This window comes from Notamacropus eugenii, chromosome 3 (assembly GCF_028372415.1).
Source record: "Notamacropus eugenii isolate mMacEug1 chromosome 3, mMacEug1.pri_v2, whole genome shotgun sequence".
NCBI lineage: Eukaryota > Metazoa > Chordata > Mammalia > Diprotodontia > Macropodidae > Notamacropus > Notamacropus eugenii.
The window spans coordinates 355,794,191-355,866,279 of record NC_092874.1 but is presented as its reverse complement, the minus strand read 5'-3'; positions in this window follow the sequence as shown (position 1 = coordinate 355,866,279).

The following is a 72,089-nucleotide window of genomic DNA, read 5'->3' as shown; positions in this document are numbered from 1 at the left end:
TCTTTTATTATTTTTGCTTCGTCTAATCATGAACACTTAATATTTCTCCAGTTGTTTAGATCTGTAGTTATTTGTGTGAAGCATGTTTTGTAGTGATGTTCATATAGTCCCTGGGTTTGTCATGGAAGGTTAGACTTCCAAATATTTTATATTGTCTGCAGCTATTTTAAATGGAATTTCTCTTTCTATCTCTTCGTGCTGAACTTTCTTGGTAATATACAGAAAGATTTATTTGTGTTTATTTTTAATTTTGCAGATTGCTATAGTTTTCATATTTTCAACTAGCTTTTTAGTTAATTCTCTAGCGTTCACTGAGTATACCATTATATTATCTGTGAAGAGTGAAAGATGTTTTTTCTCCATTGCTTATTTTTATTCCTCTATTTCATTATTCCTTTTCTTATTGCTGTAGCTAAAATTTTAATACAATATTGAATGATACTGTTGATGTCTGCATACATTTTCAGACTCTTCCAATGAATTGATTTGCTTTTATGATTTTCCCCTCTTTTGTTCATTTAATTTCCCCCCTTATATGGCAGCATTATTTGGAAGAATGAAAGGGAGGAATATTGTGGGAAATTCTGGTAATGTAAAATCAAAAGTTATTAATAAAAAATAGTAAAACATGGTTAATATCAGATGGTCTGGAATATTTAGAACTTTACCAACAAACTACTCCTTTTTATAACAAGTAAATAAAAAGCCTTACTTTACATTGTACACTATGTTTGTCCCTCTCTTTTCTTATGTCCCTCTCTTCTTTTCCCTTCCTTTCTATTCCTTCATCTTTCTTTATGTCTTTTTCATTTTCTTCATTCCTCCTCCTTTTCCCAGTTTTACTGGAATTTGGCAGAAATATATTAAGGAAGTCTATAGACTAACTTAACAGCTACAATGCATTCCAATCTTCATCTTCACATTTCTCTCAATCCTAATATTAAGTATTTTAAATTGAGTCCAAATGTAATTCCCCATATTTTATTTTTTTTAACAAACGTTAGAACAGTAACGTTTGTTAAAAAAGAATCCAGATGAATCTAAAAACGCTCTCCTCTCATTTTTGCTTTGCCCTGTTCTTCATGTTTGTGGGTTATGGAGCTCCATCACTGAGGAGACAGTCTCATATCAATGGACTTTGGGGTCCCCTCTTACATATGCTGGACCTTGGAAATGTAGAATCAAAAATAAAATAGTGAGTACCTTCAAGGAATGTGCATTCATTGACAGCAGACAATAAGTATATTATGCATAATATATGTGTGTATCACCAGCTAGGTGGTGCAAAGGATAGAGCACCAGTGCAGGAGTCAGGAGGACCTGAGTTCAAATCTCACCTCAGATACTTGACACTCACTAGCTGTGTGACCTTGGCCAAGTCACTTAACCCCAGTTGCCTCATCCTAGGTCATCTCCAGTCATCCTGATGAATATCTGGTCACTGGATTCAGATGGGTCTGGAGGAGAAGTGAGGCTGGTGACCTGCACAGCCCTCCCTCACTCAAAACAAAGTCAAGTGCAAGTCATGTCATTATTTCTCTGATGACATGTTCTTCTTCGGCAACGAAGGACGAATGTATGTATGTATGCGTGTATGTGTATGCATACACATATACACACAGAAAATAAAGATAAAATAATTTTAGGGAGAACTATTATCAACTATAGGTATAAGAAAAGCTCTCAAATATGATGGTACTAGAGCTGAAATTTGATGGAAGCTAAGGATTTTAAGAGGGACAATAATTTATTCAATTAAAATTTATTAAGTGACTACCATGTGCCAATCACTATTCTAAACATAAGACGCAGAAAGAGTATATTCTAGGCCTGGAGAGAGAGCTTGTGCAAAAGCATAGAAATGACTGCTTTCTCTTTCTGATTTCAAATCTATGATTATCTCCCCTCCCAACTTGTGTTTCGTTTTGTTTTGTTTTGTTTTTACAGATTGGGGACATTTAGAAATGTTAAGTGATTATCCACAATCCCTAAACTAAACATTATTGGATCCACAATATGAAATTAGTTCTTTAGCCTCTGGGTCCAAAGAGCTACCCTTTCTGAACTACACTGGCTCTGTTTCAGTCATAGATCTAATCTTTCACCCTTTTCCATTGTACTGCATGTTCCCCAACGAACAGGGGCCAATTCATATGCCTTGTTTTTAGTTCTATCATCAAATATGGTCAATACAAATGATACCAGAATTGTTAAATATAATATATGGAGTTTGAAATTTATAAAATGTTTGATTGTCTCATTTGAATGTAATAAATTTGGTAAAGAATACATGTGTTTTACTAGGGAAGAAACAGAGGTAAAGAAGACTTATATGCAAGACTCTCATGGATGTGATGAGAGCTGGGATACCAAGGATCTGGGCATTCTAACTCTTAGACTTGTGTTTTCTACTTTGCACCATACTTCTGACTCCTTAGAATTTTCAAATAAACGAGGACTGAGAAAACAAAATAGAAAGACTAAGTGTAATATAGATGTAGAGAGTTATCAAGAGGATAATATGTCAGACAAAGTCATAAGCTGTAATACCAAATAGAAATTCCGGAAGAGATTAATCCTCTTTCTAAATTTTACATGAAATAAATTCTGAAAATGCTGTTTTTCATGCTAGCCTCAGGCAGAACCTTCTGTTTTGTTTTCTTAGGTGATATGGTATCAAGATACATAAGTTTGCCACTCTCTGAATTACACTTGAGTCATTTTCAGGCATGATAATGACTGCCTCCAGGATGAGGAGAACAAGAAAAATGAGGACTGCCCTTCTCCCGTTACTTTTACTTAGGATTTGCCGCAAGCTCAGAGACAGTTATTGCAAAAGCATTATGCAGAGATAGAGAAGGGGAGAGCTGTATCTAGATCAAGAACCCATTACTGTTTTACTTTTTCTGGCACTAAAGAGGGTAACATCTTCAAGGGGAATAGAGCAACATTCAAGTCAGTACTAACTTATAGTGAAAATATTAGTATTATGAATGTTTCTCTTATTAATATTGCCATTAGGATACTCCCTCTATCGATAACAAGTACAAGCCTTTTATAACTAAGTATATGACTTTTGAAAGTATTTGTGGTCAAATATTTTGCTAACATGCAACTTACCAACCCTCTCCCAATATAACTAGGGTTGGCCTTGGGAAAACCAACACACATTTCAATACTAGGACTGCACTAGATTTCAGTTTTCTAGAAATTATTAGTACTTGTGCTATTTGGGTGCAATCTTTGATGATCCACATAAATGTATAGCCATATAACCACATTCATTCTATAATGAGTCATCATAGTTAGAATTTCATCATAGATTGTGGATTAAACAAGGCAAAAAAAAAAAAGGAATTGAATAGGCAATGAAGAAACAAACTAACACTCATTGCAGGTGATATAATGCTATACTTAGAAAATCCTAGAGAATCAGCTAAAACTATTTGAAATAATTAACAGTTTAAGTAAAATGGTAGGATATATAAAAAAGAAACACAAATCATCAACATTTCTGAATATTGCCAACAAAACCCAGCAACAAGAGATAGAGAGATTCTATTTAAAATAACTGTAGACAAAATAAAATATTTTGGAGTCTACATGCCAAGACAAACCCAGGAGCTATAAGAACACAATTACAAAACACTTTTAAAACAAATAAAGTTGTATCTAAACAACTGAAAAAATAAATTGTTCCTGGGTAGGATGAGCTAATATAATAACAATGGTAATTTTAACTAAATTGTTTTATTTATTCAGTGCCATACCAATCAAACTCCCAAAATTGCTTTTTATACCAAAAAAAAAGCCAAATTTATCCCGAAGACCAAATGGTCAAGAACACAAAGGATGGTGACCTGTCTATATCAGATTTAAAATTTGATTATAGAGCTGCAATCATCAACTGTTTGGCACTAGATAAAAGTAGAGTGATGATTCAGTGGAATAGATTAGGTACACAAGACACTGGCAAATGAGTATAGTAATATAATGTCTAAGTAACCCAGAGACTTCTGCCTCTATGATTAAAAACTCACTATTTGGGGAAAAATTGTTAGGAATACTAGAAACACTGTGACAGAAACTAGTTATATTTTCTTAAATTGTTTACCAAGATAAGGTCAAATGGGTACATAGACAAAAAGGATGACACCACAAGCAAATTAGGAGAGCAAGAAATAATTTATCTGTCATATCTATGAGGAACTGAATAATTTTTGTCAAAAAAAGATTTAGAAAACACTGTGAAATGAAAAATGGATAATTTTGATCGCATTAAATTTAAAAGCTTTTGCATAAACAATTATAATTCAACCAAGATTACAAGGAACTCAAAGCTAAGGAACACTTTTTATAACCAGTGTCTCTGATAAAGGCCTCATTTCTAAAAAAAAAAAAAATGTATAGAACTGAGTCAAACCTATAAGAGTAGAATTCATTCTCCATTTGATAAATAGTCAAAGGATATAAATAGACAGTTTTCAGATGAAGAAAGTAAAGTTTTATCCAGTCATATAAAAAAAGTTCTTAAAAAAAGTATTGATTAGAGAAATGCAAATTAAAAGAACTCTGAGATGCCACTTTACATCTGTCAGATTAGGTAACACGACCTTAAAGGATTATGATAAATGTTGGAGAAGAGGTACAAGAATTGGGGCGCTAGTGCATCATTGTTGGAGTTTTGAACTGATCCATCCATTCTGGAGATAAATTTGAAATTGTGCCCAAGGGGCAATCAAACTGTGCATACCTTTTGATCCAGCAATATCACAACTAGTTTTATATCTCAAAGAGATCATAAAAAAAGAGGAAAATATCCAGATTGGAGAAATATTTACAGCAGTATTGCTTGTGGTGGCAAAGATATATAAGTTAAGGGAATGCTCATCAGTTGGGAAGTGGTTGAACAAGCTTGGAATATGAACATAATGGAAGACTATTGTGCTATAAGAAATGATGAGAAAGCAGATTTCAGAAAAAAAAAATATCTCGAAAGACTTTTATGAACTGAGCTTAAGTGAAGTAAATAGAACCAGGACAATATTGTACGTAATATAAGCAGCACTGGGAGGGACAGCTATGAAAGACTGAGCTCTTCTGAGTAATATAATGACTCAAGACAATTCCAAAAGACTCATGATGGAAAATGCTCTCTACGTTCAGAGAAAGAACTAAGAGTCTGAAAGCAGATTAAAGCATTTAATTTTCATTTGGTTTTGTTTCTTTTTGTTTGCTTGTTTGTTTTATCTCTTTTGTCCTATTTCTTCTTTTACAGCATGACTAATGTGAACTGTATTTAACATCATTGCACATATATAATTTATATCAGATTGTTGTCTTGGAAAAGGAAGAGGGCATAGAAGGAGGGAGAAAATTTTGGAACTCAAAATCTTACATGTAATTGGAAAAAATAAGATAAATTACTATTTTAAAAAAGAAAAGGGTAAGAAAATATTTACATAAGCTCTGAAGTTAATGAGTAAAGGGTCACATTAACAGATATTTACAGAGACAAGCTCCCCAAGTTTCCCAGGGTTTTGATTCTAGAAAAAGCATGATGAAAGTAATTTGTGCAATGAGATTTTATTGGTAAGTCCTTCCACGGCACTAAGATTCCATGCTTCTTTCTATGTGGCAATAATTCAAGAACGACAATTCCTTCCAATTATTAAAACAAATTAAAAAGACAATGAAGAGGAAGATGTAAACAAATAGTAATATATGAAAAATGAAAGGTATCAACAGAAACCATAAAATAATTCCGTAATGGGAAGAAAAGCCAGGTTAGCAAATTAATAAGATACTGTCATTGAAAATATTTTTATTTATATTTTGTTATAATGCTTTCAAAACTATATATATATGTGTGTGTGTGAAATCGATATTATCCTCATTTTTGTCAGATGTGGAAATTAATGCTAAAATAGGTTAAGTGATTTTCTCAGGTTCACAGAGCCAGTAAACATTTAAGACAGGATTTAAATTTAGGTTGGCTTGATTCCAACTCCATATAAATATAAAATATAAAAAAAAAGTTAAGTGAAAGTATAGAATTTTAGAAAAGGTAAATATATAGATATCTGAAGAAAAATGAATGGAAATAGGAAGGAATACATACACACATATATGTGCATACATACATATATACATATTTTTTTCACAGCTATAATTGATACATTCACAAACCTGAGTCTGTACTGGGGCATAAAATTTAAAAAACAAATGGAGAAAATACAAATATTGAAGACAGAGGGAAATAGGATGGAGGGAAAGACATAGATAGTAACTGTAATTGTGAATGGGATGAACACTCGCGTAAAACAGAGGTAGATAGTAGAATGAATTTAAAAAGAAAATCAAGCAGTATGTTGTTTGCAAGAGACACATTTGAAACAGAGGGATACACACAGGGTATAGGTAAATTGTTGGAGCAGAGTACATTATACTTCAACTGATATGAAGAACGGCATAGGTATCCTAATCTCAAACAAACAAAAGCAGAAATAAATCTAATAAAAAGAGATAGAGAAGAAAATTATATCCGGCTAAAAGGCACCATAGAAAACAAAACAATATCATTACTAAACATATATGAACTAAGTGGCATAGCATCCACATTCTTAGAGGAGAAGTTAAGGGAGTTAAAGAAAAAAATGGACTGCAAAACTCTACTAGTGGGAGATCTCAACCTCCCCCTTTCTGAACTTGATAAATCTAACCTTAAAATAAACAAGAAAGTAGTTAATGAGGTGAATAAAACTCTGTATAAGGTAGATAATGTAGACCTCTGGGAGAAAATTGAATGGGGATAGAAAGAAATATATCTTTTTCTTGGTTGTACATGGCATGTATTCAAAAATTGACCATGTATTACTACAGAAAAACCTCACAATCCAGCGTAGAAAGGAAGAGATAGACAATGCATCCTTCTCAGATTACAATGCAATAAAAATTTTATGAAATAAAAGCTCATGGAGAGATAGACCTAAAATTAGTTGGAAACCAAATAATCTAATCCGAAAGAATGATTGGGTTGAACAACAAATCATTGAAACAATCAACAACTTCATTCAAGAGAATGACACTAATGAGACAACCTACGAAAACTTATGGGATACTGCAAAAGGAGTTCTTAGGGGAAATTTTAGATCATTGAAAGTCTACATAAGTAAAATACAGAAGAGATCAATGAATTAGGTATGCAGCTGAAAAAGCTAGAGAAAGAACAAATTGAAAACCCCCACATAAATATCAAATTAATAATACTGAAAACCAAAAGAGAGATTAATAAAACTGAAAGTAGGAAAATTATTGAATTAATAAATAAAACTAAGAGTTAGTTTTATGAAAAAAAATTGATCAACCTTTGGCCAATTTTATTACAGAAAGGAAAAACCTAATTACCAATATTAAAAATCAAAGGATGAACTCACAATCAATGAACAGAAATTAAAACAATACTTCGAAATTACTTTTTCCAAGTATATGTTCATAAATTTGACAATCTAAGTGAGATGGAGGAATATTTTAAAAATATGTAAATCGCCCAGATTAACAGAAGAGGAAGTTGAATATTTAAATGACTCCATCTCAGAAAAAAAAAAATTGAACAAGCCATCAAGGAACTACCTAGGAAAAAAATCTCCAGGGCCAGACTGATTTACAAGTGAATTCTATTTAACATTTAAAAAACTGTTAATTCCAATACTACATAGAATATTTGGGAAAATTGGTGAAAGAGTCCTACCAATTTTCTTTTGTGATATGTTTCTCATATCTAAACCAGGAAGATCCAAAACAAAGAAAAGAAATTATAGACCAATTTCTCTAATGAATATAGTTGCTAAAATTGTAAATAAGATATTAGCGAAAATAATACAGCAACTTATCAAGAGGATAATATATTATGATGAGGAAGCTGTTATAGGAGGAATGCAGGGATGGTTCAGTATTAGGAAAATTATCAGCATTATTGATCATAACAAAAAAACTAACAGAAAACATATTATTATATCAATAGACACAGAAAAATCTTTTGACAAAACACAAAACTCATTCCTATTGAAAACACTGGCCAGCATAGGAATAAGTAGAGACTTCCATTAAAAAAGAAGCAATGTCTATCTAAAACCATAAGCAAGCATTATATGTAATTGGGATAAGCTGGATTCATTTCCAATAAGATCAGGGATAAAAAAAGGATGTCCATTATCACCACTGTTATTCAATATAATACTGGAAATGTACTTTTGAAATAAGACAAGAACAAGAAATTGAAGAAATTGGAATAGGAAAAGAAGAAACTAAGTTATCACTTTTTGCAGATTGACATGATGATATACTTGGAGAGTGTGAGAAAATCAAATAAAACACTGCTTGAAATAATAAAAAAAAAGTTTGGCAAATTTGCAGGTTACAAAATAAAACCACATAAATCATTCCCATTATATATATATATATATATATATATATATATATATATATATATATATATATATATATATATATATATATAACATTTATTTATATATATATATGTATGTGTGTGTGTATATATATATATATATATATATATATATATACACACATATATATTAACAAAGTCCAACAGCAAGATATAGAAAGAGAAATCTCATTTAAATGTACAGTAGAAACAATAAAATATCTGGGAGTCTACCTGCCAAAACAAACCCATGGACTACATGAATACAATTACAAAATACTTTAGCCAAGAATAAATTCTGATCTAAGTAACTGGAAATACATCAGTTGTTCATGGGTAAGCAAAGCCAATACAACAAAAAGGCAAATTCTACCTAAATTAATTTTCTTACTCAGTGCCATATCAATCAAACTACCATATAATTATTTTCTAGAGCTAGAGAAAATAATGTCAAAAATTAATCTGGAACAGCAGAAAAGGTCCAGAATATCATGGCAACTAATGAAAAGAAATGCTAGGGAAGCTGATCTAGCCCTAACACATCTCTAATTGTATTATAAAGCAGTGATCATCAAAACCCCTTGGTACTGGCTAAGAAATAGAGGGGTAGACCAGTGAAATAGGTTAAGTACTCAAGACACAGTAGTCAAGAAATATACCAATCTACTGTTTGATAAACCTAAGGATCCCAGCTTCCGGTATTAGAACTCACTGTTTGAAAAAGTCTGCTGGGAAAACTGGATAAAAATGTGACAGAAACTGGGCATGGACCAATTCCTGGGACTGTACACAAGAATGAAGTCCAAATGGACACATGACCTACGTATAAAGATTGATAGTTTAAAAAAAATTAGGGTAGCAAGGGATAGTGTATTTGTCAGATCTATGGAGAATGGAGAAATTTTTGATGAAACAAGAGATAGGGAATAATAGAAACACAAAATGGATATTTTGGAACACATTACATTGAAAAGTTTTGCAAAAAGGAGTTCAATGCAACCAAGATTAGGAGGGAAGCCAAAGAAATGGCAAAGAATTTCTGTAACTATTGTCTGTGATAAAGAACTCATTTCTAAAATACAGAGAGAACTGAGTCAAATGAACAAGAATACAAGTCATTCCCCAAGTGATAAATTGTCAGAGGATATAAACAGGCAGCTTTCAAAGGAAGAAATTAAAACTATCTACAGTCATATGAAAAAAATGCTCTAAATCATGATTGATTAGAGAGATGCAAATCAAAACAACACTGAGTTACCACACCACACCTGTCAGATTGCCTAGCATGACAAAACAGGAAAATGATAGATGTTTAGAGAAGGTGCAGGAGAGTTGGAACACTAATTGGTGTTCCAACCAATGGTGGTTGGATGGTGGAGCTGTGAGCTGATGCAACCATTCTGGCGAGCAGTTTGGAACCATGCCCAAAGGGCTACAAAAATGTACATACCTTTTGACCCAAAAATATCACTTCTAGGACTGTATGCCAAAGAGATCATAAATATGGGAAAAGGTCCTGCATGTACAAAAAATATTTATAGCACCTCTATTTATGGTCGCCAAAAATTGGAGATCAAGGGGATGCCCATCAATTGGGGAATGGCTGAAAAAGTTGTGATATATGAATCCAATGTGTTACTGTTGTGCTACAAGAAATGATGAATAGGAAGACTTGAGAAAGGCCTGTAAGGATTTACATGAACTGATGCTGAGTGAAAGGTGCAGGACTAAGAGAACTTTGTACACAGCAATTACGGTGTGCAAGGAATTTTTCTAGTAGACTTGACCCTTCATAGCAATACAAGGAACAAAAAAATTCCCAATAAACTCTCGAGGGAAAATGCCATCACATCCAGAGGAAGAACTACGTAATTGCATCGGAGAATGTAGCATACTATTTTCTCTTTTGTTTTGTTGTAGTTTTCTCAAGGTTTCTCCCATTCATTTTAATTCTTATACACAACATGACTAGGGTGAAAATGTATTTAGTAAGAATGTATGTGAAGAATCCACATAAAATTGCATGCTGTTTCAGGGAGGGAGGGTGAGGGAGGGGGAAGGGAGAGGGTTGGAGGTGGAGAAAATTCTACATTTATGGACATGATTGTAGAAAACTCAAGAAATAAATTAATAAAATATGTTTAAAACACTAAAAAATAAGAAAAACATATCTGTATGGGCCATTAATGAGTTCTCTAAGGGAAAAAAGAATCCCCAGTGCAATGTGCATTTACATGCTATTACCTAGATACTTAACTTCTTTTGTTCTGTTCTGGAATGAACCAAAACACATATTATATCCAAAAAGAAGGTGATCAGCTCCACTACTCTTCAGAAATGAAAAATTCTTAAACAAAGAAATTTATATTACTTTAAACCTATGTTAGCAAAGGGAATTTGAACCCAGTAGAAAAGCAGGTAGACAGATATCATTAATGTGAATAAGTCCATAAGTGTTATCACTAAGCATCTATATTTAGACATTATGGAATCAGTGTGTGGAAAAGTGCATTGTTAGTCCTGGCATTGGTAAAATCTGAATTAACATCCCATCTCAGAAATCCAGTGACCATGACCAAAGTACTTCTTTTCCTTTTTCCCTAATCATCTTAGAAAATCAACCTAACAGTGGTATTGCTGGGTCAAAGGGTACAAGCAGTTTAGCAAATCTTGGGGAATAAATTTCTGTCCAAAACGGTTGGATCAGTTCACAGGTCCAACCAGAATGAAGTAAGGCACCCTATTTTCTTCATTCCCTCCAGTATTTATTACTTTCCCTTTCTATCATTTTAGCCAATCTGGTAGGTGTAAATTATCGCAATGCTGTTTTAATTTGCATTTCTCTAATCAATAATGATTTAGCATATTTTATATGACTATAAAATGTTTTAATTTCATCAGAAAACTGCATGTTCATATATTTAGACCATTTATCAATTGGATAATGATTATCAGTTTTCTTATAGATTTGACAAAGCTCTTTATATATTTGAGATATGAGACTTTTATTTGACAAACTGTTACAATTTCCCCAGTTTTATGTTTCCCTTCTGATCTTGGATACATTTGTTTTATTTGTACAAAAACATTTTTTTTAATTTAATGTTATCAAAATTATCTATTTTACATGTCACAAAATTCTCAATCTCTTGATTGTTCATAAATCGCTCATTGTCGTGGCAATTAGATGTTCACAGCACCTATAGTGGCCATGAACATCCCGGCACAATTCTGAATCATAAAATATGAGAGACTTTCCATATGGAAGGCAGATCCAAAACACGTATTCAGACTCAAATCCATCACAGCAACAAAAATCTATGCGCAATAGTAATGCAGAGGACAACACCATCTCCAAGTCATGCCCCTGCTAAGCTTCCCACAAACCATTTACATTAAATAAATCATGAGCAGGCCACTTTAAACAAAATCACAATCACAAAGTTACTCACACTAGCCAGATGCCTGTTTCCTTTCATCCTTCCCAGCTCTGACTGCTTTGAAGACTAACTTCCTCTCAGTTCTGCTCTAGCTCTGCCTGTTCCTGTTCCATCTATCCAGCAAATTCTTCCCACCACAGGTTTCATGTGATTCAGACTCATGCAACTCTGTCTCCATGAGACCCAGGCAGGTTACATGAGTCTATTAATGAAAATGAAAGATTTTCCATTTAAATAACCATTACATTCACCTATCCATAAGTCTCAAGGATAATACAATCCATGTTCTACAAATTTTCTTCAAATATCTCCCTCCATATTCAGGTCATGTATCAATATTAACCTTGTTTTTGGTAAATGATATAAGTTATTAGGGCCAAATTTCTTCCAGACTGTTGTCTAGCTTTCCCAGCATTTTTTTGAGCAAATAATGAATACTTATCCCCCAAATATAAATAGTTACACTTGTCAAGCCCTGGCTAACTATATTTGCTGCTATAGAATGTATGTTTATTCTGTCCCACTGAAATACCATTCTGTTTCTTAGCCACTAGTAATTTTGATAATTACTGCCATAATATAATTTAAGATCTAGTACCTCCAAGCACCCTTCCCTTATAATTTTCTGCATTAGTTCCTTTTATATTTTTGACTTTTTGCTCTCCAAATGAATTTTGTTATTTTTTCTACATTCATAAATTTTTGGCGGGTAAATTAATTGGGTTGGCATTGGATGTATTGATGAATTTTGGTAAAATTGTCATTTTTATTGCATAGGTCCTGCCTGCCTATTTTTTATCTGATTTTATTTTATTAATTGTTTTTATGAATTTATTCATATAGATCCTGTGGATATTTGGTAAGTGCATTTTTCATTCCCTGTAATTTTATACGGTCTGCAGTTATTTAAAAGGGGATATCTTTAGCTATCTCTTGCTGCAGAATCCTGCTGGTATTACATAAGAATGCTGATGATTTATATGGGTTTACTATACATCCTGCTCCTTTGTTGAAATTATTATTTCAATTAGTTGAGTCTTTAAGACATTTCAAGTATGTCATCACATCATCTGTAAAATGATTCCCATTCAATCCCTATTCTGATTCCTTCTATTTCTTTTTATTCTCTTATTGCTAATGCTAGGATTTCCAATGAAATATTGAATAACATTGGTGACACTACACATCTTTGTTTCACACCTGATCTTACTGGGAAGGCTTCTAGCTTACCTCCATTAGAAATAATGCTTGCTAATGATTTTAGGTACATGCTTCTTAACAATTTAAGGAAAAATCGATTTATGCCTATATTTTCAAATGTTTTAAGAGTAATGAGTGCTGGTCTCTAATTTTGCTTCTCTATTTTTACTTTTACTAGTTTAAACATCAATATCATATTTGTTTCATAAAAGGATTTTCATAAGGTTTACTATTCTAAAAATTAAATGTTAGATTATTTAGATTAATTTGAAGACTGATTCAGAACATGTCCAGTAAGGGATTTATTAATTGAAAATGTAAGTTGCTTAAGACTAGGAATTATTTCCTTTTAGTATCTGCCAGAGACAAAAGAAATGTGTGCTGATAGTTTAATTTGAAGCCCAAAATCCAAGCTTTACTTTTATTTGAAATTTTATGAGCCATATAGGGGGCCATGGACCGGGATTGATAGTCACAGACAAGGACTTGGACAGAGTTTGAGTCATGTCCCCAAACTTGCACAGGATGAAGATTTTCATCCGCTTCACTTCTCCTACATGGTCCTACTTTAAACCCATCCATTTTGAGTCTCTTAATTGGCTAAGCAATAGAATGATACAACCCACGCTGGCATTGTCAAAGCAATGCAAAATATTCATTCATCACTATTAAAATTTTGTTCTGATCTTTTTGGTAAGAAGTAAAAAGGCTTACATCAGATATGAAAGTGAAAAAAACTTTTTTTCTTTTTTTTAACAACAAATAAAGATCATCTCTTTGGAATAATGACCAAAAGAGACTGAAAAATGTAATACAGTACCCAGTTTCTATGTTAAATTTTTTATAACTTTAATTTATTATGTTTTAGTTTTCAACATTGACTTCCACAAGATCTATTCCCAATTTTCTACTCGCTCCTCCCATCCCCCACGCCAAAGACACCATGCACTCTGATTAGCCCTTCCCCAAATCTGCCCTTCCTTCTACCCCTCCCTTCTCTTTTTCCCATCTTCTCTCTTTTCTTTTAGGGCAAGATAAATTACTATACCCCATTATCTGTATTTCTAATTTCCCAGTTGCATGCAAAAACAGTTCTCAACATGTGTTCCCAAAATTTTGAGTTCTAACTTCACTCCCTTCCTCCCTCCCATTCCCACTTAGAAGGCAAGCAATTCAATATATGCCATACATATGCAGTCATGCAAAAACTTCCATAATAGTCATGTTGTGAAAGACTGATTATGTTTCCCTCCATCCTGTCCTGCCCACCATTTATTCTATTCTCTCTTTTGACTTTGCACCTCCCCAAAAATGTTTACTTCTTATTACTCTCTCTTCCCATTTGAACACGCTTCTATCAATCCCCCTACACTTCACTCATCCCTCTGTCCTCTAATTTCCTCTAGTGTAAGACAGATTTTCATATCAAATTCAGTGTGCATGTTATTCCCTCCTTCACCCAAATGTGATGAGAATAAGTTTCACTCTTGCCCTCTCACATATCCTCTTTCCTGCTCCACTGAAAAAGCTTTTTGGGGGGGCAGAGCCCAGATGGCAGAGTAGAAAGAAGCACATACGCTACCTCTGAACCCACTGCCCATAAAATATCTGTAAAAAAAGAACCACTGGAGAATTCTGGATGAGCAGAAGCCACAGAACAACGGAGCAGACGAGATTTCTGTTACAGAGAGCCCTGAAAACAGACACCAAAGGCCTATCGCGCTGCGGGCCCGGAGCCGAGACCAGCCCTGCTCTGGCCACCTGGCGCCTAGAGGACCAGACCCAAGCAGGTTTCAGGGACGGAATCTCCAGCAGTTGCGCAGGTCCCTCCACCCACAGGTCCCAAAGGTTTCTGAGAGGGTCTTCTTGCCTTGCCGAGAGGGCAGTGGGGTGCCCCCATAACTCAGGCACCCTCGGGAGGCAGCAGCGGAGGGGGCAGCAGACCTGGGCTTCCAAAGCAGGCAGGAGCCCTGATCCATTGTTGAAAGTCTTCTCATAAACCCCCTGAGGGAACTGAGCCCGTGTGGCGGCCCTGCCCCAACCTGAGCACCTGAACTTAATCTCACACTAAATAACAGCCCTGCCCCCTCTGAAAGTCCTGAGGCTGGGAAGCAGCATTTGAATCTCAGACCTCAAGCACTGGCTGCGTGGATCTGGAGGCAAAGTGGGTGAGAAGAGAATATTCAAAAGTCAAGTCACTGCTTGGGAAAATGCCCAGAAAAGGGAAAAAAATAAGACTATAGAAGGTTACATTCTTGGGGAACAAGTATTTCCTCCCTCCCTTTCTGATGAGGAAGAACAATGCTTATCATCAGGGAAAGACACAGAAATCAAGGCTTCTGCATCCCAGCCCACCCAATGGGCTCAGGCCATGGAAGAGCTCAAAAAGGATTTTGAAAATCAAGTAAGAGGCGGAGGAAAAACTGGGAAGAGAAATGAGAGACATACAAGTAAAGCATGAAATGCAGGTAAACACCCTGCTAAAGATGACCCCAAAAAATTCTGAAGAAAATAACACCTTGAAAAATAGGCTAATTCAATTGGCAAAAGAGGTTCAAAAAACCAAAGAGGAGAAGAATGCTTTCAAAAACAGAATTAGCCAAATGGAAAAGGAGGTTCAAAAGTTCACTGAAGTAACTAGTTCTTTCAAAATTAGAATGGAACAGATGGAGGCCTATGACTTTATGAGAAACCAAGAAATCACAAAGCAAAATCAAAAGAATGAATAAATGGAAGATAATGTGAAATATCTCATTGGAAAAACAACTGACCTGGAAAATAGATCCAGGAGAGACAATTTAAAAATTATGGGACTACCTGAAAGCCATGATAAAAAAAAGAGCCTGGACATCATCTTTCATGAAATTATCAAGGAAAACTGCCCTGAGATTCTAGAACCAGAGGGCAAAATAAGTATTCAAGAAATCCACAGATCACCTCCTGAAAGACATCCAAAAAGAGAAACTCCTAGGAACATTGTGGCCAAATTCCAGAGTTCCCTGGTCAAGGAGAAAATATTGCAAGCAGCTAGAAAGAAACAATTCAAGTATTGTGGAAATACAATCAGGATAACACAAGATCTAGCAGCTTCTACATTAAGGGATCGAAGGGCATGGAATAGAATATTCCAGAAGTCAAAGGAACTAGGACTAAAACCAAGAATCACCTACCCAGCAAAACTGAGTCTAATACTTCAGGGGAAAAATTGGTCTTTCAATGAAATAAAGTACTTTCAAGCATTCTTGATGAGAAGACCAGAGCTGAAAAGAAAATTTGACTTTCAAACACAAGAAAGAAGAGAAGCATGGAAAAGTAAATAGCAAAGAGAAGTCATAAGGGACTTTACTAAAGTTGAAATGTTTACATTCCTACATGGAAAGACAATATTTGTTACTCTTGAAGCTATTCAGTAGCTGGGTACCGGGTGGGATTACACACACACACATGCATACGCACACGCACACACACATAGAGACAGAGTGCACAGAGTGAATTGAAGAGGATGGGATCATATACTAAAAAAAAAAAAAATGAAATCAAGCAGTGAGAGAGAAATATTGGGAGGAGAAATTGAGAAGTTATATGGGGCAAATTATCTCTCATAAAAGAGGCAAGCAAAAGACTTATTAGTGGAGGGATAAAGAGGGGAGGCAAGAGAAAAATATGAGGTCTACTCTCATCACATTCCACTAAAGGAAAGAATATAATGCACACTCATTTTGATAGGAAAACCTATCTCATAATACAGGAGAGTGGGGGACAGGGGCACAAGCAAGGTGGGGGGGGGCGGATGGAGGGGAGGGCATGGGGAGGAGAATACAATCCGAGGTCGACACTAATGGGGAGGGAAAGAACCATAAGAAAATAGAAGTATTGGGGGACAGGATAGGATGGAGGGAAATATAGTTAGTCCTATACAACACAACTAGTATGGAAATCATTTGCAAAACTAAACAGATTTGGCCTATATTGAATTGCTTGTCTTCCAAGGGGAAGGGTTGGGGAGGGAGGGAGCTAAAGAAGATGGAACTCAAAGTGTTAGGACCAAATGTAATGTTCTTACCACTGGGTAACAAGACATACAGGTTAAGGGGTCAAGAAAGCTATCTGGCCCTACAGGACAAAAGAGAAGACGGAGACATGGACAGGGAGAGAGGATAGAGGAGAGAGCAGATTGGTCACAGGGGAAATTAGAATGTTTGGGTTTGGGGGGGAGGGGATAAAAGGGGAGAAAATTTGTAACCCAAAATTGTGTGAAAATAAATGTTAAAAGTTAAATAAAAAAAAAAGAAGACAAGCAATTTCCTATAGATTATACATGCAAATAAATATGTATTGCCAATTGTCAAAAAAAAAAAAAGAAATCAAGTCTTTCAGGTAGTCCTATAGTTTTTAAATTCAGTCTCCTGGATGTATTGTCCAGGTCAGTTGTTTTTCCAGTGAGATATTTCACATTATCTTCTATTTTTACATTCTTTTGGTTTGTTTTGTAACTTGTTAGTTTTTCATAAAGTCATTAGATTTTATCTGCTCCATTCTGATTTTTAAATAACTATTTTTTTCAATGAGCTGTTGAATCTCCTTTTTCATTCGGCTAATTCTGCTTTTTAAAGCATTCTTCTCCTCATTGACTTTGTGGACATCTTTTGCCAATTGACTTATACTATTTTTAAGGGTATTTTCTTCAGCATGTTTTTGGTGCTCCGTTGACAGGCTGATGACTCACTTTTCATGATTTTCTTGCCTCGTTCTCATTTTCCTTCCCATTTTTTCCTCCACCTCTCTCGTTGAAGTTTCAAAATCCTTTTTGAGCTCTTCCATGGCCTGAAACGATTGCATAATCATTTTGGAGGCCTCTGTTGGTAAGCATTGTTCTTCCTCATCTGAAAAGATGGAAGAAAATACCTGTTCACCAAGAAAGTAATCTTCTATAATCTTGTTTTTCCCCCTTTCTCAGGCATTTTCCAAGCCAGTTACTTGACTTCTGAGTCCTTTGTCAAGAAGAGGGTATACTCTGGGGACCTGTAAGTTCTTAGTTCCTCCAAGGTGACACAAGCAAGGGAGAGAAGCTTCCTCCTTCTTGGCCTGTGCACTGGCCTGGGACCAACTAAAAACTTTTCTGCCCACGATCTGAAAGTAGAATTCCTTCTCCACTAGTACCTGCACCTACACCACATCAGTGCTCCTGCTCACTGCAGGTCCTGGCTCAGGGTTGGGATTCAGATCAGTGACTCAGTTCCCCCATGGGCTTTAGGAGGAGGGTAGGGCTGCCACTCAGGACTCAGATTCTGAACCTCTGCTCAACGCCCCCAGAGGTTTTAGGTGGAGGTTTCCCAGGGCTGCCAATCAGGGCTGAGATTCAGATCACTTGCTCAATTCTCCCAGGGGCTCCAGGCAGAGGGCTCCAAAAATGGATGCTGCAGTAGCAGTGGTCACTGTTGGTGATTCAGACCCTTCTCCTGGGTGAAGGAGCTCTCCCAATGACCTCCAAAGCTCTGTGGCATTTTGGTGTTGAGCCACCTGGGAACTGCTGCTGTCAGTGGTGCCCTGACGTCTGTTCTGGGTCCTGTCTCTGCTGTGTTGCACGACCACTGGTTGGGCCTGGATCTAGGGCAGAACCCTGCTCCCTTCTTACCCAGAGGAAAGAGCTTTCTCATTGACATTTTAAGCTGCCTTTGGTGTTTGTGGGTTCAGAAAGCTGGAAACTAGAGCTACTGCTCATGATTACATGCCCTGGAGCCTGCTCCAGTCTTTTCTGAGGAGTGCCACCAGACCAAGACTGGGTTGTGCTCCATGGAGTGAACTCCACCCTGAGACCTGTGTGATAGACATTTTTTGGCAGCCTTCCAGACTGGTTTGGGCGTAAATCTCTTTCACTTTGCCGTTTTGCGACTAATGCTGCTCTAGAATTTGTTTGGAGTCATTTTTTACTGGTATTTTATGGGCTATGGAAGGAGAGTTACAACAGGTCTGTCTTTCTACTCAGCCATCTTTCCCATATTAATTTCAAGAATTATTATTATTTTTTATGAAGGAATAAAGTATCCCTGATAATACAAGTTATTCTTTCAGGAAGTGTGTGTGTGTGTGTGTGTGTGTGTGTGTGTGATTGTTACCTAACTCCTGTCTCTTGGTTGGTCTGAGAGTGAACACATTTCTTTTTCAGTCTTTACCACCAAGGAGCTGGGATATTAAAAAAGAAGTTCAACACACTTGAAAATATGCATTCTCTGCACTGTATATTAGTTTGGTCATTTCTCAGATAAGATACTGAAATGAAGATAATGCTAAGTTGTCTCATTGAGTACTGGAAAAGTGTTAGAGCAAGGAAAATTCTTGTCATTCTTTACTGGGTGGTATTGAATATAAGCAATTTTAAACTTACAATAAATAATTTATATTATATGTGTATATATAAATGTATATATATATATGGGTTATTTTAAATTATATAATTTTATTTTATATTAACGAATATAAAAGAGAGCTATCAAGGTAGAGTGGCAACTAAAATGACCATTACTAAGTCAGAAGGCATAGATTAAAGTTTTCATTATTGCATTTGCTACCTAGTTGAACTTCAATTTTTGAAATACTTCTGCTGTCACTTAATTCCAGTAGAAACTGGTAGTGCTTTGCTTATTAGAAATATTCTTTTTCCTTAATAAAGTATTTCAATAACATATATGCTTTTCTTCTCTTAATAGTTATCACAATCATATCTGAAATTTTTACTCATTAAAATTCACATTTCACATGCATACATGGAATTCCTTTTAACAATCATGAGATTTGCCCACATATAACGTGAAGAAGAAATCTAATTCAATTCTATGTATTTTAAAGGAAGTTTCAACAGAATAGAAAGTATTTTGCCCACTGAGAATGGTCAAATAAATAATATATTATGTGGTGAAAACCCTACTTTATGCCATTAAAATTTTGGAAAATTTTAAGGTAAGTATTCCATTTTTAACCAATTATATTGTACCTTACGTTTTTCTATAGTAAAATAACATTAACATCTAAAAAGCTTAACAAGGAGGAACGTTGTAATTTCTGATGGTAAAGTATTTGTTCATAGTGTAACAATCAACACAGTATTTTCTATGAAAAAAGTCAAAATGGGTTTCTGTCCTCACAACATCTTAGGAGAGTTTTTACAAATTTAAATATCAGAAATTAATGTTTATTTTTATTTGTAATTGGTATTTTTTTACACATAAACACAATTTTAGCATTTTCTCCAAAATTTGAATTCCAAATTCTCTCGAGTCCCCATTTCATTGAAAAGGTAAGAAATTTCACATGTTGTACATGTGTAGTCATACAACACATATTTTCATGGAAGTTATGCTGTGAAAGAAAATACAGGCCAACAAAAATTTAAAAAAAAATAAATATCGGTGAAAAAAATATCTTCACTCTGCATTCAGACTATACCAGTGCTTTCTCTGGAGATGGACAGCACCTTTTTTCATAAGTCATTCAGAAGTGTCTTGGATCATTGTAATTCTGAGAATAGCTGCTATTCGCAATAGATCCTCATGCAACATTCCTGTTACTGTACACAATTTTCTCTTGGCTCTGTTCATTTCATTTTGCATCAGTTCATGTAAGTTTTTTCAGGTTTGTCTGACAGCATTCTGCTCATCATTTCTTAAAGCACAATATAGTATGCCATCACAATCATCTTCAAAAATATATTCAGCCCTTCCCCAATTGATGAATATGTCCTCAATTTCTATAATATTCCTTGGAGTTTCCATTTTGGGATCTCCTTCAAGAGGTGATAGGTGATTGCCTGCAATTTCTATTTTGCTCTTTGGTTCTAGAATATCAGGACAATTTTCCTTGATAATTTCTTGAAGGATGAAGTCTAAGTAACTTTTTTATCATGCTTTTGAGATAATACAATAATTTTTAAATTTTTTCCCCTGGATCTATTTTCCAAATCAGTTTTTTTTTCCAACAATGTATTTCAGGGTTTTTTTTTTCCAATTTTTCATTCTTTTGAATTTGTTTGATTGTTTCTTGATGCCTCATAAAGTCATTAGCTTCAAATTTTCCACTTCTATTTTTTTAAGGAATTATTTTCTTCAGTAAGGTTTTGAATACACTTTTTCATTTGACCAGTTCTGCTTTTAAGATATTCTTCTCTTCATCAGATTTTTCTGTTCTGTATATATGTGTGTGAGTGTGAGTGTGTTTGTATGTCCATATATATGTATATGTGTGTGTATGTATTTGTGAGTGTAAATGTGTGTATATATGTATATATGTGTAGATATGTGCATGTATATATGTATGTATAGGTATACATGCATGTGTTTATATGTATATGCATATATACATGTATGTGTATTTATATATGCATGTAAATATGTATGTGTGTACATATATATGTTTATATGTATATATGTATGTATATATGTTTTTTAAAGATTTAAATTTAATTATTTTTAGTTTTCAACATTAATTTCCACAAGAATTGAACTCCAAATTTTCTCCCCACCTTTCCCCTCCACCCACGGGGAGATGGTATACATTGTGATTGCCCCTTCTCCAATTCTGCCTTCCTTTTTATCATACCCCCACTTATTGCCTTCCCCTTTACTTTCTTGGAGCACAAGATAGATTTCTATACTCCATTGCCTGTATATCTTACTTCCTAGTTGCATGTAAAAACCATGTTTTTAACATTTGTTTTTAAAACTTTGAGTTCTAAATTTTCTCCCTTCTTCCCTACCCACCCACTCACACTGAGAAGGCAAGGAATTCAATATAGTTTATACATGAGTAGTTAAGCAATGCACCTCCATAATAGCCATATTGTGAAATGCTAACTGTATTTCCCTCCATTCAATCCCACCCCCCAATTATCCTACTTTCTCCTTTGACCCTGTCCTTTTTCTAAGGTGTTTGCTTCTGACTACACCCTTTCCAAATCTGCCTTCCCTTCTATCTTCCTGCTCTCTTTATCCCTTTTCCCTACTTTCCTGTAGGGTAATATACACAACTGAGGGTGTACATTATTCCCTTCTTGTGACAAATCCTATGAGAGTAAGATTCACTCATTCCTTCTTACCTACTCTCTATCCACTCCATTGTGAAACATTTTTCTTGCCTTTTTATGCGTGATAATTTACCTGATTCTACCTCTCCCTTTCTTCTTCTCCTAATATATCCCTCTCTCGTGGATCATTTTTATTTTTAGATATCATTCCTTCATATTCAACTCACCCTGAACTATCTGTCTGACTGTCTGTCTGTCTATCTACCTTTCTATTTCCTCCAACTACAGAGATAATGAGAAAGGTATTATGAGCTACAAATAATATCTTTCCATATAGGAATATAAAGAGTTCAACTTTAATAAGTCCCTTATGATTTCTCTTTCCTGTTTACTTTTTGATGCTTTACTTGGTTCTTGTATTTGAAAGTCAAAATTTCTATTCAGCTCTGGTCTTATCATCAGGAATGCTTGAAAGTCCTTTATTTCATCGAATAGCCATTTTTTTTTCTCCTGAAGGATTATACTCAGTTTTGCTGGGTAGTGATTCTTTGTTTTACTCCTAGCTCCTTTGACCTATGGAATATTATCTCCTGAGCTCTTTGATCCTTTATTGTAGAAGCTGCTAGATCTTGGGTTATCCTGATTGTATTTTCAAAATACTCAAATAGTTCCTTTCTGGCTGTTTAAAATATTTTCATCTTCACATCGTAACTCAAGAATTTGGCTAAAATAGTCCTATGAGTTGTTATTTTAGCATCTCTTTCCAGTAGCAATGGTAGGATTATTTCCATTTCCACTTTGCCCCCTGGTTCGAGAATATCAGGGCAGTTTTCCTTGATATTTTCTTGAATTACGATGTCTAGGGTATTTTTTATTGTGACTTTCAGGTAGTACAATATATTTTTCATATTATCTCTCCTAGACCAGAGCCAAGATGGCAGAGTAGAAAGTTGCACATACTCTAGCTCTTCCCCCACAGCACATAAAACAGCTGTAAAAATGACTTTAAACAAATTCTAGAGCAGCAGAAGCCACAAAACATCAGAGTGAAAGGGATATCCAGAGGAGAGCAATCTGAAAGGCTGAGATAAAAGGTCTGTCACACAAGATATGGAGCAGATCCCACCCACAGAGCCCAGCTCAGCCTTGCCCAAGTGCCACCTGCATGAACAGAACTTGAACAGACCTCGGGGCCAAAATCCCCAGAAGCAGCTGTGGTTCCCAGCCCCTCAACTGATAAACGCCAAAGACAGCTTCAAAGGTCAGTGAGAAAGATTTTTCACCTGGGTAGAAGGAAGCAGCATCCTGACCTAGTCTCAGGCTAGTCAGTGGCATCAGAAGAATGTACTTTTGGAGGCCTCAATCTAAAGACTCTGAGAGAGATGAACCTCTAATCTTGGTCTAGGCTCTGAGTGGTGGTCTTGGTGTGAGGAATAGTGTTGGCATGGTGGAGTTGGTAGAGGATCTGGAAAGGGAATTGCACATGCAGATCCTGGGCAGAAAAACTTTGGTAGCTTCCAGACCAGAGCACAGGCCAGGAGAGGAGTAAAGTCCTCTACCATAATTGTGCCACCTTGGAGGCTCTGAGAACTTACAAATCCCAAAAGCATACCCTCCTCTTGACAAAAGACTCAAAATAAAGTAACTGACCAGGAAAATAATCGAAAATAGGGAAAAAAATAAGACTAAACAAGGCCACTTTCTTGGTGAATAGGTATTTTCTTCCATCCTTTCAGATGAGGAAGAACAATGTGTACCTTTAAAGGAAGATCTAAAAGTCAAGGAGTCTGCATCCAAAATCTCCAAAATAAATATGCAGTGGTCTCAGGTCAAGGAAAAACTCAAAAAGAAATTTGAAAATCAAGTAAGAGAGTTAAGGGGGGAAATTGCGAAGAGAAATGAGAGCAATCCAAGAAAATCTTGAAAGGCAAGTTAACAGCTTACTAAAGGAGACTGAAAAAAAAAATGCTAACTCAATTGGCAAAAGAGGTCCAAAAAGCCAATGAAAAAAGAATGTTTGAAAAAGCAGAATTAGCCAAGTGGAAAAGGAGGTTCAAAAGCTCACCAAAGACGATAGTTCTTTAAAAAATAGAATGGAACAGATGGAAGTTAATGACTTTATGAGAAAGCAAGAAATTACAAAACAAAATCAAAAGAATGAAAAATTGAAGACAATGTGAAATATCTCATTGGAAAAACAATTGACCTTAAAAATAGATTCAGGAGAGACAATTTAAAAATTATGGGTCTACTTGAAAGTCATGCTGAAAAAAATGATCCTAGATAACATCTTTCATGAAATTATCAAGGAAAATTGCCCTGGTATTGTAGAACCAAAGTGTAAAACAAATATTGAAAGAATCCCCCAATCACCTCCTGAAAGAGATCCGAAAAGAGACACTACTAGGAATATTGTAGCCAAATTTCAGAGTTGCCATGTCAAGGAGAAACTATTGCAAGTAGCTATAAGGAAACAATTCCAGTATTGTGGAAATACAATCAGGATAGCACAAGACCTAGCAGCTTCTACATAAGGGATCAAATGCGTGGAATATGATATTTCAGAAGTCAAAGAACTAGGATTAAAACCAAGAATCAACTACTCAGCAAAACTGAGTATAATACTTCAGAAAAAACACTCAGTGAAATAGAGGACTTTCAAGCATTCTTGATGAAAAGACCAGAGCTGAGAAGAAAATCTGACTTTCAAACACAGGAATCAAGAGAAGCATGAAAAAGTAAAGAGGAAAGAGAAATTATAAAGTACTTTCTAAATTTGAATTCTTTAGATTCCTATATGGAAAGATAATATTGGTAACTCGAGACTTTTCCCAGTATTTGGGTAGTTGTATGCTATTTTTTCATTTGTTTGGGTTTGTTTTATAATTTCTTGATTTCTCTTGATATCATTAGCTTCCATTTCCTCCATTCTAACTTTGAAAGAATTATCTTTTTTCAATGAGCTTTTGGATCTCCTTGACCATTTGGCCAATTATGCTTTTTAAGTCATTATTCTCCAAACTGATGTTTTAGACTTCTTTTGCTCTTTGGGTTAGTCTACTTTTTAAAGTGCCATTTTTCAGTAAATTTTGGGGTCTTCTTTAGCAAGCTGTTGACGATTTTTTCATGATTTTCTTGCATCATAATCATTTTTCTTCTCAGTTTTTGCTCTACTTTTCTTACTTTATTTTAACATCATTTTTGAGCTCTTCCTTGACCTGTGTTGAATTCATGTTCCTTTTGGAAGCTTTAAATGTAGGAGCTTTGACTCTGCTGTCCTCCTTCGGTTGTATGCCCTGATCTTCCTTGTAACCAAAGTACAATTGTAAACTCTGAGTTCTTTTACAATGTATACTCATATTCCTGAACAAACACTTGATTTTCCAACTCTGTTGATGTCCATTTCTGCTTTCAGTGGGGGTGGAGTGTGGGTGGGTGTATAGTTGCAGGCTTCAAGGATTTTACATCAGCCACTTGATTTCCTACCACTTGCTTGCCCAGAGCTCTAGAAGCAGCCTCTGCTGCTGCTACCACCATTACTATTGCTACCACTGGCGTTGTCTCCACCCTCCCACTGCCCTGGGGTTGGGGCCAAATAAAACAAGCCTGCATTTTTCTCTTTCTCTCATTTCCCACAGAGTTTGCTCACTGACCTTTTTGGTGTTTACGAGTCAAGTAGTCTGGAAACTGCCACAGTTGCCAATGATTAAGTCCCCTGAGGCCTGTTATGACTCATTTCTGCCAAGTGGGGTCCATGTTGGACTGTGCTTCACTCTCTGTCTCCCTTAAAAGACCCTTCCTGTTCACTATCCAGGGTGTCTTGAGCTGTGGATTTGTTTCACTCTGTCATTTTGTTTTTTATGTACCTCTAGAATTTCTTTAGAGTTATTTTACAGGCATTTTGAGGGCTTTGGAGGAGATCTCAGGGAAGTCCTTGCTTTTACTTCACCATCTTGGCTCAACCCACCTTATGATCCCCATTCCTTTTTTTTAAAGCAGTTTTCTTCAGTATTCTTTGTGACTCCTTGACTAAGCTGTGGACTCCTTTTACATGATTTTCTTGCACTGGTCTCATTTCACTTTCCAATTTTTCCTCTACCTCTTCTACTTGATTATGTTTTATTATTTTATTTGTTTTCAATGTTCTACAATCACTTCCATGTAACTTAGATGTTCCCCCCCTTCTTTACCCCTCTTTCTCCTCTCCCTCACCAAGACAGCATACAATTTTATATAGGTTCTACACATTAATTCCTATCAAATACATTTTCCCCTGCATAGAAAAATTAAAATGAATGGGAGAAATCATAAAACAAATCAAAACATAATACAAAAGAAAATAATCTGCTCCATTCTGTGTTTCAATTCCATAGTTCTTTCTCTGGATGTGGAAGGCATTTTGCCTTAAGAGATCACTGGGAATTTTTTAAGTCCTTACATTGCAATGTAGTTCTAAGTCTACCAGAAAAAAAAAAGTGTTTGCACACTGTGGTTGTTACTGTGTATTAAGTTCTTTTGGTTCTGCTTCTTTCACTCAGCATCAGTTCATATAAGTCTTTCCAGGCCTCTCTGAAGTCCTCCTGTTCATCATTTCTTCTAGCATAATAGTATTTCATTACATACATATACCACAGTTTATTCAACCATTCTCCAGTTGATGGGCATCCCCTTGATTTCCAGTTTTTGACCACCACAAAAAGTGTTGCTAGAAATATTTTTGTACATGTGGGACCCTTTCCCATTTTTATGATCTGTTGGGGATAAAGCCCTAGAAGCAATATTGCTGGGCCAAAGGGTATGCACATTTTTGTAGCTCTTTGGGCATAGTTCCAAATTGCTCTACAGAATGGTTAGATCAGCTCACAGCTCCACCAACAATGAATTAGTGTTTCAACCCTCCCACATCTTCTCTAACATTTATCATCATCCTGTTTTTCCATGTTAGCCAATCTCATACACTTGATGTGATACCTCAGAGTTGTTTTGATTTGTATCTCTCTAATCAATAGTGATTTAGAGCATTTTTTCATATGACTATAGATAGCTTTGATTTTGTTCTCTGAAAACTGCCTGTTCATATCCTTTGACCATTTATCAATTGGGAAATGACTTGTATTCTTGTACATTTGACACAGTTCTCTATATATTTCAGAAATGAGACTTTTATCACAGATACTGCTTCCCTCCTAATCTTGGTTGCATTGAGCTTGTTTGTGCAAAAAAAAAAAAAATCAATTTTGAGCTGTTGCATAGCCTCAAGCAACATTCAATTTTCATATTTTTATTTGAGTTTTTGGATGTAGGAATTTAAATTTGTTGCAGTCTTCTGACTCTGTGCTTTATTCTTCTATGTTACCATATTCAGTTTCTACAGTCAATTTTTTTCCTGTTATCTCATTTTTCAATCTATTTCTTGACTTTTAACTGAATGTTAAAGTGGAGCTCTGCTTCCTATGCTGAGGGGACACTGCCCCAATTTTCAGATTTTTTGTGCAGCTATTATCAGAGATTATCCTGGAAATCTGTAAGTTTGGGGCTCTTCCAAGGTGTTATGATCTTGTCAGAGATGTGCTTGCTATTCTCCTATACTTTTTTTTTGAGTGATGCAAGCATTCTTTTCTACCCTGGAATTATGATGAGTGTCCCTGCTTCCATGTGGCTACAAGTTCTATTTTGCTATAGATCCTCCTCATCCTGGGACTGAGACCCAGAACTCTAACCCAGATCCAAATTTAGGCAGTGTGCCAGAGTTCTTCACACAGGACCAGCAAAGGGACTCTTTTAAATGTCTTTGTGATCCTCTGTCCAACCCCCTTACCATGAGTGAACCAGGAGGTCTACAAACTGTCATTGCTACCACTGATTCAGTCACTCCTAGGGCTGCTCCTGGTTTCCTGGGGCCTAGTTTGTGCCAGTGTGGTCTGATCCTCTCTCAGTCAGATACAACAGATTTTTCGTGCAAATCTTCTAAGTTTTCTTGGGCTGAAACATAGATTACTCCATTATTTTGTTGGCACCACCACTCAAGAATTTCTTTAGAGTTATTATTTAAAGGTATTTCAAAAGGTCTTCAAGAGAGCACAGATGAGTCCCCACCTTTACTCCATCTTTACAAATTAATATTTAATTTGATACGAAAATAGAGATTAATCTAGACCAGAGTGAAAGATGGTAGTTTGCATTTGAAGGTTGTATTATGTAGAACTTTTTCATATTTTACATATGCATCTACTTCAAATATACTCATTAAAGTAAAAAAATCTCATTTGTGTTTGTCTAAACCTTGAAAAGTGAACATTTAAGCACTAATGAAAGTAGCTCAGTTATGTTGCTCATTAGTGTATTTCTGAATAAGAGTTATGAAGAAATAATTGATGAACATGGTTTCCCTTCAGTGCCATTAACATTAATTTATGTCCTTTCTTTTTATGTCAAGAAAATGTCAAGTGATCCTTTTTATCATATCACACAATAGAAATGTTAAGCATGATCACTAGAAATAGTGTCATTGAACAAACAAAAAGGGGCATCTTTAGTTTGCCCCCATCTTTCCCAGCAACAAAAAGAATGGCAATGTTGTTCTTAAAAGTTGAATGAATACATATACTTATTTTATTTGCTTGTATACATTTGCCAGACCTGTAATTTCACTAGTTTAGGGAAATTTCAATTAAAAAATCCTGAAGAAATGTTTTACCAGTACAGAGAAATAACTATTATTTTATTTTTAATTGCTTGTTTTCTTTTTCCTTTTTTTCCCTTTTAATTTCTAGCGTCAAAAATTTTCCTGGGGAACTGAGGGAGTGCCAGGTCATATAGCCATTATGTCTCAGAGGCAAGACGTGAACCTTCATTTTCTTAACTGATTAAATCTTTATTCACTCAACCAAAATGGCTTTTTATTAATAATTTTGCAATTTTCAATTGTATAACATTCAGCAATAGGAGTAAAAAGAGAAATAAAATGATTAATATTTTTCATAAAAGATAGGGAGTTGACCTGGAAGGCAGAAAGATTTGGGCTTAAGTCTTATTTCTTACATATTTTAGATACATGGTAAGTCATTTAATCTCTCACTGCTTGAGGAAATTGCTCTAGGAAATCCCTTCAGTCTATACTATATGTTTCAGAAAAGGTGTCAAAATATTGGTAGTGGGATTTTTCTTGCCTGGGATTTCTCAATATCAATGAAATCACAAGTCTAGACCTTATACCCACAGAATCATTATTATACTAATGCACCATTCGACTTTCCAAATTTTGTGGAATTCAGCTGCCCAACTTCCATCTTCCAAAGACAAAAACAAGAAAAGGGACCTTTCCATCAAATCTACTTACTCGAAACACAATACAGGTCAGGCCCTGAATGATCATATACCTAATACATAGAAAGTCAGGAGTAAAAGCCAGATGACTATTTCAGAGCTGCTTTGCACTAATAGCTCCAACTATCATGTAATCTCTCCCTATGATATTTTGGAATTTGGGGAAGCTATGCTTTGTAAACATATTGTTTAGATATCAAAACTCATATAAATGACTCTGGTTTTAAAATTCAGTTAAAGAAAATCTTAATTGCCTATTTCATCCCAATACTTAATTTCCTTTTATCTGTATGAATTAAAAAAAAAAGCTATGTGTCAACCATTGTGATAACTCATAGGGAGAATAACGAAAACAAAAAGAATATCTGCTTTTAAGCTACACATTTGAGTAGGAGAAAATGGCATGTTTAGGCAGAGATGGCCATGAAAAGGATTTTAGGTCCAAGACACAAAAGAGATGAAGAATTGGCAAAGGCCAGCTATTTGGTACATGCTTTTCAGAAGTAATTTTATTATTGATTTGATCACTTTTCCTAAGGTAAGAAATCAAAAGGGAGATGACTTGTAGAAGAGTGGGGTTTGTGTTTCTGAAGCAGCCGTGGCAATATGAATTAGATGAATGGTGGGACCACAGGTTGAGGTATAGTGACTCACTTAGAGCAATAGCTAGTTAACATAATGGTATACGTAGGAACTCAATGAGTGTATTTAGTTTTGCCAAGAACTGTGGAGTTAGGGAATATAGAAACTGTTATGCAAGATGTGTCTCAACAGCTTAAAGAATTTCTGTTACTGGTGGTTATTCAACCAGCAGCTTACATCAATGAAGGAATGAACTTCATTTCAGAAGCAGGTCAAAGAAGGATCTTGGTAGTTTTAGAAAAATTCCTCTGTAACTCATAAAATGTCAGTGACCGAATGCTTGATAACTTGTCCACAATGTTGCTAAATATTTTTTTTCAACTGAACCAAAAAAAGGAAATATTTTAAGACTAGAAAAACAACTTAGCAAAAATCTGCCAAATAGAAAACTTCGTAGAAATTATTTGTACAATAATAATTATGATAACTCATATTCTTATAGCACTTTAAAGAAAGTAAATTTCTTTTTCACCCTTACCTCAACCTAAAAAATAAGTTCTCAAGGGAAAGTAAGGTTCTGAGGTTTTGTGGGCTACAAAGTCAGATTTCCTGACTTTAAGTCTATTTTTCTATTCACTGAACAATATTTTCTCAATAAACAGCTGATCATCTTTCTTATGTTGCTTTTTCAAGGAAATTGTACATATTTTCTATTTATTAAACTTATGATTTTGACAGTCCAAGGAGTTTCCAGTAAGGATGTATTTCTTTAGAACGATACAATTCAACCTTGTCTTTGCAATTTATAGTCTTAAGACTTGACTAGAGGAACTGAGAGTTTAAGTGACTTATCCAGAATCATGTAGTCAGTATGTGGCAGAGACAGAACTTGAAATCAGGAATTGCTCCCTATTAACTATTATACTACACTACTTCTATCAGAAACAGACATATCTATGTATATAGATATATTACAAATATAGTAATATACATATTATTGAACTATATCACACAGAGACGCATATTTATCTATATAGATATAAACACGGAAAGACAAAAAGGAAATAGAGGGAAAGTAGAGGGAAAGAAAAGAGAGAGAGAGAGAGAGAGAGAGAGAGAGAGAGAGAGAGAGAGAGAGAGAGAGAGAGAGAGAGAGAGAGAGAGAGAGATCAGTTAGATGGAGCAATGGATAGAGTGTCTTTAGCCTCAGACCCTTACTAGCTCTGTGACCCTGGACAAGTCAATTAACCCCTGCTTACCTCTACTCTAAAATGTGGAGAATAATGTCATCCACCTCCCAGGATTGTTTTGAGGATCACATGAGGTCAGAATTGTAAAGCACTTAGCACAGTACCTGGAACACATAATAAACTCTATAAGTTTGCCATTTTGACTGTGATCATTATTACATAGACATATGTGAGGTAAGTTGTAGTAGTTATAGTATATATTGGGGAAGGAGTTCATCAGGGATTATGCTTACAGATTAGAAAGAAAAAGAGAGAATTCTATCCAAACAATTTTCAAAGGTAGTGAGCTTGTAATTTTTTTTCAAGGAAATAAAGTTATAGAGTGCGGTAGCAGATAAGATAAAGGAAGAGAGCATTTTCTGCCTGCTTGTTTGATTTCAGAAAAGTACAATGAGCCTCAGCTTATAGGATAAAAAGTGAAGAAGAAAGAGAGAAGCAAAGTATCTACCAAAGTACCTTTCCTACTCAGAAAGAGATCCAAAATTTCACATGATATTGTTACCCAATCCAAGTTCTGCTAAACAACCCTTTTTCTTTTAATTCCAAGAAATATAATATTTTCCTTACACAGTCTATGCTTTCTGTTACTCATTCTCTTGAGCTTTGTGGCTGAAGTTTAAAGAAGTTCAAAATATTACAGAAGAAAATAAAATTAAGCGAGATAAGTCTTCGGGAGGAAATAACGTTTTTTTTTTAACTTTTTAAAAATTTTCTTGTAACCATTTATAAATAGAAATTGAAGCTTTACTAGCAAACACAGATCTGTTTTTCCTTCCTTTCTCCTGGCCACCAAAAATTTCCATAATCATAGTGGAAATAGTGATAGTGTGTTTGAATATATGCGTGTCCCAATTGAATACCTACCTCATTTTTTCAATAATGTAAAATTCAATTGATCAGACATCTGTAAAAAAGACAGAGCAAACATAGCAATTTACATTTTGATCTTTTAAATGCATGGAAAATCAAAAGTAGTTTTATGACTATAACACCTGATTAGCTGATCTAAGTAAAATTTAGAATGTGTCTGTCTGTCTGTCTGTCTGTATATATATATATAATATACATATATTATATATACATACATACACACATATAAATGCATATATAGATATATGTGTATACATGGATATATATGCTTCTATCTTTATATGTATACATGTATATATAATTTCAGTTTGATTTTGACTAATAAAGTCAAAAGAGCAATTTATTAATATAATGGATTTGTGAAGTGGTTAACATAGCTTATTTAAAATATTATCAATTATGGCATATTTTATATGGGTCTTTGTAAGGAAAGTCTATCTAGCTATAAACATGTATATATAATTATTGACTTATAAATAAGTATTTCACTATTATTAATGTGAACAAAAAGTCAAAATCCATATAACTTGGTGTATTGCCTGATATTTCTTTGACAAGAAGCTAGGCTAGCACTGCTAATAGTCAGGTAGCCCAAGATGGTGTCAGCTGTAAATACTTTCTAAAATGATCATATTACACTTTCATCTTTGTGTCTAAAGGATAAGGGAGTTAAATAGAAATCTCCTGTGAACAAATGCATTTCCTTCAAAATCCAACTATTATGTTGTGGATTTTTGTATAAATATAGGCAGAAAAGTAGGAGAATGAATTAAAATTATTTTTCAATTCCTATTCAAAAGGGAGGACTCCAAAAATTGAATGAGGTTGTTGTTTCGGTTTGCATTGTTATTAAGGAATTTGAATGGTAATGAAGTCTTCAAAAAGCTATTTCCAAAATGGGCTTCTAAACTGTGATTTTTCAGGGCTGCATAAAAGCATTTGCCCATCAACTGTGTGGAGACTACAAATTACTTGGGGAAAGCTGAGTTTTGCTAATCCAGCTTTTGTTAAGGAGCCCTGGGAATGTCTGATCAGTAGAGAGTTCAGAGTTCAGAAGCAGAAAGCCTCTGTAGTAATCAAACATTTAGATGCTTGTAAGACAAATGCGAATTTTGTTTTTTTTTTGTGTGTGTGTGGATGATGAATCATAGTGCAAACTAGCATAGTTTTAACTGTGATTCTCTGGCCTTTTCTGTCTTTTAAAGTTGCTTAAGAGTGGTTGAGTGATGTAGTGAATATAGGAGCAAAGCTTTAGCAAATAAAATCCCCTCATTTTACAATAGTTTGATTTTGACAATTGTATCTTTTAGGTTCCTGGGGTATTTTAGAAATTCACACACTAGCTTGGCTTGCATATCCTGTCAGTCTGATTTGTTTTTACATTTTCATTCTTTAGTTGGCATAAAACAAATGCAGATTATAGCCCTGTCAATGTATTTCAAGTGTGCCATTCCAAAAAATGTTTTACGAGACATCATCATGTGTTGGATTTTATAACAAAACAGCCTATTTCAGACCAGGAAAAAATATTATGGATCACTGTAAAACTTATATATAAACCTTAACTATATTAGACTCTACATTCTTAAAGACATGATAAAACAGTAAATTGTCTCTGATATTTTTGCAGACCACTCACAAAAAAGTTCTTGATAGACTTTCCTCAGTTTTATGTGAAGGAAGGAATTAAAATTTAGGCTATAACCACTGCATAAAGATAATTTTCCTTAAATTACATTAAAACTTTTATGCACCCTCCCCATGTAACCAGAGGATATCATGCCATCACTCTAAAATGATCGTGATGCTAAATATTTGTTACAATAACAGAATCAATTTCAAAATTGACAAATATTAGGGAAAAAACCTTTCAAAATAATAAAGGAGCATGTAAAAGCTATAGATATGTCTCATATGGGAACTGAAGTTTTATTTAATAAATGAATTAACTTTCTTGTCTCTGATATAATGATTCTATAATAGGTGAAAACAATCATTTTTCAAAAAGCATAAATTCCTGCTTTTTACAATAATACATTTGTAACTATGTTTTATGGGCTACATTGCTTTTCCAGAAATTCAAATACCAGATTGGTTTACTAATTAGTTGCACTTTTCCACTGTCTAGAGATAATATAAATTTAACATAGATTATAACTTTTTTATTTTTTTGACTCTAAACAAAGAACATTGTTTTAAATATAGCAATTGTCCAAACATGGAAACTGTAAACTTGGGAAGTCACAAGATTGTCATCTTCAAGTGGAAACTGGATGGTCATTTTATACAGGTTTTATAAGTATGACAATTCTTGGATGAATACACGTAGACTAAGTGATATCTCAGTTTTAAAATGCCATGTTCTTGACTGAAAGAGGAGATCAAAGACTGTGAATGAAGTATCTGCCGGAAAGATTTAGTATAAGAATAAACATTTCCTTATATAAAATCTGAATAACATGAGGGCATCAATATTTTATTACTTAAAATCACATTCTTCAAGGAGCTGTGATTTTCTTTAAATAGGTATTCTTCCCACTCATTAATATGTGAACCCCAGTGTTTCTTAGTAAATGTTTCTCATGCTGTGGTAAAAAACAATGATAGTTATGTGTGTGCATGTAAACATGTATGTACACATATACACTTACATGGGCATACACATGATCATACATATGCATTTATACATACACATATATATTTATATATAATATATATAAATACGTAAACTTAATTATTCTGATATTCAGGAAATAAATACATGATTCACTATTTAGCCTGTTTTTAGAGCACTGACTGTTAAGACTGTGTTAAGAGAACATAGGTTCAAATTCGCACATTGCTATTTGCTGCCTGGGTGACTTTAGGGAAGTCACTTAAACTCTGTAGGCCTCATTTTCACATCTGTAAAGTGCATACATGCGTACATGTGTGAGTGTGTGTATTTTTGTGTGCATGTGTGTCTTTGTCTGTATCTGTATCTGTCTATGTTTGTGTGTGTGTGTCTGTCTACGAATAGTGACTTGCCTGTGAATTGGATTTAAGTGAAGTAGAGTTGTGAAAACCATCACCCTCACTGTCCCTTTCAGAGTAATTAAAGTTTAGTGACAAGACAAAAGTCAATACCTTCAGCCTAGTTTACCCATCTGCCAAGACAGCTTTAACAGGATGTGACTGTGGCACATACTACAGCTTCTTGAAATTACAGGTGAAAGTTGAGTGACAGGTGGACACCAAAGGCAGATAAGCACCCCTGAAAAGGCTTAGGCAAACCTCACATCAGAGGTGCTAGTCCTCCTTGAACACTCCATATATCCCACATACCAGAATAAGACAGGTGGCAAGATATTTAAGTTGAGTGGTTAAATATGATGTATATCATGGCATAGAATTATCTATATCTAAATTGTTACATTGGTGGATATTCATTTCCTTCTATCCCATCCTCTCCAGAGTAGAATTCAAGCATTAGTTGACTGACTGATGGGAGAAGGAGGATTACTCAGGGTCATATCTTTAAGGATGAGGCTTATTAGAGTAGGTTTTCCTTCTGTAGAAGCAGAAAGAAGATCATTCAGTTCTTCATATCCTATATGGTTGTTCTCCATTTCCATGGAGAAGGTCTATACAAAGCACTGGGGCCTTCTTTCAAAGTGTTTTGTTTGTTTTTAAATAATGACATGCAAACCAGTTGAGAACTTAAAGTGTTCATTTCTAATCTCTTCCCTTTTTATGTGCCTATCCCATCCAGCTCTTGAGTTAAAGTCATCATCAGTGATGTTTTCCAGTGTATACTCCTCCTTACTACAAGTATTTTAATTTCTCTTTGTTTTTTTTGTCATCTTATCCGCTGAGATTATACTGCTACATGATTTGCATTAGTAGGAGGATAATAATGTTAAAATGAAATACTTTGTGACAGAGAATAACTTGGGACCACTGACATCACAACACATTTTCTCTAACTCAAATCAGCCTGATCACTTCCTCTAATTCATTCTGGGTCTTACTCACTGTACATCTATAATGTCTATCTAAACCATATAAGATAGTTGTCACATTCAAAGTATTATCCTTTAAATTCATTAAGCTAAAATATAGGCAATATGCAATGACTTCGTTTTTCCAGGCTGAATTATTAAATTGATTTTTTGGCATAGATTTTATTAAGTGCTTAGCATTGTTTGTATAGAGCTCAACTTGGAGAATCTCTCCATTTAGAAAGAATCATTTTTTTTTCCATTTAAACTGTGCACAAAAAATTCTCTTCCCAGCTTTTCCTCCAGTCCTCTAACATAATTTTCAAAATTTTCTGAGCCCTTTTTGAGCTTTTCCATGGTCTGAGCCCATTGAGTGGGCTGGGATGCAGAAGCCCCGACTTCTGTGTCTTTCCCTGATGGTGAGCACCGCCCTTCCTCATCAGAAAGGAGGGGAGGAGAAACCTGCTCACCAAGAAAGTAACCCTCTATAGTCTTGGTTTTTTTCCCTTTTCTGGGCATTTTGCCAGCCAGTGACTTGACTTCTGAATATTCTCCTCACCCCCACCTCCCTCAGGATCCTCCCAGCTAGCCCTTGGGGTCTGAGACCCAAATGCTGCTTCCCAGCCTCAGGACTTTGGGCGGGGGCAGGGCTGCTATTCAGTGTGAGATCAAGTTCAGCTGCCCGGGTTGGGGCAGGACCACCTCACGGGCTCAGTTCCCTCAGGGGATTTATGCAGAGACCTTCAACAATGGATCCAGGCTCCTGCCTGCTTGGGGAGCCCAGGTCTGCTCCCACCTCTGCTGGTGCCTCCCGAGGGGGTCTGAGTCATGGGGGCGCCCCATTCCCCTCTTGACCCGCCGAAGAGACCCTCTCACTGACCCTTGTCACCTGTGAGTGGAGGGACCCCCGGGCTGCTGGAGATTCTGTCCCTGAAGCCTGCTCGGATCAGCTCCTTTCGGCGCTGGGTGGTCAACGCAGGGCTGGGCTCAGCTCCGCGCCCGCAGCGCGAAGAACCTTTTGCGAGAGGTTTTCAGGCTCTGTGGAACAGAAATCACGTCCGCTCCACTTCTGTGGCTTCTCCTGCTCCCGAATTTATTGGCAGCTCTTTTCTAGGGGCTGTGGGTTCGGAGCTAGCGTATTTGTGTGTTTCTACTCTGCCATCTTGGCTCCGCCCCGCACACACAATTCTCTATGGTACCTATAAATATATTGGAAAGTATATATCTCTTTATTATACCTTCCTTGATATTAAAAATCTTAGGATCATCATACAAAACCTTTGTATTTCTCAAGGATATACCTATAGTCTTAATACATGCATGTCAAGCATCTTTATTGAGGACAACATAAAAGGCTCAGTTTTTTTACTGTTATTTTTTTTTCTTTTTTGGTGGGAAGGAAGATCACTTTTAAAATGAATAATAAATGTCGTGGGATTTTTGTATTCTTTATGACTCTAAGGAAATTATGTAGATGAAGATATGATATACATTCTATCTTCATCTAGGAGAGCAATAATTTCTTTAATTTGTCCATAGACTATTTATTAAAAAAACCTTTGTAGAAATAATAAAGTAGATACATGAAAGATGGCAAAATTTCTTCTCCAGATATTCAAGTATTTAAAAAGAGACATTTTGTTACTCCATGTTTCTTATTCACAGGACAAATATCCTTAGTTCTTTTTGAAATCTATCTATCATATATCTATCTATCTATTTATCTGTCTATATCTCTGTCATTCTATCTATCTATCTATATGTCTGTCTATTTCTGTCTATCTGACCATCTATATCTACCTGTAGATGTAGACAGATCTCTATGTATAGATATAGACAGATATCTATGTATAGATAAATACCTATCTACATTTAACTGTGGATAGACAGATATAGATATCATTCTAAATTATGACTCATAGTGGTAATCTTACTTTCTATCAACTGTTAGTCATTGTTGTCTATTTGTTCAGGCATGTTCATTCTTCATGACACCATGGACCATAGCACATTAATACTGGTCATAGGGTTTTCTTCGAAAACGAACTGGAATGGTTTGTTACTTCTTTCTCCAGTGGATTAAAGCAAACAGAGTTTGAGTGACTTGCTCAGGGTCATACAACTAGTGGGTGTCTGAGGCCCTATTTGTACTCAGGTTTTCCTGACTCTTGATCCAGTACTCTATCCACTGAGTCACCTAACTGCCTTTGTTAGTAATTTCCCTCCTTTAAATCTGGTGACTAGAATTGAATTGCTCAAATGTAGTCTGATCAGCAGTAATAGCAGCAGTAGTATTATAGCATCATAGAGTCCGAAGTAACATAGGTTTTTCAGCCATGAGGGGATGATGATTGTGTCTCTTCCTAACTTCCAATCACCATCGTCCTGTCAATAAATCTTTTCTTTTCAAGTTAAACATCCCCCTACTCTTTTATTTATTCTTTCCTATATTGCTTTCAATTCTAGGACCATCTCTCTTCATTTTCTACCACGTGCTGTGTTTGGTTTCAATTCCACAAGCATCATGCTTTCCCCAAGATAAGCTAATCACCAGAAATATAAATCATGAAGATTTCTTGAGCTTTGATACTCAGCACTTCCTAAACACTTTTAGTTCCCTCTCTTCTCTTACTGGAGACCTGGATGATAGAACAAAAACAACAACGCTTTCTTTCAAACAATAACTAGGATTTTCCATCCAATCTCAGAGGTTCTCAAATTGAGCACCTCCTGCAGCATTCTAGAAGGGCAGTAACAGTTTCAGGTGCAATTAGGGAGCACTGAATAAAAATAAAAATAAAAAGTAGTGGTAACTTAAGGAAAGGAGGTAAGATAACAAAATTTTGAACAACCATTGATACATTTTTCATCTGTTTTGTAACAGAGTTGAAATCATAATGATCGCATTTTTTCCAAATAAGCACAGAAAATGCAAGTAATAAGTGGTAAAGTCTGCTGACAGCTATTAACAAGCAACTGTTGGCAGGCAAGCTTGTCATGCAGGTGGGAAGTCCAGTATATATCTGCAGGAATATGTGCATATAATGACTTGTTTACAATATGTTACTATATGGTTACATGACACAATATTGTATCATCAAAATTTCAATGCAGGAAAACCCCTCACAAATTTACAATAAATTGTTGAATTTAAGATGTCATTTCAAAATATATTTCATGTATTTTTTGAAATTATACAAATTTCAAAAACATATTAAAATGTTAAATTAAATAGACTTCTAGGGGGGTGCTGGATAATTTTTTTGAAAAGGGACTGGTAGGTCAAATACATTTGAGAACCTCTGTACTGTATCCTCAGCTTCATTTCAACTCCAGGAACCTGAACTTCAAGACCAGGTAGTAGTTAACTTCTGGTGTCTTCTCTCCTGAACACAGACTCTGAGGCCACTAAGTTCAAATGACTTGTCCTTGTTCACACATCTACTGCTTGTCAGAATATGGACTTGAGTAAAGGTGGTCCTCAATTCACTGTGCCTTACAGAGCATGCACTAATGTATTTGTTGAATTGAATTGAGAGGAACTGAAGGTCATACAGCTAGTTAGTGACTAACCTAAGGCTCAAACTGAGTTCTTCAAGCAACAACAACAAAAAAATAATGCTCTAGAAACTTTTGCATAGCCCTGAATCATTTAAATCCAATTCACTTGCAAGCCATGACATCACTTTCTGATGTCAATGGTGCTCTTCAAGAAAAAAGGACAAACAATGTATGGAAATATAATGTAAAAAAAAAATTGAGTAACTATGAGAAAACAAAAGTCACAGAAAGATAAAAGTATGCAGAAAAGAATGTTCCCTAAAGAAGGCACAAGACAATGTTTACTTGCTTCCTAATAAGGTGCAAAATTGATGTGACCATTGCAAAACCCAAGTCTTTATTTTCTTGGTATGTCATGTACATTTTCTCTATCATTTTTTCTTAAAATTTTTAGTAGACCTCCACAGCTAAAAGGTCAGTTTCTCTGGAACTGAGTTCTGCATTTGCCAGTGAAATCAAACTTTGTGTTTTTCCCCTCAAGAACAACTCTAGCATTTCTGAAATTTCTTCAAAGCCTTGATTGATTTTAAAATCACTATGAACTTGTAATAGATCCCTTCTCATTACCTGAAAATAATTTGAAGGACTAGACTTGATCTTAGCTTATTACTGCAAATTTGAAAGATTACCCCTTTTGATCATACCAAATTAAACCATATCTATACAGTTACAACATTTGCCATCTGTCCTGTTTGGAATCTAAACTAAATATTGAGTTATTTCAAAATACATCTAAGATTTCTTGATTATGAAAACACTTTTATTGATGTTTAATCAAGCAGAACCTCATAATATTCCAAATGTTTTTGTGAAGATATAAATAAACATAGCTCTACAAAATTTGCATGTTGTCTTCTTCGGTTACTATTAAGAGAGTACATAGCATGGTTCTGTAGTATATAGAATGTGATACTAGTTACATTCAAAAAACTAAAATAAAGCTTGCATTTTAAATTTGAAATTATGAATAATCCCTTCTAATACTATTGCTTTATATATTTACAGATTCATCACTTAAATTGATTAGATTTCTGATTTTCATTAACGTTCTTTAGGATTTTCTTGGTCCTGAAGAAAAAAAAAAAGAGATCAGAATTGAATCCAGTTTTCCAGTCTTATCTCTAATTGATTCATTATAAAAATCCTCCTTAGATAAGGAAGTCACGTGGTACTACAGAAAGTTTGGAACTTGAAGACAGAAGACCAGTTCTAACATTTATTCTATGATGCATAACCTGGTTAGATCGAAATTTCCTTATCTGTAAAACAAAAGGCATACTGATTTCTAAGTGTTCTGTCTCTAAGTATAGGTAATTATGAACCTTATCCAGTTAAATTGAAAACAATTTGTGATTTCCCTATGCCTCTTGTCATAGTCTTCTTCATGTGAAATGCTTCTCTCTCCAAAGTCCTACCTTTCAAATTAGTAGTCTTTTTTCAAACCCCATTTTACAGTTTAACCTGATCATCATAGCCTCAAAAGATTCTTCTTCCCCTACACCCCAATGACCCTTAGTTTGTAATACTTATGTGTTATTTAAAGCATCGTAGTATATGTATGTATGTGTGTATGAATGCATGCATGTGTGTGTGTCTTCCTTTTTAAGATCATTAACACGGACACTACACTACTAACTGATATTTAGGTGTTACAAAGTGTCTTACATATATTTTTAAATTGTATTCTAAGAATCACTCCGAGAGGTAAGTACTAAAAATATTATCTCCAGTTTCCTAGAGAGTATAGAACACATGACTGAAAGTTCCATGAAGCCAGGAACTATTATTTATATGTCTTTATTTATCCATGTTGTAGTCACTTGATAAATTTTTTAAATGGTGAATTAAAATATCGTGACAGAAGAATATCTGTAAATTAGGAATATATTTCTTTTCTAATTCATTTCATTCTTACTCTTACTGTAGGGGTCAGATGTTATCTGATTACTATGTGCAATGCAGCTATTCATTTTTTTCCCTACTTCTTCCCTCTTCCTCGCTATCTATATTCAAAGGCAAGTTTTACTTATCAGACCCACTTAGATGATAACAAGAATGTGCAGATTTCTGTCATCTTAGTTCATTGTGTGATTTACATAATATAAGATTCTCATATACTGAGTAATTTTGAAAGACACATGGAAGAATTTTTATATTCATAAAGTCTGTTTATTATTAGAGGCAGTAATAAAAAAAGGAAAAATAACAATAAGTGTTCTCTCAAAATATAAGGATAACCTTCAGATCTTTCTGTATTCCTGATTTGCTGTAATATCAACAAGGTGAAGAATAATCTGAATTAGCAAAGATTCTTTATTAATTAATTAATTAACAAGTATTTGTTAATGATCTGTAATGTGGTAGGTATTGGACTGGGTGTTGGAAATGATTTCCTCATGCAAATTTTTGTCATGATTGATGTCCTACTATCAACTCCTCAAATTGTTAATAATATGTCAAAAAGCCAAAATCTGAGGACATCGAGTTTAACAGTGTCCTGGAGTGTCTCAGACATAAAATCTATATGCCTGCAATTTGGGCTAAATGGATCATAAATGTAGTGAATGTGATAGATCATAGAAACAAGAGTGACAGCAAAAATTAGAATCTATATAGTGTTTAAGATCTGCAGAGCACTTTGCAAATATTATCTCATTTAACTCCCACAATTCAGTTAAATTTATATTTATTAAATGCCTACTATACGCCAAACACAGTGACAAATACTGGGAATACATTTTTTTTGAATGACATTCCCTCATACCCTTAAGGAACTTACAATCAAATGGAGCAAGACAAACAAACAAAGGAAGCTGAAAAGCAGGGTAGGTACGCAAGGAGGGTCTTGTTTAGGTACATGGTGCTTCATTTAGTTGAAACCAAGTGGAGGTGTTGATGGAAAAGAGGAGATCTCCAGCAAAAATCTGAGCCCTCTATAAAAGAAAGTTTTTGGAGGAATTTATTGCTGTGCACTCTAGTCCTCCAATTGGAGGGGAGAGGCAGTTGAAGGAGCTGAGAAGGTGTTGATTATCAAAAAATGAGTCAATGTGCATGGTGATAAAATTTCAAATGATCATCTTATTCTGGGGAAGACAGGATGTTCAGTGGAGTCCAAATAAAGCAGAAGTATTGATTGAAAGTGGAGTCAAAATAACCCTAGGAAGTAGATAAGTAGATACTATTGTTATTTCCATTTTATGTCGAGGAAACTTAATCTAGAAAGAAGTTAAATGACAGGGTCATCAAATTAGCAACTCTCTCATGTGGGATTTGAACGGAGATCTGTCTAGACCACAGGTCCCGTGTTTCTATTCTCTGTATCACCTAGCTAGATAAAAAAAAAAAAAAAATTGGCAGTAGTGGTTCCAAATGCAACTAGAAGAGAGGTAAAATAGAGATATAATCTAAAGACTGCAATTTTTATACAATAACAAAAATAATAATACTTCATCTTTATACAGCGTTTTAAGTTTTATCTGTATTATATCATGATAACTTATTCATGTTACTAGTGTGTCCGTAATTATCAAAGAAAATAGTTTTAATCCCTGCCCTCTGCCTCATTTCTAGTAAGTAGTGTGGGCAAAACATATCATAAAGCATCCAGAAAAAAAGGATTAGAGCTGTCACTATTGCAAAGCATTGTGGCACTGATCTTCATCCCATTGGGCATATTGGAGTTATTCCGACAGGGGAAAGTATTGATATTTAATATGAATTTGGTTAAAAAAAGTGACATCACAATTAATATATACATCATTTATATCTACATAAAGAATCCCTTAATATTTTGTAATAACTGCTAAAATTGCAATATCTACCTCAAGAGAAAATGAAAACTGTACCTTAAATCAAGCCAGAAATTTATGAAGTTGCAAATATTTTGAATTATTAAGTTGAAAACACTTACTCTATTATAAATTGAATAATAGCCATTTTTGAATGTATCACTTCTTATTACGATATGTTTTCCTTGCAATTCATAAGGAAAATTATAACTTGCTATTTAAGTTCTTAACAATATATTCACATAGGCATGATGCTCCTTTAAACAAAGTAAAGGAAGCCATGTATTACTGTTATGAAATGTGGTAATAGTTTTAATGGTCAGATGCAAATTATCAAAAATAATTTTTATATGTAAGTTTACTGAACATTTGTAAAGCTCTTGAAAAAATTTGAAATGCATGAATAGTATAGTAAATAGGGAGAGAATAAACTATAAAGTATTCTTGAAGATTATTGACTTGAGAGGATTGTGTAATGTTGCTGTTAAATGTTCCCATTTCTTCTACTTTCCTATTGCTGTCAATTTTCCACAGCTGAATTTTCAGTTAAAGAAATGTTTCAGTTTCAAGCTTCAATGGCATTTAAGATTCTTGAATCTCAAAACTTTTCCAAATCCTAAGAAGAAATGTCTCCTGTTTCACAGTCCCAAGATAGTATAAAGGGGTGGAGGTGGGGGAATGATTAATTGCTTCAACTTTGAAAATGGTTCTCATATGTATGACTTTTGGGGATGTTGATACTGTGAAGATTAGGAAGACATTGCAAGTTCATATGATTTATAGAAACTGAAGTGAATTTAAGCAACTAGATTATTTTGGAAAACTGTGGGAAGAAGAAAAAAAGTCTGTCTTTTGAGTAATATTTTAAAGTAAAAAAAGATGAAATTACTAATGGCAAGTCTAAGGAAAGTTTTCCTTTCACTTCTTGTTCTCTATGTAATATGATACATTTTAATTTAAATACCATTGCATGCCACTACCAAGGGAAAAAAACAAAACTAAACTAAACTAAACACTGACTTCAATGGGTCTGTGATCTCATGAATGTGGGTACTCTTCACCAGTGCTAGTTACAACCCACCTATACTTTCTTATTTCATGCAATTTTTTGCATTATTTTCATCATATATCCTCTAGAGAATGTGGGCTTTTGTATCATTCCTTTAATAGTTTGATGATGCCAGAGCAATGATTGAGAAATCAGTCTTTTTTTATCTTATTCTCACTACATTTTTTGACCACGTCCATTCAGCTCACATATGTTTATTGTGAAGTTTTTGACGTTTCTTGTACAAAAGTTAACATTTCCAAAATGTTGCAAGTCATTTCCATCTATGATGCATATTTTAATTATCTTTTGCTTTGTCGTTGTTGTCCGGTCATTTACTTGTGTTTAATTTTTTTGTTACCCAATAGGAAATACCGTCCATGGGATTTTCTCAGCAAAGATACTGAAGTGGTTTGTCATTTCCTTGTCCAGTAGATTAAGACAAAAAGAAGCCAAGAGACTTGCCCAGGGTCAGAGAGTTAGTAAGCGTCTGAGGCCAGATGTGAACTTAGGCCTTCCTGACATAAGCTCTACCTATTGAACATCTAGCTATATCTTTTAGGTTAAATGAATTATTTTTCTTCTGAAATCATGGTCCTTCAGAATTTTTAGTCCTATACAGAAAATATTATTATTAAAAAACATATTTTTGAAAAAATAAACAAAGTTATTTCTAAGTCTACACAATTTTTCCAAATGTGCTATAGTCCAATCATTTCTTCCTAGTCAAGCCTGAACCCTATTTATTTTCTATTCCTGTTTTAAACGATATGATTGTATTCAATGGTCCACCTATTCTAATGTCTATCACAATGTAGGCAGCATGTATCTATCCAGACACTCTTTCGTTATAAATGGACAGATTCATCTTTCCTAAGCAACAATAGTTCCATTGAATCAATGTTATAGCATGACTAGTGCAAAGTCATTCAAAGAAAAGAGAATCTGAAGTACTGTACCTAACACTAGAGAATTCTTCTTACATTTGAATTTTCATATGGAGTCTTGCACATTTGATCATTTGAAAATATATTTAAGAATATTTCTATATTATTTATCTTTAGTGTTCATGGTCAGCAAGTTATTGAAGTTATCTTTATGGTCACATGCATCATAGAAACATTTAACATGTGTATGGAGGACATCTTTTTGATATATAATTTCAAGACTTCATTTTGCTCTGTAAGTCAAATTTTCTTTGTTTTCAACAGGTAAAAGACACAATGGACTTTATATTCTCTATATCTAAGAAGTGTGATCTGATTTTAAAAAAATGCTAATGACCTATTCCTTTATAATATTTTTAATAATTGTAGATTGAATGCATACATGAACCATTCTCATAAAAATACTTTATGGAGATGATCTTGTAGTGACTAATTCATTCCTGTGTAAGGGTGAAATAAAACCACTTCTTCTAAAAAGATCTTAGTTTTGACAGAGTAACAAGATGAAAATTTTTTGTAATCAATTAAAATACCCTATGCTAAGTATTAGAAGCCTTGGAAAGCCATCTGATAAAGCGAAATGATGCCTGGTAAGAAGAAACAAGCAGATTTACTATTTAAAATTGCACATGTGGAAATTATTTTACTCTGAGAGGGAATGCATAATCTTAGTTCAGTGAAAAGGCCTTAAATTCGACTCTTAGCTTCCAGTCTTGAAAAGATCCAGATCTATACCAGTTAGTTGAAAAAATTGATCACACCTATGAGGGTCATCTATAAATTTTAACGCAAGCTGAGAAGTGACAGGAATTTCAAAAACTGTAACTGGAGACCTTCTAGTAGACTCATGAGAAGAAAACACTTGGGAGCTTAGGAAAGAGATCTTGACTTTGGCATGTATCAGTTCTCTTTTCTGTCTTTTCATTTGAGAACTTTGCAGTGCTGCAAGATTCATAGGACGTCGAACTTTCAATCTTTCCATAAATGTATTAAATATTATATCTGGGTACAGTATCTGCATCAGAAGGCCAAGAGAAAAGAATGCAAATTTCAAGGAGAAAAGACTTTCCAGAAACGAGTACATATGATTTCCTCCTTTGTCACATGTTCTACCTAAGCTTGATCCTATTTTTATTTGAATTCTCTGTATTGGAGACAGTGGTTCAGACTATTTGATCGTAGTGTTTTGTATAATTTCCTTATTATACAAATATATTATATTTCCTTAGTAAGGAAATCCTAAAAATTTACTAAAGGTTGACTGATTCAATGAATATTGTTGGGAGAAACCACAGTGGGAGTGACTACAGTTGATGACTTTGACGAATTACTCCTGCCATTGCAAGGTTACCTCCTAGAACTCTGAGGGGAACTCTCCATTCAGACTCTGGGTACCTGAACCCCAAATGAGCATGAGAAAAAGTATAAAGTTACCTAAAAACTTACATGCTTTTCTTTTTTGTTGCAATTTTTTAGGGGAGGGGTGTGATTGTGCCATCTTCACTTCCATTTTAAAATATGCATATGCCCACGTTTTTGAAAACATGTTGAAATTGATGGATCATAAAATTCAAAACTGTTTTCTCCAACATATGTCTCCCTGCCTCCTACATTCCCCCATGTACATTTGGTAAACTGCAGATGTTCTTTACAAATTCTTCTTAACACCATTGCCTTTATCTTACAAAATACACTGGTTATTAAGGTAAAGCATGATATGGCTCTGTTGTGTTCTTTGTGAGACATTTACCATAAAAACACAGTTACCCACTATAATCCATGTTTACTCGCTCTCCATCTAATTATATCTTAAAATCTTGAGATTGTCTACGTGTGTCTTTTTTTGTTTTTTGTCTCTTGTTACTCTTTTCTGAATCAAGAGTTTGTTATTTTCTGTTGTCCATAATTTCCATGTTTCTGCTAGAAAAAAAATGTTCATGTTTAATGGGTGAAACCATTTCTGTACTCTTTTGGCCCTGGTGTTGTGGCAATAAGAAAATGAATGTGATCTTCTTAATTTTTTTCTCTCTCCGTTTTCCATTTTCTCAATTGTCAGAGTTGTCCTCTAATTTAACCATGTCACATTAGCTCTCCTATATTCAAACACAGTGCACTAACTTACCTTTAATCTTTATAATAATTTATTGGGATTTTTTTAAACATTGGTGTTACTATGGAGGAGTCTGGTTGCATATAAACTATTGTTCTCAAGAAAGGTCTACATAATTATGGAGCTAATTTCTCTCTATTATACAACAATCAATTTTGCTTTAGAAAAATATTCTCGTTTGGTAGTCACAACACATCAGTGACTTCGGAGTACCTTCTTATAGCATTTTTTTCCCATGCTTCCCCATGCCCACATTTACATTGAAGTCAAAATTTTAAGGTATATGTTTGTTTAATTTGGAGTATTTCCTTAAGTTATTAACTATTTTCTCCTACTTCCTCACCTTTTGCAAGAGATTCTTCTCCATAAGATCTATTCTTGAATCTTTAATGTCTGTCTAGCAAATGGTTCTTTCCCTGTTGCCATCAAACATATGCCCACGTATTCCACTCCTAAAAGATCATTAAACCCCCATCGTCCTCTATTTCTCTTCACTTTTTCAGCCCAATCCTCGAAAAATCTGTATCCACCCATGTTATCCACTTTCTCTCCTTTTGCTTACTCCTGAAAATATGTTGGTTTTTGTTTTGTTTTGAATCTCATGAATAAACTGCTTTCCTCAAAGTAACTGAACTGGTTTTAGACATTATTTTCTTCTCCTTCTGCATTCTCACTTGGGAAATTTATTAGCTCCCATGGCTTTGACTATAACTTCAATATGTCCAAAATTAATTCATTATTTTAGCCTTTAAAATATCCCTCTTCCAAAATGTACTATTTCTATGTAAGGCACCACCATCCTTCCAGTCTCACAACTTGCTAAGCTTGACAATTTCCTCAATTCTTTACTGTTTTCTTCTCATATATTTAACCAGTTGTCAAATCTCGTAGTTTATATTTTGCATCTATCAATTTACCCCTTTCTCTCCACTAAAACAGTTACCATTTTAATTCATACCTTTATGTCCTTTAAACTAGATTATTAAATTTCTTCATGATTAGTCCTCTTATCTCATGTCTCAGCACTCATACCTATCCTAAACAGTGATTTTCTTTGAGTATATATCTAACCTTGTCTCTATCCTACTCAATCCGCTAACATGACTTGCCATATATCATAATAAATATGTGATACAGCATTGTATTATATAATATAAAATACTATACAATATGTTATTTTGTATTTTATATTATTATTATATTATGTCAAATTACATGCCATTTTGGAAAGGGTTGGGGAGCCACGGAGATGTAGCACCAATGCAATATTCACAGCGCTCATGGCAGCCATGAGTATAATGGCGCAATTCAGAATCGTGAAATAGCACAGACTCTTCCCATGGAAGGCAGAACGAAAACATTTATTCAGACCAAAATCCATCCCAACAAAAAAAATCTATATCTATATATATAAATCTATACAAAGAAGAGAATAATACCATCCCCAAGCCTTCCCCTGCTAGGCTTCTCACAAACCAGGTCCATTACACTCATCATAAGCAGGATCTCTTACAATCACAAACAATCACAAAATTACGCATGCTATCCAGGAGCCTGCATCCTTCTTAGTTCTTACAGCTCTCAAGACTAACTTCTTCTCAGCTCTGCTCTAGCTCTGCCTCTTCCTACTCCACTCATTCAGCTAAGTCCTCCTACCACACACTCCATGTGGCTTTATGGACCTATTAATGAATAGGAAAGTTTTTCCAATTCAAATGACCATATCACATTTTTCCCAAGGTGTTTCATACTCATTACATAGGTTGGTGGGGCAACTGGTGTCAACAGAACTTTACAACACTATAACAGGGGTCAAACAAAACGAGCACATAAAACCATATATTAGGGCGGTGTTTGAGTGCAAGCACCCCATCTTTTCCCCCTCATACAAATAAGGCCCAAATCTTGGGGGAACGAGCGAAGATCTCTTCTTCCACAGGTACTTTCTGCTGAGATTGGATGTAGAGCTGTCCTTGACCCAACAGGTCCCATTTGAGAGATCATTTCTTTAGCTAGTGTCTGGAGTTTGGTCAACTTCAGGTTCAGAGATGACACAAAGCAGCCAGGGATGACAACCAGCTTAAGTGATCATGCATCCTTAGGTAAAGGGCGCTAAGCCTGCAGAAAACAAATCTGATAAACAAGATGAATGGGAAAAAAAGTGAGAAAAAAAACAAGGAGACAATCACCAGAAGCAAGGTGGATATAGGGTCAACCACGCTTCTAGAGTCCCTGAACCAATTATCTTAGCCTCATTCACTATTATTTACTGTTTTCCATTTTTCAGTCCTGGAGCCATCATTTTGGCTAGGGGTATATTTTCCTTAATCTGAGCTGGGGCTAAGCCAACCCCCACTCTCCCTGCAGGTGTGATGATTGGATACAATGTTTCAAGAGGATCTGCAGGGGCAGCTCTTACCTCCCTGCTCAGTCTAAAATCAAGCCCCTTTTCTCTATACATTTTGTATGTTCTTTAGTTGGAATGTCATCGTTTCTTCCAAAATCTACCCCTGTTGTCAGTAGAGCAGAAAACAATTCTTTTCTTGTCAATCTATTCTGACTTTGAATCCACTGGCTATTCATTCATCTCTCTTGAGGAAATTTATCTTTTTCACTGATTCTCATCATGCAAGGTACCAATGATTCTCCCATTGTTTGGGTAAACCAATTCAAAATATCTGTGACCTCCTGTTGAATACAATCCTTAATTACCTCCCCAAACACGGTAGAGGTCCCCTGGTTCTCCTGCTTTCTTCTTACTACTAGAAAAACTTGAGCCTCCTCTCTTGTTTCATTCTCCTCCCACACATTCTTCTGGCCTGTGTTTAGTCTGTTATCAAGTCCAGTTCATGCAAGGTTCTGCATTCACTTTCCAATTGTTAACTTTTTGCCTCCTGTGAGACAAACCAACAACAGATTTTTCTTCTACCACTGGAAGCTCCCCAGCTTCCTCTCCCAAAGGATAGCCAAAACACTGCAGGACAACAAGCCTCTCCTGCAAACCAGCCAACTCCCTTTTCATCTGAGCCTTCTCCATCAGCCTGTCTCTGCATTTACATACAATTGGATAGCCTGTTAGCAAAGACCCACCTCTCCTATATACCCCCGCCATTTATTTCCCACTTCCGTTGTTATTACATGCAAACATCTTTCTAAATCTCTGGGTTCTCCATTCTGTAGCTTCAGTTCCCAATTTTCATAAAGCCTTATGCCTTTAGGCCATTCTCTTTCTAGGAAGGAACAAAATTCCTCCTACCCTAGGACATCCATTTCTTCCTCTGCGTCCTCTTCCTTTCTATCTCCAAATAGAGGTCTGATATTTCTTGATCCCATCCTCTTTGCCATTTGTATCACCAACATAGTATTCATAGTGCCCACGGCTGCCATGAATAATATGGTGCAATTCAGAATCACGAAATACCACAGACTCTCCAATGGAAGACAAAACCAAAACATCTATTCAGACCAAAATCCGTCACATCAAAAAGAAAAAACCTATATACAATAATAATGCAGAGGACAACATTATCCTGAAGCCTTCCCCCTGCTAGGCTTCCTACAAACCATGTCCATTACAAAATCACAAGCAATCACAAAATTACTCATGCTATCTAGGGGCATGCATCCTTCTTAGCTGTGACTGCTCTCAAGACTAACTTCTCCTCTCAGTTCTGCTCCAGCTCTGCCTCTTTCTGCTTCTTCCATTCAGCAAACTCCTCCCACCACAGGTTCCATGTGATTTGATGAGCTTATTAATGAATAGGAAAGATTTTCCAATTCAAGTTATCATTACAGGAGAGAAAATGTAGAACTCAAAATCTTTGAAAGTGAATGTTAAAACTAAAATAAATTAATATACTTTTAAAAAATAAAAATACATATTTCCTTATTAATTATGTTGTGAAAGAAAAATCAGACAGAAACACAAAGAAATGAAAAATATGCTTCAATCTGCATTCAGACTCTAGCAGTTGTTTTCTTGTAGGTGAACAGCATCTTTCATCATGAGTTCTTTAGAATTATCTTAGACTTTTGTATTACTGAGAATAGCTGAGTCATTAATTGTTGATCACTAGACAATAGTGTTTTTACTGTGTACACTATTCTCCTGGTTCAGCTCACTTCACTTCATTTCAGTTCATGTAAGTCCAGGTTGTTCTAAAAAGATTCTTTTTATTATTATAACTGTATTCTATCACGACTGTATACCACAACTTGTTCAAAACTTCTCAAAATGATAGGTATTCCCTCAATTTCCAATTCTGTGCCATCAAAATAAATGGTTTTAATTTTTTTGTACAAATAAGTCCTTCTCTGTGTCTTTCTTTTGTCCCTTTGAGATAGAGACCTCGGTATTCCTGGCTCAGAGGGTATGCACAGATTTATCACGCTTTTACTGTTGCTCCAAATTGTTCCCCAGGATGTTTGGATCAGTTCATAACTCTAACAACAATGCATTAGTGTCCCAGCTTTCCCATATCTCCTCCAACATTTATCGTTTTCCTTTTATTTTTTGTCTTATTAGCCAATCTGATAAGTGTGAAGTGGTAACTCAGAATTCTTTTGCAATCTAATATCTAAATCAATATTGATTTAGAACATTTTTTCATATGATTGTAGATGGCTTTGACTTCTTCACAGGAAAAGTGCCTTCATATTATTTGATCATTCATCAAATAAAGAATGACTTTTCTTCTTATTTAACTTAATTCTCAAAACAAATTTTAAAATGAGGTATATATTTATCAAAGACACTTTCTATATTTTTTTTGTCCAGCTTTCTTTCTTATCTTGGTTGCATTGTGGCCTTTTTGAGCAAAACCTTTTTAATTTAATATAATCATAGCTATTCATCCTATAATAATCCTCTAATGCAGTCTATCATTTCTTTGATCATGCATTCTTCCCTGCTCCTTATGCAGACTATTCCATGCTCACATAATTTGTCCATTGTATTGCCTTATGAGTCTAAATCATGTACTCATTTTGACTTTACCTTAGTATGTGGAGTGAGGTGTTTATCATTACCTAGTTTCTGTCAAACTTTTTTTTTCCAGTGTCCTTAGCAGTTTTTGCCCAATAATGAGTTCCAGACCCCAAATCTTGAATCTTTGGGTTTGTTGAATAAAAGATAACTGTGATCATTTACTACTATGTATCATGTGCATAATTAATTCCACTGATCCACCACTCTATTTCTTAGCTAGTATCAGATTGTTTTCATGATTACCACTTTACAGTGCAGGTTAAAATCTGTTATAGGTAGGCCACATTCTTTCACATTTTTTCCATTAATTCCCTTCATATTTTTTAATTCTCTTTTTTACCCAGATGAATTTGTTATTATTTTCTGACCTTATTAAATAATTTTTGGCAATTTTATTTTACAGCAATGAAGAAGTAAATTAATTTAAGCAGAATTGTGATTTTTATTTTATTGACTTTGCCTACCCATGATCAATCAACACTTTTCCAATTGTACAAATGTGATTTCATTTGAGTGAAAAATCATTCTGTTCATAAACTTCCCAGGTATATTTTGGAAGGCAGCTTTCCAAATATTTTGTATTGTTTACAGTTATTTTAAAAGGAATTTTTCTTTCTATATCTAACCATGGAAATTTATGTAGAAAAATTGATTATTTATATAGGTTTATTATATATCCTAAAATTTTCCTGTAGCTGTTAATTATTTCAGTTTTCAGTTGATTCCTTAGATTCTTTAAATATACCATCCTGTTATCTGCAAAGAGTGATAGTTTTGTTTTCTCCTTGCTCGTTCTAATTCTTCCGATTACTTTTTTCTTTTACAGCTATTGCTAGCAGTTCTCGTACAATATTGGATAATAGTAATGCAATGGGCATCCTTACTTCAAGCCTGATCTTCTGAGAATATTGATATTTTTCCCAATATCGAAACAACCCCACATCCCTGGAATAATTTCCACTTGGTTAAACTGTATGATTCTTGAGATTCATACATGTCTTTATTCTCCTTACTAGTACTTCATTTAAAAAGTGCATTAACATCCCAGTTTTCCAACAGCATCTTCAAAATTTGCATATTTTTTGTCATATTAGCCAAACTGATAGGTATGAGATGGTATCTCAGAGTTGCTTTCATTTGCATTTCTCTAATGAAAAGTGATTTAGAGTATATCTTCATATGTCTGTAGATAGCTTTCATTTCTTCATGAACAATGATTGTTCACATCCATTGACTATTTATCAATTATGGAATGGCTTCTCTTCTTATAAACTTGAATCAGTTATCTAAATATTTGAAAAATAAGGCCTTTGTCAGAAACAGTTACCGTAAGTTGCTTCCCAACTTGCTGCTTGCCTTCTAATATTTGCTGCATTGGTTTTGCTTGTTTAATTTTTTTTTTAAATTTAATATAATCATTTTGTAATACTCTCTATCTCTTGTTTGGTCTTGAACCTGTTGATCGCTTACCTCTTCCTTGAAAAATAGAGATGCTGTACCACTTGGTGTATATATGTTTAATATTGATTCGTTGTCTATGGTACCTTTTGGCAAGATATAGTTTCATTCCTTGTGTCTTTTAATTAGGTGTATTTTTGTTTTGCTTTCTCTGAAATGAAGTCTGCTACCCCTGTCTTTTTGAAATTTCAGCTAAGATGTAATAGATTCTGCTCCTGCCCCTTACCTTTATTCTGTACTTATCCAAGTGTGTTTATTGTAAGCAACATATTATAGGATTCTGATTTCTGACCCACTCTGCTATTCACTTTCATTTGATGACAATATTTCCCTCCATCCTATTTTTGCTCCTGTTTGTCCTATCTCTCTTTCATCCTTTGCTTCTGTGATCATATTTAGCATCTACCTACCAGCTCCTCAACTGGCCATCTCTTTTGTCATTACAACCTCCCGCTTCTGGCACATCTTAATCTCCTCTCCTATTTTCCCGTCAGGTAAGACAGATTTCTATCTCCAACTGTGTGTATTATCCTGGTCTTCTCTTTATGAAAGTGTGAAATGCTTCTGCTTCATTGAATGACCATTTTCCCCTTGAGTTATTATGCTTAATTTGATAAGTAGGTTATCATTCTCACAACTTTGTCTTTTGTAACATCATATTCCATGTCCTCTGATCATTTAATGTAACAGCTACTAAGTCCAAAGTAATCTTGATCGAGGTTTCCCAGCATTTGAATTATTTCTTTCGGGCCACTTGAAATATTTTTTCCTTGACCTGATAGTTCTGTAATTTGACTATAATATTCCTTCAAGGGTTTATTTTGGGATCTCTTTCCTGAGGTGATCAGTTGACATGTTCAATGTGTATTTGATCTTCTGGTTCCATGGTATCAGGACAGTTTTCCTTGAAAATTCTTTGAAAGATGTTATCTAGCTCTTCATTTTGATTGTGGCTTTCAATTAATCCAATGATTCTGACATTGTCTCTCCTAGATCTTTTTTTCCAGGTCAGTTGCTTTTTTGTTTGTTTATTTGTTTCCAATGAGTTACTTTACTTTTTCTTCAATTTTTTCATTCTTTTGAATTTTATTGATTCCTGTTGGCTGGTAAAATCATTAACTTCCACTGAATCAATTCAAACTTTTTAAGAACTGTTTTCCTTAGCTAGTTTTTGTACTTTCTTTTCCATTTGGCCAGTTGCATTCTTCAAGGTGTTATTTTGTTCAGTGGATTCTTATATCTCTTTTTTCCATTTAGATAGTTCTAATTTTCAAGCAGTTTTCTATTTCCAAGTTGTTGACTCATTTTTTATAATTCTTTTACATCAATCTCCTTTCTTTCCCATTTTTCTTCTAACTCTATTTTACAGTTTTAAGCTCCTTTTTGAGATATTCCATGAGTTCTTTCTTACCTTGAGATCACTTGAGAACCCTTTGCGGTTTTGAACTAGCTTGCTGTGGTGTGTCCCACTTCTAGGCTTACTAGGAAGTTGGGGAGATATGGGCAAAGGACGTCATTACTGGTTTGCCACAGGGCATACGGCTTTCCGGCCTCATTATTTTAGGCTTAAAAACTATCTTTTTTTTTCTTTTCTCCTTTTTTAAATGATTATTGATTTCTTTTTAGCTTTCAACATTCATTTCCACAAAATTTTGAGTTCCAAATTTTCTCCCCATCTCTCCCCTCCCTCCACCCCAAAACGCTGTGCATTCTGATTACCTCTTCCCCCAAACTGCCCTTCCTTCTAACACCCCTCCTTTCCCTTTTCCCCAACTTCTCTCTTTCTCTTGTAGGGAAAGATAAATTTCTATGCTCCATTATCTGTATTTCTTATTTCCCAGTTGTATGCTAAAATGATTCTCAACATTTTTTCCTAAAAGTGTGAGTTCAACACCTCTTCCTTCCTCCCTCATCACCTATCCTCACTGAGAAGGCAAACAATTCAATATAATTTCCCATTCCATTTCTCCCTTTCTCCTCCCAATATATTCCTCTCTCATCCCTTAATTTTATTTTTTCAGATATTATCCCTTCTTATTCAGTTCACGTTGTGCTCTCAGTGTCTTTTTCTGTCTCTGTCTGTCTCTGTCTGTCTCTGTCTCTCTCTCTCTCTGTCTCTCTCTCTCTCTCTCTCTCTCTCTCTCTCTCTCTCTCTCTCTCTCTCTCTCTCTATATATATATATATATATATATATATATATATATATATATATATATATATATATATCTGTCTACTTATCTATCTATCTATACCTATATCTGTATCTATATATCTATATCTACCTGCCTATCTATCTATCTATCTATCTATCTATCTATCTATCTATGAGTGTGTATGTGTATAATCCCTCCAACTACCCAAATACTGAGAAAAGTCTCAAGAGTTATAAATATTAACTTTCCATGGAGGAATGTAAACAGTTTACCTTTGGTAAGTCCCTTATGATTTCTCTTTTCTGTTTATCTTTTCATACTTCTCTTGGTTCTTGTGTTTGAAAGTGAATTTTCTATTCACTGCTGATCTTTTTCTCAACAATTCTTGAAAGTCCTCTATTTTATTGAATGATCAGTTTTCCACTCAAGTATTATACTCAGTTTTGGTGGGTAGATGATTCTTGGTTTCAGTTCTAGTTCCTTTGACTTCTGGAATATCATATTCTATGCCCTTTCGATCTTTTAATGTAGAAGCTTCTAGATCTTGTGTTATCCTGATTGTATATCCACAATAACCGACTTACTTCTGTCTAGCTGCTTCCAGTATTTTCTCCTTGACCTGGGACTTCTGGAATATGGCTACAATATTCCTAGGAGTTTCTCTCTTTGGATCTCTTGCAGGAGGTGATTGGAAGATGCTTTCAATATTTATTTTGCCCTCTGGTTCTAGGACATTATGGCAGTTTTCCTTGATAATATCATGAAAGAGGTTATCTAGGCTCCTTTTTTTTCATCATGGCTTTCAGGTAGTCCCATAGTTTTTAAATTGTCTTCCCTGCATTTATTTCCCAGGTTAGTTGTTTTTCCAGTGAGATATTTCACATCATATTCTATTTTTTTCATTCTTTTGGTTTTGTTTTGTTATTTCTTACTTTCTTATAAAGTTGATTGCTCCCATCTGCTCTATTCTAATTTTTTTAAAAAAAACTATTTTCTTAAGCGAGCTTTTTAAACTCCTTTGCCATTTGACTAATTCTACTTTTTAAATCATTCTTCTTCTCTTTGACTTTTTGACTTCTTTTGGCAATTGAGTGAGCCTATTTTTAAAGGTGTTATTTTTTTCAGCATTTTGTAGCTCTCCTTTAGCAAGCTGCTGACTTGCTTTTTGAGCCCTTCCATGGCCTTAGACCATTACATATTTATTTTGGAGGTACTGTATGCAGAAGCCTTGACTTCCTGTGACAGTATGCATTGTTCTTCCTCATTCGAAAGGATGGAAGAAAATGACTGTTCAAAAAGAAAGTTACCTTCTCTAATCTTATTTTTTCCCTTTTTTGGGCATTTTCCCAGCCAGTTACTTGACTTTTGAATCCTGTGTAAAGAGGACGGTATACTCCGGGGACCTGATAGTTCTCAGTCTCCTCCAAGATATCATAATCAAAGCAAAAGAGTTTATTCCTCTTCTGGCCTGCACATTGGTCTGGGAGCAACCAAAAACTTTTCTGCCCAGAATTTGCGAGTAGTAGAATTCCCTTTTAGCACTCCACCTCTTCACCCCAGGTCTGGCTCAGGCTTGAGATTTAGATTAGTTGCTCAGTTTCCCCAGAGGCTTTAGGCAGCTGGCAGGGCTGCACCTCAGGGCTGAGATTCAGATCAGCTGCTCAATTCTTCCAGGACCTTTTTAGGCAGAGGGCTCCAACAATACAGCCGAGATGGTGCAGTAGAAAGATGCACATACTCTAGCTCTTCCCCAACAGCCCATGATATACCTGTAAAAAATTACTGTAAACAAAGTCTAGAGCAGCAGAAGCCACAAAATGACAGAATGAAAGAAATTTCTAGCACAAAGGAGCCTGGTAAGCTGACAGGAAAGGTCTATCACACAGGGCACGTAGTGGAGCACAGTCCACGGAGCCCAACCCAGCCTTGGCTACTCAGCACCAGCAACAACAGAACTAGGACAGGCCTTGGAGGCAGACTCTCCAGCAGCAGCAGTGGTTTTCAGATTCCCTCGACCCATAAGTACCAAAGAAAGCTTCAAAGGTCAGTGAGAAAGCTTTTTCATCTGGGAAAGAGAACACAGTCTGGCTGGTGAGCAGCAGCCAAGCAGCAGTGTCCAAAAAATGAGGTCTTGCAAGAACTTAAAAAGGGAGTTTAAAAATAAAAAAAAAAAATAGAGATAGATATTTAAAATTAAGGGGAAATATTTTAAACAAAGAAAATAAAGGGAAAAACTGAATTGGGCAATGGAAAGCTAATGTTCTAAGACACAAGGAAATCATTATAGAAAGTCGATAGAATAAAAAAGTAAAATGTAAAATCTCATCAGAAAAAGAAAAAAAAGCAACTGATCTGGAGAACAGATTGAAGAAGAAAAACTATGAGAACAGAATAAGAAATAAGAAACTAAATGAAAGTTAAGATAAAAAAGACTATTAATGCAATATTATAAGAAATTATCAAGGAAAATTGCCCTGAAGTCCTAGAATAGGAAGGCAAAATAAAAATAGTAAACAAATCATTGACTACCACTTGAAAGAGATTTCACAAGGCAATTTACATGAATATGATACTCAAGTTTCAAAGCTCCTATTTAAGGAGAAAATATTTAAAGCAACAAGAAAAAAGTATCATGGATTTACAGCCACTATCTTGAAGAGCCATAGATCTTTGATTATGTTATTTCATAGAGCAAAAGATCAGAGGTAACTTACCCAGCAAAGTAAAATGCTGAATGGGGAAAAGTGGTCATTTAATGAACTCAAAGACTTTCAGGTTTTTATGACTGAAAGAAACAAACAAAATTTAAGGGAAAATTCAACACATAAAAAACAGGAAAAATATAAGGTAAACATTGAAGACCAATTATATGGGATTTAATAAGGTCAAATTATTTATTTCACATATGTGTAAATATTAGCAGTGCATTATTTGGGCAGTTTGATGGAAATGTGTGAGCTGAGCACAGTATGGTAGTGTAATGCTAAAAGAAAACAAAACTGTGCAGGGAAAGGTAAAGGTGGTGATTACCCTATACAAAGGAGGTATAAAAGGAAAAAATGATACAGAAGAATCTAGAAGAGCGTAGAACAGCTAGTGATAGAACTTTACTCTCACTGCAAATGGGTGAAAGAGGGAAGAAAAAATATACATATGCATAAATATGTATATACACATGTATGTATACATACATGTGTATATGTATAAAAGTCTTTTATATTTACAGTGAAATAACAAGGCAATGTGATAAGATTGGGTAGGAGGTAAGAGAGGGACCCTTCAATGGGTGGTTAGGTTAAGCAATAGGAGGCCAAGATAGCAAAAAGAAATAAAGAAGAGGAGTGTGGTGGAATTGGGTAAATAGAGAGAGAAGGATAGGGAAGAAAAATGGGAAGGAGGAAAATATGCAGAAATAATTGTAGCTTAGAATGCGAATGGGACAAATTTTTCCATTAAGCAGAAATTAGTGGCAGATTAAAAATTTGAATTCAACAAAAATTGCTTTCAGGAAAGATCATAAAAATGAGGAATATGGACAAAGGTAAAAAACAAGAGTGGAAATTTGTATTTTAAAAATCAGGGATAATAATCATGATCTCAGACAAAATTCAATTATAAAAGATTTAGTCCAAAGTGAAAAAAAAGAAACTGCACTACGGGTCAACGATGTTATTCTATATTGGTTTAGACAATTTTTAGATACCTAGACATTAAAAATAATTGAGTGCATACCTGTGAAAACAGATATAGGAATTACATGAACATAAATATAAAATAATTTTTAAATAAAATTCAGCTGATATCTAAGTAATTGAAACAACTAGGAAATAAGATATATAGACAATGGGGTATTGAAATCCATCTTACCCTACAGGAAAACAGAAGAGAAGGGAATAGGGGGTTGGTGGTGATAGAAGGGAAGGCAGATTGGAGGAAAGGACAATCAGAATACATTCTGTCCTTGGGTGGGTTTAGGGGGCAATGGGGAGAAAATTTGAAATTCAAAATTTTGTTGAAGTGAAAGTTGACAACTGAAAATAAATGAATTTACATGGGAAACAAAAAGAAAGGGTAAAACCAAATAGCCAATATCAAAAATGAAAAAGATGAATTTATGACCAGTGAAGAGGAAATTAAAAGTATCATTAAGAAATTCTTTACCCAATTAGATGCCAATAAATATCAGTGCAACTGATATGTATGTATAAAAATATAAATTGCACAGATCAACAGAAAATAGAACATGTAAATGACCCCTTCTTAGAGAAACTGAGCTAACCATGAAGGAATTCCCTAAGGGAGAAAAAACAACAATGTCAGATGGGTGCACAAATGCGTTCGACCAAACATTGAATAAATTCTTCAATTAAGTCAAATAATATATAAACTATTTGGTTAAACAGGGGAAAGAGTTCTATGAATTCATTTTATAACATAAATATAGTGCTAATACCTAAACCATGAAGAGCTAAAATAGAATAAGAAAACTATAGACCAATTTCCCTAATGTATATTGATACAAAAATTTAAATAAAATACTAGCAAGGAAATATATGACAACGGTCATGCATTATGACCAGATGGGATTTGCACTAGGAGTGAAGGGTTGGTTCAATATTAGGAAAACTATCAGCACAATTGACCATATCAATAAAAGGAATCACAAAATTATCTCAACAGATGCTGGAAAAGCTCTTGACAAAGTACAGCACTGATTGCTATTAAAAACAAAATAAAAACAACTAGAGAACATAGGGATAAAGGAAATGTTCCTTAAAATGATAAGCATTATCTTTCTAAAGCAATCAGTACCATCATCTGTAATAGGGATTAGCTAGATGCCTTCCCAGTAAAGAGTGAAGCAAGGATAACCATTATCACCTGTTACTCCTTATAGTACTAGAGTTGTTATCTATAGCAATCAGAGGAGAATGAAGAAATTGAAGAAACCAAAACAAATAATGAAGAGTCAATATTATCACTCTTTGTAGATGAAATAATGGTATATTGAATGTAGCTAGGAGGTTTGGCACTACCAGATCCCAAACTGTATTATGAGATGGTACCACAGCTATCTGGTACTAGCTAAGGATTTTAATGATGGATCAGTAAAACAGAGTAAATATATAATACACAATAGTAAATTAGGATTATAATCCTGTATTTCATAAATATAAAGACCTAAGCTTTTGGTATAAAAAATTGACTATCTGTCAAAATTTGTGTGGAAAACTAGAAATCAGTCTCGCAGAAACTGAGTATAAACCAATATCTCAGACTTTTTACCAGATAAGTTTAAAATCGATACATGACTTGGACTTAAGGGGTATATCTAGAAGGTCATGGAACATATTACCTTCAACTTTATGAATAGGAGATGAATTGATGAATAAATAAGTGATAAAATATTTATAGATATAAAATAGATAAATTCAATCACATTAAAAAGTCTTACTACTAATAAAGACAATAGTCAAGATTAGAGGGAAAAGAAAATTTGGGGATGGGGGACTTCATGAAGGCTTCTTTAGTAAAGACCTCATATTCTTCAAATGTGTGAATAACTTTGTCAGATTCATAAGACTATGAATCCAATTACCAATTGATAAATGCTCAAAGGATATGAATAGGTATTTTTGAAGAAGAAATCAAAGTTATATATTCATATAAAATGCTCCAAATTACTTATGACACACCTATCAGATTTTTTTTAAAATTACAGAAGGAAAAATGAAAATTGTTGGAGAGAATATGGAAAAAAATCTTAACACTAATACGCTGTTGGTGGAATTGTGAATTGATCCAGTTATTTTCTGGAATAGTCTGGAATTATGCAAAAAAAAAAGTATAAAACCCTGTATACCCTTTGGCTCAGCAATATCACTATTAGGTATATTTCTCAAGATGATCAAGGAAGAGGACTCTCCACCTTCAGAGAAATAACTGATAAATGTAAATATGCATTTTAGGTTTTATATGCATACACATAAGCGTATGTCTGCCTATTATATATATGTGTATATATATATATATATATATATATATATATATATATATATATATATATATACATATATATATATATATATATATATGTATATATATATATATATATATATATATATATAAAACCACGCACACACACACACACACACACACATACAAAATATACATGCACATACACATATATGTATATGTTTGGGGGGGAAGAGACCTTTATACAGTGCAGTTGGGAGAAGTGAAAGGAGACAGCTCAGAAATCAAAATGTAACAATTTTTAATTAAACATTTTTAAAAGGAAGAAAAACAATATATCATGTATACTTAAGCCTGAAAATCTTAGAAAAATTAAATATATTTCTATCCTATCTCTTCTGACCAACTCTGAAAATCTAATTTCCTTTTCCACAGTTTTTTTTAAGTTAGATAGAACTCAACCTTCCACACACCATGAAAATTACAAGTAACAATTTAGAGTTTACAAAATAATGTAGAGCTATGCCAAATTGCTTTTGTTGCTGGGTGTGCTGGGTGACTGGCTCTTCAAATGTTCTTTCCTTGATTACATTTTGTTTTTAGTCTTGTGGCTATTTTTATGTTGTCTTCTATAGACAAATGGCTCTCAGAGGTAGTGAATGATTGCTGCCAAATGATAGCTAGATAACTGTTACATTGTTGTTATCTCTTAATTGACCATTTAGGGAAACTATATCATAATGTTACTGAGCACATGGCATCTTTTGTGACTGTAGCTAATAAATACATCAGAGCAATAAAAAAGAAAGAATGAAATTAGCTTCTACCTTTAGGAATAATGCTAACTTTCCTGTGCTTTCTCTAAAAGGGTTCTTTTAGGGTTTTCAAGATAATTCTTGAGGGAAAGAAGATAATAAAATGCCATCTTCTTTTTTTGGTAATTACCTATACATGGCACAGCATCATAACTGAATGAGAATGTTTGCTTCTATCATTTCTGGATGCTTCTCCAAATTCCCTATCTAGAATTTAGAAAACCAATGAAATTTTATTTACCCTTAAGTTAAATTGTGAAGTTAAACCTGGGGAGCTGATAATTTTATTAAATCTCAGTTGCATTTTTCTCTTTTTAAATAGGAACAATATCTTATTAGTACCTGAGAATCCATTTTTTCAGACCCACAATAAATCTACATTTTAGAGAAAAATCAGATGTTAGATTTGATATTTTCTCTAGTCCCCATTAACTCTCACCTCCCTTCCCCTCTGAAGAATTATATGCCAAATTTGAAGTAACTACAGCTGAATCCACAGACAAACAATAAAGAAAAAGCAAGCTTGAAGTCATTAAAATTCTCATGAATCAGCATCAAAGAACAAATTAAATACCACTGTGCCTAGTTAGCTCCCTCTCCAAATAGTCTCTAGTCAATTGGAAGGGACACACAAATTGACACATACTTGTGTTTTGGAACATATTGGGATCCCTCTTGATTCAGAAACTCTGTAGTAATACACTACCACCTAACTCTCTACTTAAAATTGTATTTCATGAGAAGAATCAGACACTGACACTCACAGTAAAAAAGAACTGATTAGATGGGAAGATGTTGCCTTCTGCCTGGATCAACTGCAGACGTTCTACTTACAAAACCCTACATTCCTTCTCCTAACCCTGCAAAAAACTAACTTTTTTTTCTCACACAGTCAGAGGAGGAAAGAAAGCAAAGAAAAGGATTTGTATAGGATACAAGAATGTGTAACTATATCTGAAGAAATGGAAACTGAAACCTAGATGGGACCTCTCCTGTCTTATTCACTTAAAGATATTCAAGGTAGTGAGATAAACCAATGCCTGCATGAGAGGAAGCTAAGGAATCTGTGAAATTCAATCTTGGAAGGGTGATAACCCAAAGTAAAGGGAGATGATTCAGAAAGCAAGAGGTGAAAAAAGGGAGAGGAGATTGAAATATTGAATATTTCAAACAGAAAAAAGGTCAATAAAAGTACAGAGTGCAAGATCAATTAAGAGAATCCCAAAACCAGAAAGGAAGAAAGAATACTAGATTTCAGAGAGTGAAAAGCTTAAAAAATGTTATTAAAGAAAATCAAACCGTTATATGATGAAATAGAACCTGTGAACTTCCAAGAAAGGAAGGAACAGGAAAATCCAGAATAACTCAGAGAATAAATGAAATACATAATGGAAGAAATTATGAATTACTATATGATACAAATTTTCACTTTCAAAGAGGATTTTTTAAAGGTTTTTTGTAACAATCATCTATATTTGAGAGGGTCTCTAAACAAGTAAAAGAGAGAAAAAAAGATTTGTAATAAAAAATTCTGAAGTAGAGGACCACCTAACAGAAAATAAGCAAAAAGGCACTTCTTTCAAAGAGCACATGAAATTTATATTAGTCAATATAACTGCCTTCAAAGACAGGATCAGTAAATATCGTTTAAAATCACGGATCTTTTAGAATAATATGACAATATTTTTTCAAGAAACACCATAATGCACAAAATAATAAAATGGCATTTTCAGATCTTTTGAAAGTACTGTACAAATTGCCAATAAAAATCACAAATTATTTCCAGAAAAGTAACCATACATTTTAAAATCTAAGACATGCAGTGACTGAACTTACTTCCTATGACAAACAACACATTTTGGAAACACCCAGGAGATTGACTTTCCAATATAAAGGAAGGAATTTGAATGGCCAAAAATGATTGCATACCTGGTAGAAACCACAAAAGGGAATGAAGTAACATAGTCCAAAATGTAAAGAAACTAAAAATACAATAGAAAATTGTGTCCTTTGAAAATATGAAATTAGTAATTAATAAAAATGATCGATGTTCAATGAAAAATTGAGGCATTCTTGAAAAAAAATGAAAGAAAACGATACATACATGGAATAATTATCTTATAATTCCCCCAGCAACAGAAATATAAGAACAGTACAATTACAAAGCAAAGTGGAGTTACAGAGGAAAAATAAATAATGTAATAAATTTTCCTGTGCTATTATGTTTAATTCAAAGAGAAGAAATCACTATGGGAGAGTACAGGACACTAAGTTAGATCACATATAAATAAAAGAATCACACAATTGGATAAATATATAAACATAATTTGAAGAAATAAAAGTGATGTTGGAAAAGAATATAAACTCCATGGCTGAAAAAAATGCATTTTAGGGGGGCGGAGCCAAGATGGCGTAGTAGAAAGACGCACATACACATAGCTCCGAACCCACAACCCATAGAACAACTACAAAGAAGTAACTCACGGCGAATTCTGCACCCAGAGGCCACAGAACATTGGAGCGAGGGAGATTTCTGTTCCGGAGAGACCTGCAAACCTCTCGTAAAAGGTCCTTCGTGCTGCGGACTGGGCTCCGGGACTGAGAGCTGAGTACAGCCCTGCCGTGGCCGCGGCACCGAGAGGAACAGATCCGAGCTGGCTTCAGGGACGGGATCTCCAGCGGCCGGACAAGTACCTCCACCCACAGGTGACGGGGGTCGGTGAGAGAGTCCCTTTGGCGGGTCGAGGGGGGAGTGGGGTGCCCCCATGGCTCGGGCCCCCTCGGGAGACAGAAGCTGAGGGGCAGCGGCAGACCAGGGCTCTCCAAGCAGGCAGGAGCCTGGATCCATTGTTGAAGGTCTGTGCATAAACTCCCTGAGGGAACTGAGCCTGAGAGGCAGCCCTGCCCTCACCTGAGCATCTGAATTTAATCTCACACTGAATAGCAGCCCTGCCCCCGCCCAAAGCCCTGAGGCTGGAAGCAGCATTTGAATCTCAGACCCCAAACACTGGCTGGGAGGATCAGGAGGTGAGGTGGGTGTGAGGAAAATAGTCAGAGGTCAAGTCACTGGCTGGGAAAATGCCCAGAAAAGGGAAAAGAAATAAGACTATAGAAGGTTACTTTCTTGGGGAACAGGCATTTCCTCCCTTCCTTTCTGATGAGGAAGAACAATGCTTACCATCAGGCAAAGACACAGAAATCAAGGCTTCTGTGTCCCAGCCCACTCAATGGGCTCAGGCCATGGAAGAGCTCAAAAAGAATTTTGAAAATCAAGTTAGAGAGGTGGAGGAAAAGCTGGGAAGAGAAATGAGAGACATGAAGTCAAAGCATGAACAGCAAATCAGCTCCCTGCTAAAGGAGACCCAAAAAAATGTTGAAGAAAATAACACCTTGAAAACTAGCCTAACTCAATTGGCAAAAGAGGTTCAAAAAGCCAATGAGGAGAAGAATGCTTTCAAAAGCAGAATTAGCCAAATGGAAAAGGAGATTCAAAAGCTCACTGAAGAAAATAGTTCTTTCAAAATTAGAATGGCACAGATGGAGGCTAAGGACTCTATGAGAAAGCAAGAAATCACAGAACAAAGCCAGAGGAATGGAAAAATGGAAGATAATGTGAAATATCTCATTGGAAAAACAACTGACCTTGAAAATAGATCCAGGAGAGACAATTTAAAAATTATGGGACTACCTGAAAGCCATGATCAAAAGAAGAGCCTAGACATCATCTTTCATGAAATTATCAATGAAAACTGCCCTGAGATTCTAGAACCAGAGGGCAAAATAAATATTCAAGGAATCCACAGAACACCACATGAAAGAGATCCAAAAAGAGAAACTCCTAGGAACATTGTGGCCAAATTCCAGAACTCCCAGGTGAAAGAGAAAATATTGCAAGCAGCTAGAAAGAAACAATTCAAGTATTGTGGAAATACAATCAGGATAACACAAGATCTAGCAGCTTCTACATTAAGGGATCGAAGGGCATGGAATAGGATATTCCAGAAGTCAAAGGAACTAGGACTAAAACCAAGAATCACCTACCCAGCAAAACTGAGTCTAATACTTCAGAGGAAAAATTGGTCTTTCAATGAAATAGAGGATTTTCAAGCATTCTTGATGAAAAGACCAGAGCTGAAAAGAAAATTTGACTTCCAAACACAAGAATGAAGAGAACCATGAAAAGGTGAACAGCAAAGAGAAGTCATAAGGGACTTACTAAAGTTGAACTGTTTACATTCCTACATGGAAAGACAATATTTGTAACTCTTGAAACATTTCAGTATCTGGGTAGTGGGTGGGAGTACACACACACACATGCACACACGCACACACACATAGAGACAGAGTGCACAGAGTGAATTGAAGAGGATGGGATCATATCTTAAAAAAAAATGAAATCAAGCAGTGAGAGAGAAAGATATTGGGAGGAGAAAGGGAGAATTGAATGGGGCAAATTATCTCTCATAAAAGAGGCAAGCAAAAGACTCATTAGTGGAGGGATAAAGAGGGGAGGTGAGAGAAAAACATGAAGTCTACTCTCATCACATTCCACTAAAGGAAAGAATAAAATGCCTACTCATTTTGGTATGAAAACCTATCTTACAATACAGGAAAGTGGAGGATAAGGGGATAAGCAGAGTGGGGGGGGATGATAGAAGGGAGGGCATGGGGAGGAGAGTGCAATTTGAGGTCAACACTCATGGGGAGGGATAGGATCAAAAGAGAATAGAAGTAATGGGGGACAGGATAGGATGGAGGGAAATATAGTTAGTCCTATACAACACAACTATTATGGAAGTCATTTGCAAAACTACACAGATTTGGCCTATATTGAATTGCTTGCCTTCCAAAGGGAAGGGGTGGAGAGGGAGGGAGCTAAAGAAGTTGGAACTCAAAGTGTTAGGATCAACTGTAATGTTCTTACCACTAGGAAATAAGAAATACAGGTAAAGAGGTATAGAAAGCTATCTGGCCCTACAGGACAAAAGAGAAGACAGAGACAAGGGCAGAGAGGGATGATAGAAGAGAGAGCAGATTGGTCATAGGGGCAATTAGAATGCTTGGCATTTGGGGGGGGAGGGGAGAAAAGGGGAGAAAATTTGTAACCCAAAATTTTGTGAAAATGAATGTTAAAAGCTAAATAAAAAAAAATGCATTTTATGGGAAAAAATTATGAATTGAGTTAGTAGAGAAAAGAGGGGAACAGGTTACGACATTAATGATATAGGCTGTTATTGTTTGCTCTTCAGTTTTGCAGAAGTCCAGGGATATTATGATGTGGGGGTCAGAGTAGAGTGTGTTCAGTTGTGGCTGGCAAGTTCAAGATGAGTTTAAAAACCACAGGTTGAGCACAAGTAGTCTGATAGAACATTTGAAATGGATATATCTATGGATCTGTACAATTAATGTTTCATTTGTGCTACTGAGATTCTACTTTGCTCATGCAGTACAGCACCTTCTTTGATCAGAAACACTGTGCCAATATCTCCAAATCTCACATTTAATACTAAAATTCTTCAGAGAGACCTTGAGGGTGTCCTTGTATTGCCTCTTTTGAACATCATTTGAGCGCTTGCCTTGTGAAAGTTCTCCATATAATAGTCTTCTAGGGAAATGTAGGCTTCTCATTCAGGTTATGTTGCCAATCCTTTGAAGCTGCAATCCCTGCAACAGAGTTTGAATGCTTGGCAGTTCAGGGGAAGAAAAAGCACCTCAGTATTCATTAGCTTATCTTGCCAAATTATCTTCAGAATCTTCCTAGGATAATTCGAATGGAAGCAATTCGGTTTCCAGGTAAAATGCTGGTATATCATCCAGGGTCATAGGCATAAAACGTGAAAGTCAACCAAAAAGCTCTTTAGAGCTCTGTAGACCAATCTAATACCTCTTCTCTAGTACAGTTTCTTTTGAAGCCTCCCAAATGCTAAAAGATCTCGGTAACTGTGCAAAACCTCATAATCTATATGGAAATCCCTGAAAAGTACTGTCAAATTAAGTCAACGTACCAAAGCATTCCAATTTTTTCCCTTTGTTGTATTTAGTGGATGCACATATAGAAGATCTGGTGCTGGCTAGTGGAGTACCTCCATTTTAATGGTTTTTATTATTAGGCCAAAATTACCACAAAAGGCAGAGAGTAGAGGAGCCAAGATGGCAGAGTAGAAAGATGCAAATACTCTAGCCCTTCCTCCACATCCCATAAAATACGTGTAAAGAATGACTCTAAGCAAATTCTAGAGCAGCAGAAGCCACAGAGGGAAGGAGTGGAGGAGATTTCCAGCCCAGGGTGACCTGGAGGGCCCAAGGGAAGGGTCTGTCATGCTGGATGCAGAGCAGAGGCACCCAAGTCTTAGCTGCTGCTCAGAGGAAGCAGGGCCATAGCAGGCTTCGGGGGGTAGATTCCCAGCAGAGGCAGCAGTTCTCAGATCCCTCAACCCACAGGCAACAGACACTTTGAAGGTCAGTGAGAGGACATTTTCACCTCTGTGACAGGGGAATGGGGCCCTTCTCTGGCCACAGGTCCAGGTAGTGACAGTGGCAGCAGCAGCAGAAGCAACAGTACTGGGTTGCAACTGTGATGGACACAGCAGGCAGCAGCTTCCATTGTTGGAATTAAAGTCCCTGGGGGAATTGAGCAGCTGATCTAAATCTCAGCCACAAGCCAGGCCAGGGAGTAAACTCCTTTCTCTTGACTCTGCCACCTTAGAGGAACTGCTATCTTACAGGTCCCCAGAGTACACCTTACTCTTGACAAAGGACCCAAAAATCAAGTAATTGGTTAGGAAAATGCCCAAAAAAGGGAAAAAAAAATAGGATTGTTGGAGGTGACTTTCTTGGTAAACAGGTATTCTCTCCCATCCTTTCAGATGAGAAAGAACAATGTTTACCATCAGGGGAAGATATAAAAGTCAAGGCTTCTGCTTCCCAAACATCCAAATAAACATCCAATGGGTTCAGGGCCCATGGATGAGCTCAAAAAGGGTTTTGCAAATCAAGTAATAGAGGTCCAGGAAAAATTGGGAAGAGAAATTAGAGTGATGCAAGAAAATCAGGAAAAGCGAGTCAATATCTTGCTAAAGGAGACGCAAAAATGCTGAAAAAAACAACACCTTTACAAATAGGCTAACTCATTTGGCAAAAGAGATCCAAAAAGCTGAAGAGGAGAACAATACTTTAAGAAGCAGAATTAGTCAAATGAAAAAGGAGGTTCAAAAACTCACTGAAGAAAAGAGGTCTTTAAAAATTAAAATGGAACAGATGGAAGCTAATGACTTTATGAGAAACCAAGAAACTATAAAACAAAACAAAAAGAATAAAAAAATGACAATGAAGTAAAATATCTCATTGGAAAAACAATTGACCTGGGAAATAGATCCAGGAGAGACAATTTAAAAATTATGGAAATATCTGACAGCCATGATCAAAATAAAGAGCCTAGATATCATCTTTCATGAAATTATCAGGGAAACTGCCTTGATATTCTAGAACTAGAGGGAAAAATAAATATTGAAAGAATCCACCAATCACCTCCTGAAAGAGATCCAAAAAGAGAAACTCCTAGGAATACTGTAGCTAAATTTCAGAGTTCGCAGATCAAGGAGAAAATATTGCAAACAGTTAGAAAGAAACAATTAAAATATTGTGGAAATACAATCAGGATAACACAAGATCTAGCATCTTCTAAATTAAAGGATTGAAGAGCATGGAATATGATTCCAGAAGTCAAAGGAACTAGAATCAAACTAACAATCACCTACACAACAAAACTGAATATAATACTTCCGGGGAGAAATGGTCTTTCAATGAAATAGAGGACTTTCAAGCATTCTTGATGGAAAGACCAGAGCTGCAAAGAAAATTCAACTTTCAAACACAGGAATCAAGAGAAGTATGAAAAGGTAAACAGGAAAGAGCAATCACAAAGGGACTTTCCAAAGTTGAAGTGTTTACATTCCTACATGGAAAGATAATGTTTTTAACTCTTGAAACTTTTCTCAGTAGTTGGGTAGTTGGTGGGATTATAGAGACACACACCAACACATAGACACACATACATACATACATATCTATATATGTATATGTATATATATATATATATATGTATATATGTAGAGAGACACAGAGAGAGAGAAAGAGAGAGACAGAGAGAAGGACAGAGAGAGACAGAGAGAGAATATGGTGAGTTAAATAGGAAGGGATCATATCTAAAAAATAAAATTAAGGGGTGAGGAATATATTGGGAGGAGAGAGAAATGGGGCAAATTATCTCTCATAAGAGGGACAAAAAAGCTTTTTCAATGTAGGGGGAAGAAGGGAGGTGAGAGGGAAAAGGTACAGCTTACTCTCATCACATTTCCTTCAAGGAAGGAATAAGATGCCCACTCAATTTGGTATCAAAACCTATCTTACACTACAGTAAAGTAGGGGAAAGGGGGACAAGCAGGGTAAAGGTGGATGATCAAAGGGAGGACAAATAGGAGAAGGAAGCAATTAGAATTAATCACTCTTGTGGGGGGGACAAAGTCAAAAGAGAGAATAGAAAAATGGGATAAATAGGAAATAAAATAAAGAAGGCTCAAGAATTAAGAGAGGTTTTGAAAACCTTTCTCTAGAATATAGAACTTTTAAAAATTTAAGGAGGCAAGAAGGTATAGATGAGGAGGGAGAGCATTATAGCTATGGAAAACAGAGAAAGTGAACAGAGTTGAGAGATAAATTAGAAAATGGTTTAAACCATAAACTGCAACATCATTTCACACCTTTTAGCTTCTTGATAAATACAGATTAAACATTCAAGCAAGGGAGGTATAAATCAGGGGATAAAATTTTAAGAATATACTGGGAGGGAAGCAAATTAGTGAAGAGAACAATATAAAATTAGAAGACAACCGTGGAAAAGGAAGCTCCTTTCAAAAGAGCTACAGGTTGCATAAAATATTTATAAATTCATCTGCCAAAGCAAACCCAATAGTTATTTTCAAAGTTATTATAAAACACATCTTAAAGTATTTATGTATGGGCATTGGGCCTGTAATTTCATTGGCAAAGGGAATTTTCTAGATGAACAACCTCCCCATAGCAGTGCAGGCCAGTAGCTTCTCCATATATAGTTTTTGAGTGGTGCCTAGGGACTCG